Below are 70,718 nucleotides of genomic sequence, written 5' to 3' on the forward strand. Positions count from 1 at the left end.
ACAACCCGCCCCCCCCCCTTCTAGTTGACCTATTGGGCAATTCAAGACTCGCCCTAGTGAGCACCATTCAGCTTGCAACACAGAGTTGGGCAGAAACAGCTTTCTATTCTCATCTCTGCCAGGATGACACAAGACAAGAATTATAAACATTAGCTCCAGGGCTCTCTCTCCCTTAAAGAGGCAGCTTTTATGTGTGGGTATTAACTGAGTCTCTTTCATTCTGTCTTCTGATCACCAAAGGGTATTTTGCAACCATGGAATGTATTATACTAATTTGAATTACTCATAAAAAAAATGGGAGAAAGATTAGGAGAACAAATGTACTCCCTCTAACTTCTCAACTGTGAGGAAAAATGATTTTGCTATTTTATTATCACCATTTTGTCCCAGGCATCACTGTTGTTATCATTTGAAGAGAAGCTCTTTCTATGATTAAAAAATCAGATATTGTTTATTGAACTACAAAGGAAATGCCCTGACTCAGTGATCATGTTAAATTGTTGGAGGTTGAAAAGGAACAATGCCTGTGTACAGTGACCTTTATAGCAACCTTGTAGAGCTGTGTGGGAGGCTCATTAAAGCTTCTGAATATTAGAAAGTTATATACTGAAAAGAACCTGTTTACTTTCCCCCTGGGAATTTGATTGCTTGCTTCTATCGGTAACTCACTAAGATTCAAAGTTGCTTCTAAATATTTCTTCTACTATCTCATGGTGAGTGACACACCTGTCTTCTTTCCTAAATTTTTATTTTTCTGGGCTAGCTGTCTGCAGTATAGCATTGTTAAAATTAAAGCATTTGTAGATATCCTCTTCCTTCAGTACCCTTCTTTAGGACACTTTTCACCTTTCACAGTTTTGTTTGCAGTGGGGCCATAGGAACTAAATGATGTTCCAAAAACACTCTCATTATTAGAGAGTGTGTACCCAATTCGACTTTCTGTGTAAAGACAGCAGAGCTCTACTAATATAAACTAAGTGTGCATCAATTTCTTCAGCAGTCATGTGCAATTACAGTGCCATTTGGAGTATAGAGGTGAATAACTATGGGTTTTGTTTATATATTGTTTATTTTCATCAGTGAATGACTGTTCCTTCTTAAAGTATGGCTTCTGATGTTTTAATGGACATCATATGATGCAATAAAAGGGGAAGCCCACTGAAAGTCAAGTTGTTAGCTCACTGTTACAACAACCTTCTTGAATTAAGATAAGAGTCAATAAACTCAACTTTCTGACAGTTGTCACAGTTAAGTTTACTAATTTTTTTCTTCATAAAACTTAAGCATACCTTTGGCTTAATAAACTGTTAATAAGTCAAAACAAACATATCTGTGCAATTAGTAACTATAACTGATCAAAAACATAAGTGGAGCAGTTTTGTTAATCCCTTTAATACCATGAATTCTTTGATGAAGGTTATGATTGCTCTTTTAATTTCTACATCCTCAGTTTTATCTATGTAATTCTCATTGTAGTACATTTCTATAGAATGGGTAGATCTGAGAGAAGACATACTCATCTTGGCATGTTATTGGTAGTTTTTGGGTGGGACCAGGCCATGTGGATTTCTTTCATAGTTGTGTGTCTGATATATGATTCTCAGATACCTCTGTTGAGTTCCTTGTCTGAGGTTGGCTGATTTTAGGTCATGGATGAGGAATTGCTACCAATCCTCCAAATAGTGTAGATTTGGGATTGGAGTAGCAGGAGTCATCCCACTTATTAATAAGCCAGAAAGTATAATGAGACAAATGAGCATGAGCTAGTGTGTAGGCTGTGCTACTCTGCGTGATATGGGTATATCAGAGCCCTAGGAGGAGAGTAAACAGGCTATGTAGCAAAAGTGGCTTAGAGATGGCATAGGCAGACAAGATACCAGGGACTCATGATGCTGAACCTATTCTTGGGGAAGGTTGGAGGGGAGGTGGGGGTGGGAACGAAGGAGAGGAAGAAGGAGATGAAAAAAAAAATAAGATTTCTATTTATCTTTCTTTCATTGAAAATAGACTTTTTTTTCTTACAATATGTCCTGATACGGATTCTTCTCCTGCTCTTCCCAGTTCTTCTCCACCTTCCTACCAATCCAGATCTATCCCCTTCTGTCTCTAGTTTGAATACAAATCAAGCACCTAAGGAATAATAGTAAAATAAAATAAGACAATGTTAAAAAAAAACAAAAACAAAAAGCAGACACATTGGAATGAACAAACACAAGGAAAAGACCTCAAGAAACAGATACAGACATGGAGACTTTCTTGATCTCACATCCAGGAATTCCATAAAAGAAAAACAAAAAACCTGAAGCCATAATACGTATACAAAGGACCTATAGAGTAAAATAAAATTAAAATTAAAAATTAAAAAGATAAAATTAAAAAGAAGAAAAGCCCTGACATGACATTATAAGAAAAGGAACCTCCAAATGTAACATTGAGTTTGTTTTCTGTTGGTCATCTACTGATGGCCATGTGGCCTACTCTTAAGAGTCATGTATTTCTCCCTGGCTGTCATGATAGAACTCTCATCCAGTGTCTGATGGAAGCGGATGCAGAGATCCATGGCGGAGCCCCAGGTGGAGCTCTGGGAGTCCAATTGGCGAGAGAGAGAGAGAGAGAGAGAGAGAGAGAGAGAGAGAGAGAGAGAGAGAGAAGGGACTGTATGAGCGAAAGATATGGAGACCATGATTGGAAAAAGCACAGGGACAAATAGCCAAACTAGTGGAAATACATGAACTGTGAGCCAATGGCTGAGGAGCCCCCATGGAACTGGAGCAGGCCCTGTGGATAAGTGAGACAGTTTTTTAGCTTGAACTGCTTGGGAGGCCCCCAGGCAGTGGAGCAGGGACCTGTCCTTGGTGAATGGGCTGGCTTTTTGGAGCCTGGGGCCTATGCTGGGACACTTTGCTCAGCCTTGGTGTAGGGAGGAGGGGACTGGACCTGCCTTGGCTGAGTCTACCAGGCTGGGCTGACTCCCCAGGGGAGAATTTGCCTTGGAGAAGGTGGGAATGGGGAGTGGATTGGAGGAGAAGACTGGGGGTAGGAGGAGGGAGGACAGGGGAATCCGTGGCTGATATGTGAAATTAAGTTAATTATAAAATAAAAATATTAAATAAAAAAAGAGTCATGTGTTTTTCCATGAGACTTTCTTGGAGAAAACTAAATTTTCATTCACAAGTGGCTATTAATGGGAGGTAGCTTCTGAGTTATGTGGTGATATATTATGTCCCTCAATATATTATGCATACTAGTAAATTTATCTGGGGTCAGAGGGCAGAACAGCAACTAGACAGACATAGAGGCCAGAAACTGATAGCACATGTGTCTTTAATCCTATCATTTGGGAGGCAGAGATCCATCTGGATCTCTTTAAGTTCAAAGTCACACTGGAAACAGCCAGGCATGGTGACTCACACCTTTAATCCCAGTAAGTGATGGCAGAAAGGTATATAAGGTGTGAAAACCAGGAACTAGGGCCGGTTAAGCTTTTAGGCTTTTAAGCAACAGTTCAGCTGAGATTCATTCTGGATGAGGACTCAGAGGCTTCCAGTCTGAGGAAACAGGATCAGCTGAGGAACTGACATGGTGAGGTAGCTGTGGCTCGTTATGCTTCTCTGATCTTCCAGCATTCACCCCAATAAAACAAACCTAGGTCCAGGTTTGTTTTAATTAATAAGACCTTTTAAGATTCATGCTACAGAGTTAGGGATGGGTCAAACGTCTACTGCTCCTCTCAGCTCTACGATCCCATCTGATACAGACCCATGCAGGCCACGTGCCTGCTGCTTCAGTCTCTGTGAGTTCACACATGTGTCAGTGCTGTTGTGACTTGTAACACAGTGTGAGAACCTTCAGCACTTCTTGGTCTCCTTCTACAAGAGGCAGATGCCACCGATTCTTTTCCAGATGAACTTCCACAGATTCTCATGCAAGCAGCATCTCTAGCATCTCCTCCCACATTTTAGTAGGAGTCATACAAGTCTTCTGTATTGGAAAGCATTTTCCAGGAATCTACCCCATTCTTCTCTTTTTTTCCCATCGAAAATACAATATTCAAAGACTATTTGTTAGCTTTTCCTAGAAATTTTTTTGACACTTTTCTTTTTCACTCAAATCCTGGGTGGATTTTATATGTGATCTCTTCTTCTTTGGTGATTTTTCGAAACATATTTTTCTTTTAGCATTTGCTGCAGATTTTTGTGACCTTCTTGTATCCTTTCATCTACTACTAGTGAAGAAATATGTCAGTAAAGGCATCCTCACAGAAATGAAATAGGAACTGGCGGGCACAGAAATTTGCTAAGTCATAGAACAAACATTAACTATAATAAATTCAACTTCCTCCTTGACATCTAAAATTGTCACTATGCTTCCACCATGGGATGAGTTTGTCCATGTTTCTTATGTTTCAGTGCATTCTGGGAACTTTATTTCCTCCCATGCCTCAGTGCCTGTCCATCTGCATAACTCACCACAATCCCATGTTCACTCGGAACTCATAATTTGTGATTTGTTTCTTCTTGCATTGCTCTTGCAAATCTTGATGGTTTGATTGTTTGTTTTTGTACAGTGTGTGTTAACTCTCAAGAATCTTTATAAAAATGTAGTATGAGAATTTACTCACTTCATTCTCAAGATTTTCTTAACTAATAAGATCACACCAAGTTTTACTTTACCAATAAAATGTTCCTTTAGTGTAGTTTCTTTTACCCCTGGGTTTTCCCAGTCTGTTTAATGGTCTCGGTCTAATAGTGCATACTTTACAATTAATTCTGATTTATTTTCTCTGTCTTAATTCTGTCTTGGTCTTCTACTACCTGAAAGTCTTCTGTTGGTATCATTTAATATGATAGTAAGTTTATGGGAATAGGCAAAAAATTGACTTTTTTCCTAAGAAATAGAATCAAAGTAAAAATACATCAAAACACGACTCAAGCCCCAGTGCCAGGCATGGGAGACCACCCTTCAAGTTACTGGTCATGGGGAGTCCAAGAAACTCCCCAAGCCATATGAGTTATTGCCATTGCCTTTGGTTGTCTTCTAGAACTTGAAAGAATGACCCCATTGCTGAAGATACTATACTCTTGGGACACAAGACATGGAGAAATCAAGCTGGATCTCATCTGGAAGTCTCTGCCCTGAGTACTGGCTCTCAAAAGGAGCTATGCAAGCTTCCAAGAGAGAAAAGCATCATTATACCCAGATGAAAAGCCTATGAACCACAACAAAATCTACACAAGCAAGATCTCTCCAGTGGTGTAATAGTGGGACTTTCACCTTGGGGTAACCTCCAGCTGTCCAGTTCAACTTAAGGCTTGTTCTATGTGAGGGAATTCATGTCTGACACTGTAAACTCAGCCAACTACCCTTGGCTGGAGGGGTCATAGACCCTAGAGTAGAACCTCCCACTGCCATTTTCCTAAACCAATATCATTTCTACCCCTATTGTAAATACTTTTTCTTATATCTATGAATAAGTATATCGTTCTCACTCTTCACCAGACACTTCTTTTTGTAGTAGACAGAGACTACAAAATGCAGAGAAGAAGTGATCATGGAATACCCAGTCCCTGTTGGCATATCTATAATTCAACCCTTGTATCTGAGGGTCAGAAAAAAATAATGGAAGTGGAGGTGGATAAGACTGTAAGAGCCAGAGGGCCAGGGAATCTGATCCTAGATAATGCCTTCTAGGCATGACAAGAATGCTACATCCATGAAATCTCACCAACATGGTTGCCTAAAGAAGACCTGCATGATGATAAGCTCAGCTAACATGCTTACATGATGTGGGGGCATTTCAAAAGGCCCCACCCTTAGATAAAGAACTAAAGACAATGGTTGCTAAGGAACGGAGTCTTTTCACAGTCTTCTCTAAGGATGAACCCCTGATGGCTCATCCAATCCCAAGTGGTAGGCCCTAAACACATGTATATAAAACTTACTCTAAAATGTCTCAGTAGGTTATATATGTATATATAACAATAATAATTATAGAAGGATCATGAACTTGAGAGAGGGAGATGGGAGGAGTTTGAAGGGAGAGAAGGATGTATAAAAATGACATAAATACAGAACTCATGCATGAAATTCTCAAAACAGCAATTTTTTCATAAAAGTAGTCCATAAAGCCCTTCATTTGAGTAACAAATTGTGAATTGTTTTACAAGGACTTATTAACTGTGTAGTGTGCCAGGACTGCTCTAATCCTCTGGGTGTCAGCAGTGAAGAAATTGCTCTCAAGCAGCCTTCTTCTTTTTAATAGATGAGAAATTCTTAGAAATACAGGGACTAACATTATTAGGCCATTAATAGATAGCTCTTCTAAAACAGTTCACAAATCCCCATATTTCTGTTTTCTCTAAACTGTAATAATATTATTTTGTTGTAATTTAAACCATATTCATTATTATGACAGTGAGTCAAAATTGAACTACAAAGAACAGTCATTGTGTCCTATTCTCTTATTACATTTTTTAGCTTGAAAAATTCATAGTTTGACCTAGTGTAGCTTGGGGGCTTATGTCAAAGCACACTCTTTCCTAAGCGAGACGCCCCATTTAAGTAGGACTTCCCCTCCTCGCTTTGACTCATTCCTTCATTCTGTTGACACTTCCGAGGCAGTTATATGTCAGCTCTGTGTGTGGCTTCACACCAACATCTTCTAAGTTATTGAAGGAACAAGTGTACACTGGGTGGAACACAACGGGATATTCTTCCCACTAGATCTTTTGATGCCTCCAATAGGTATAGCACACCCTAGCTAAACTGATTGTCAAGAGCCTGTTTACATCTCCATTTATGAAACTCTAGTAGAATCCATCAATGTCCTTATCATACATTAAGAAATCCCAATCAATTTTTTTGCCCAATGTCTTTTTAATGTAGCCAAATAAGCATATTTGTACACTAATTTAATGAGTCTAACTTCTTGAGTTCATGTACTATATCATTTATGTAAACACAGACCCTATATACATAGTAACTACATACTACTACATAAACTTGCTTATTCTTCAAGACACCCCTCTCCTTTGTCCCTCTCCTCACTTGCTTCTCTTGTCTTTCTTCTGTACTTTTCTACCCCTCAACAGAGGAGGACTTCTGTACTGGGTCCTGAAAGGTAAAGTATACATGTAATCCTTCTCCTTATTAAATGAAGGATGTTTGGCAAGTAGAACTCACTCATCTTCCAACTTCTGAACACAGGCTGATATTTTTTAGTTTATAAATTCAGCTTCAAATCATTTCCAACTTTACTATGATTTTAGTTCTAGATTCTTCCTTCTTGTCAAACACCTTACAGGGTCACTTGAAATTACTGGTATCTTTTAAAATTATATATCTCTTGTTGAATGCAGTAACAATGACATTTCAAAACACACTCAGTTGAAACATATTTTAACTATAATTCATTATATGAAGGGCCAGGATGTAACTTTGGGTAGAACACTTGTCCAACATGCATAAGACCCTGGGTTCAACCTCAGGACCTAAAAAAATTTTTAAATGAACGAAACTATTATATACCTATATTCAATTTAAAACCTAAATATACAGGGCATAGTCACACAAAAACAAGCAAACAAAAACAGCAAAAAAATCAAATAAAAACAAAAGGAACCTCTAGTTTACAAGGTCATTTTCAAAATCCCTAGGCTGATGATCTTCTTCATGGGTAGCAGAACAGGACTGGGAAGAGGGAAGCCAACAAGCTCCATGGAGAACCCCAAATACAGACAGAGCAAACTCATGAAAGGAACATACATTATCACACACCACTCTGTGTGATAGGATTAAGGGTGTGTGCCACCACTATCTGGCCTCTATGTCTAATCTAGTGGCTGGTTCTGTCCTCTGATCCCCAGATAAGTTTTATTGGGGTGCACAATATATCACCACATTTAAGGTACACAATATATCACCACAAAAGTCCTCCACTATATTCTCCACAGGATCCCCAGCACAGGACTTAGTTCAGAATACCAGAATGGAAACAGAGATGCCCAAGGGTATTGATATTCTGAATGAGCCTGGAAGAAATAGAAACTACACTGAGAAGTGGGGAGAGGCAATGGCAAAGTGTTAGCGAGGTCATGACTTTCACACAAAGCATCTTGAACATAATAAGGCAATGGTATACGGCATAGGCACTAGTCAGTGAATGAACACAACACAGAGCACATGTGGAGAAATGGCAGGGAGTATGCCAGATAAGTAGATGCATTTAAGAAAATCAGGACTCTCCATTTTGGGATAAATGTTGAATTCTTCTTGAAAACAAGACTTTACATAGATATTTGCCTTTAAAAATGAGCTTATTAAAGAAAATTTGGGAGAAAAATATGAGTATGTGTTAAAAACTAGGTTTTGTTTCCTTATGTGACTTATTTATTTATAAAACATCAGTGATTTTTTAAGTTCCTTATTTTAAAACTATAATTTATTATAAAAATTCACATTGCTGAATATATTTTTAGTGTTAGACTACTCTGACTAAGTCCCTGTATAAAACAAGACTCAGCTAAGTTAATTATTTGCCTGTATTTAATGACGAGCCAAACCCCTCCATATTATAATAATTTCATAGATTGGGAATCTGACATGGGTCAAAACTGAATTTGAAATTCTCTCCTAATCCATAAATAAGAGTGATTTTCCAGACTTGAAGAAATACCTCTTTTTCAGCAGTTTGCTTTGGGGAATGCTGACCTCTAACATTTCATAGTTCCTGAAATTTTTGTTGAATTGCATTACACATTTTTGGAAACATTATTACACAATATTATTGCATTAAACATTATTGCAAATGTATAAATAAATGCTGAACACATAGATAAGCTATTCCTAAATTAAGTGTAAATAAAAATATTTGATACATTTCATACATGCACAAACAAACCCCAAAGGAAATGAAGTTATTTTTTTTTTTTTTTTTTTTTTTTTTTTTTTTTTTTGGTTTTTCGAGACAGGGTTTCTCTGTGTAGCTTTGCGCCTTTCCTGGGACTCACTTGGTAGCCCAGGTTGGCCTCGAACTCACAGAGATCCACCTGGCTCTGCCTCCCGAGTGCTGGGATTAAAGGCGTGCGCCACCACCGCCCGGCTTAATTTTTTTAAAGTAAGAATAATAACTAAATATATTTAGATGGATAGATTGGAAAAATTATTCCATGTGTAACAAGTGAAGGAGAACCACACCCAATCTCCCAATTGTATGTAATAAGTAAACAGTATTTGTCATTCTAATAAGGCCATAAGTAAGAAGGAAATGTAACATAATTAAATTTTTATTGAATTTGTTGCCATAGTTGCAACTCAAGAAAAGCTTATGTAAACAGTGTAAATTTAATAAATACTCCATTTCAGATCTTTGACCCATTACAGTGTAGCTACACTACTTTATTCTCTCAAGCCACACTGTCCTTATTTCATGCCATGTCTTACCATTGCTGCATCCCTGATAGCCTATTTTATGAATTCATGCCTACTCTTTCCTCATAAGATCCCAGGGGGAAATCAAAGTATGATCCCACCCCAGGAAATAAATGGATTTATTGGGCTTACTTACAGAACACAGGTGAGGGAGGTCACACTGGGATAAGTTACCCAGAATGGATGATGTTTCTCCATAAAAGCACAGATGGAGTCCTTTTCAGTTAACCTTCCCCAGCTATTTTCTCTAGCATCTCCTGAGACCAGCCAACAGTTTGCAATTAAAACAGAGACATACAAATGGCTGGGAGGAGTAGCTGGAATCTCAGGAGAGAGTCCAGTGATCCTCTCCAACCCCTTCTTCTAGTGAAAGGATGTCAACAGTCCACAATCCCCATGATGATGATCTTCCACAGTCAGGCCCAGCTGATCCACTGAAGATGGTGGCTCTTTTGCTCAGAGATCTGTGTTCCACAACACAGGTTGTATTTTAACAGTGATTTATGCTTAAATTTTTCATGTTTATATAAGTACAACTACCGTGATGTGTATTTATATGCACATTGAATATACCTGTTTTAATGTTTTATTTATTATTAGCATGTGAGTGAGAAAGTACAGATGCATGTGTGGCAGTACTTTGAGGAGTCAAGTCTCTCCTTCTACCACAGGATCACAGTTTGTGGGGTACTGAACTGGTCACCAGACTTGCACTGAAAGCATTTTTTACCACTGAGCCATTTCATCATCCCCATGTATCTATCTGTCCACTTCTGCTACTTGCAAAAATTATCTTATACTGAATATGCTAAAACAGCAACAAATTATGACTCCCAGCTCTGGAGACAAGGATGTACAAGATCATGGTGCCAGATGATTCCATCTCCATTACCTCCTTCCAGCTCCTCCTAGTGACCCCTTCTCTATCTTCCTCCCAACTTCATGTCCTCCAGTTTTTATTCTTAAAACTCCTAAGTCCAACTAACACTGCCATATGTTCATGGGTATGGGACCATTCGCAAGTAAATGTACAACCTACTGCAAGCCATGTCCCCAAAGAGAGTGATTCTTACTCTCTCAGCAGCCACCCACTGTACGTAGCTACTCTATCAAGGGTGGAGCCTCTGGAGACCTTCTACCCTTACCGTTGGAATTTGTTTGGCTTGAGATTTGCACAGGTCTTGTGCAGGTAACCACAGTGGCTAAGAGTTATATGTGCAGCAACCATGTCCTCTTCAGAAGTCAGCATTTCACAGCTCTCATCTTCCTCCATCGTTTCTTACATTCTTTTCACCTGTTCTTCTGAAATGTTCCATGAACAAAAGACAGAAGAGGAAGAGCTACTTCCTGATATCTCAGTCAAGGCCATAGCTGCAGCCACTTTTCCTCCACTAGGCCTCACTCCCTATGGATCCCACTGCCTTTCAATAGTGCCATGGCTAGGAACCAAGCATTTATTAACAGGCTCTGGCATGGTGGGATTTAGAAGGACAAAAGTTAGCAGCACATTTTGGAGGGACTCCTATGACATTAGCAGGAAATAGAAAAGCAGCAGATGGAAGAATTAGAAAGAGATCTCAAGTCATGTCCACTGCAAGGGAGACAGAGTTTAGGATTTGAAAAATGACAAAGATAGGTAAGTTTGCTATTACCTTCAGGCATTTAGTAGACCTGACTTACCAAAGTATATACAAAGGGCTCCAGAATTTAAGGATTAGCCTGTGAGCACCTGAATAACTGACTCTTCAGTAGAGTAAGACAGAAGTCAAAATCTTTTTATTTATTTATTTTTTAATTAAGAAATTTTTTATTCATTTTACATACCAGTCACAGATCCCCTTCTTCCCTCCTCCCACTCCTCCAGACTAGAAGTCAAAATATTTATTACCCACAATATCCTGAACACACACACGCACGCACGCACGCACGCACGCACGCACGCGCGCACACACACACACACACACACACGCACGCACGCACACACACACACACAAATTCGCAGTGCATCCTAACAAACAGGCACTTGTGACTCATTGCCAAAACTCAGTGTCAGCCCACAGAAACAGAGGAAACAATATTGAAATACAGTAGAAAACAAATGTTAAAAAGATGTCCAAGAATTCAAAAAAAATGGTGGTTCTAGTTAATTACTGATCATCAAATTTCAACAGGAGATATGAAAGTTCTAAGAAGGAATCAAAAGACTATACGCTATATTTTTCCATGTAGCAATGTTTTGAGAATTTCATATAGGAGTACTGTATTTACATTATCTCCACTCCTTCCTCTGCCCTCAGTTCCTCCTAGCCCACCACTCAACTTCTCTTAAACTCATGACTTCATAACCTATTCTTCACTTATTGTGATGTATGTGTGGTATACAAACATACATACTCACACAAACATATATGTATATAAATCCTGATTGATGTCTATTTAGTCTTGCTTATATGTGTATGTATTTAAGGCTGACTACATGAGATTAGATAAATTATTGGGGACTAATCCCTGGGAAAGATTGATTCTCCTCTCAGGAGCCATTAATTGCCTGTAGCTCTTCATCTAGGGGTGGGGTTTTATGAAATTTTTTTCTATTCATATTGACATGCCAGTTCACAATGCTGTCATTGTGAAGGTCTTGTTTGTGGCCATAATGTTGAGATTTCATGGTTGCAATTTTCCTGTCATGCCTCATAACAGATGCCCTGATACTCTGGCATATATATATATATTCTATTTCCTGCTAGTCCACCAGCCTGGGTGTACAGAGTTTTATTGTAGATATACTAACCTATTTCCTGATATTCCATCAGCCTTAGGTGTACAGAGTTTCATTGTAGATGTACTAACCTATTTGCTGATATTCCATCAGCCTTAGGTGTACAGAGTTTTATTGTAGATGTACCAACTGGGGACAGTCACTTCAGAATCGATCAGTTGTTCTCTACTTTTTGATCAGCTGTGGCTTTCTGTGGTGGTCACCATCTGCTGCAAAATGAGCTTCTTTGACAAGGGGTGAGAGCCTCACTTATCTCTGTGTATAAGGATCATCATTTAGAATGCAGTCAGAAATTATAGTCATTTAAGAAAGTGGAAGCTATAGGTTATCTATCCTCTGGGGAACATGATGACCTCATTAGCCATGGGTAGTTAGCTAGGTGTACAGTATTAGGCATGAATTCCCTCATATTGAATGGATCTTAGATCCAAATTGCCTTCAAGTTATTCATTCCTAGACCTTACAGATGAATGGGACTATTGATTTCACTATATCCCCACTTCCCCACATACCCTGTGACAGAACATAAGTAACTTTGCCTCTGAATATTATCAGAAATATATGTGAAGTTCATAAGAGCCTTTCACTCTATGCAAATACTAAGATTGTTGTTTCCATTACTTCAGGAGGTTTCTTTCTAAATAGAAATGGTAAACATAAGTCCAAATGAAGATAACATACCAAGCCCCAAAAGTCATCCTCTGACTTCTACACACAATCCAAGGTAAGCACGTGTCCTCTCCTTACATACACAATGAATGCAAAAAAGTAAAAAGCATAAGAAGGATGGCAAATAAATGGTCTAGTAGTGTACTTCAAGGTCCTAGGTAAACAAAAATAAGCCAAATCTCCAAACAGTAGATGGCAAGAAATAATAAAGATCAGGGCAGAAACTAACGAAATGGGTATGAAAAGATCAACACATAGGATAAGTCAATGAAATGTTGGTTCTTTGGAAAAAAAATGAGCGTGATTACCAAACCTCTCCCAAACTAACAAAAATAGAGGGAAGAGACAAATTAATAAAATTAGAGATGAAAGAGATCTGTTACAACAGATTTCAAAGAAATGTGAAGAATCATTAGAGTGTGGAATGACTCATCCCTAACAGGCCAGCAAGCCCAAACCAGTAATAAGATACTTCCTGAGAGCCAACCCGGGTCTGCCTAAGGGCCTTAGCAACAGCAGCTGAGACATGATCTGAGATGACCTGGGCCAATGAGAAGCAGCCATGTCACACCAGCAGATGCACATTCACCAGACCTCCCCCTGGGGATGGTTGGAGGGTCTATAAGGCTTGCCTTTTCCTGAACAAACTGAGCTTGTTGTTTCGACATTCTCCCAGAGTCTGTGTCGGTTGCCTCTGTGCCTACTCGCCCCCTCCTCCAAAGGGAACAGCACAGGACCCTGCCACGTTAGAGAATATTTGAATATTTATATTTTAAGAAATTGGAAAACCTAGAAGAAATGGAAAACTTTCAAGACACACATGACTTTTCACAATTAAATAATTAAGACATAAACAACAAAAAGAAGATTCATACAAGTAATAACTTTGAAACAGTAATAAAATTCCCCTAAAAAGAAGAGACAATGATTGGGAAAATTTACTGCCTAACCTTTAAGGAAAAGACAATACTAATATTTTTCTGTTTGTTCTATGAAATAGAAATGGAAGGAACACTACTAAATTCATTTTAAGAAGCCAGCAGCATTATCCTTACAACAAAATTGGCTTAGAATACAAGAAGGAAAGAAAGAAAGAAAAAAACAACAACAAAACAAATTATCATCAATTGCCCTTATGAACATGGATGCAAATATTTTCAAATGCATACATTCAGAACAAATTCAAGAACATATTAACAACATCATGTGCCATGACTAAGATGTCTGCATCCCATGGTAGGCTTGGTAAAACATACACAACCAATTCCTGTATTTAACACATAAAAAGACTTGAGGACAGCAATGAGGTGATCTTCTCAACAGGTGCAGATAAGTTCTTTGACAAATTTCAGCATTCATTCATGATAACAGCCCCAGAAAAACTAGAGAAATACGTCTCAACATAATAAAGGTTATATATGACAAACCAGAGCCAACATTATACTAAATAGGAAAAAGCTAAAAAAAAAAAAAGTTCTTTCTCATCACTCTTATTCAGTATAATGCTCTAAGTCTTATTCAGCAATAAGACCAGAGGAAGAAATAAATGGGGAAAATAGGAAAGGAAGAAGTCAAAGTATCCCGTTTGTGGATAAAATGGTCATATACTTAAAAGACACAAACATTTCAGAACATTTCGTGCTGATTAGTTTTAACTGTCAAGACAACCTAGAATCAGTTGGGAAGAAAACCTTAATAGGGAAATTCCCCGACCAAGTAGGCCCATGGGTGTATCTATGTCTGTTGATTCTTAATCCATCTAAGAGGACCTAGCCTACTGTGGACAGCACCATTCCCTAGGAAGGGGTCCTGAATAGTGTAAGAGAAGAGAAGGCTAACTGAGAACAAGCAAGCAAAGATCCATGCTTTTTCTGTTCTTGGCTGTGAGTGTGATGCTTTAAGTTTTGGCCTGGACTTCCTACATCAATTGAGTATATAACCCAGAATTGTAAGTCAAATAAACTCGTCCTTCCTTAAGTTGCTTTTCACTAGGTTATTTTCTCACAGCAACAGAAATTAAACTAGGACCATTTTAGACTTGATAAACTCAGCAGAGAAATAAACTACAAAATCAATAGACAAAAGTCAGTTGTCTTTCTATGTAAACATAAGGGGGGGAAATTTCTATCACAATAGTTTAAGATATTTTTACACACAAGAAAGGAGGAATTAAAAAGTAATTGGTAATAAAACTTTAAAGCACAAGAGAAAGAAGTTAAAGAATACACTAGAAGATGGAGTGATAGCCCATGGGCACAGATGGATAAAATTCATACTGTGAAAACAGCTATGAGGCAATTGGGCCCAAAACCTGGCGAGGGAAGTCGGGATGAACACAGCACACATCAGTCAAGTTGCAAGCATCAGGACTCTCTTTATTCTTTCTTCCCCATCTTATATACCTTTTCAGGAGGAACAAACAAAATTGTTTATCAAACACCCAGGGTCAAGGAATGGTCAGCATGCCCCAGGAAGCCACAGCTGCCAAACCACAAAACATCCGCAGATATACCAAGATATACCAAACAGCAAAACATCCGCAGAACAGCCTGACCTCAGCGCACTCAGAACAGGGGAGGTGAGGGCAATCTTAGAGGGGTCAGAGCCATTCTGATCCCAACAAGCTATGTAACAGAAGTAAAAATACAGATTCAACATATTCCCCACCAAAATTTCAATGGCATTTTTCACAGAACAACAACAACAAAAGATTTCAAATTCATATTGGAAGCACAAAAAGACTCAAATGGCCAAAGCAATTATGATGAAAGATCAAGTCTGGAATATCACACACAGTATCTAGTCTCAGATTATATAAGAACTGTAGTAATAAAAATAGCATGGCACTGCCCCCAAACAGACAAAGCATAGGAGAGACAATATAGAAATAAGCCCAAAGAGCTATGTTCACTTAATTTTTTTTTTCTTTTTACAAAATTCCCAAAAACTTACACTGGGAGAGAGGGTGGACTCTTTAGTAAATGTTGCTCGGATAACTAGATCCATATATCTCACCAATACAAACATTAATTCAAAATTAATCAAAGACTTTAAAGTAAGACCTGGCCTTAAAGTAGATAGACTTGCATATAGGTAAGCTGTAACTTCAAGGTACAGCTACAGGGCAAAGACTTTCTGAAAAGAAAATGTCACAGGAAATAATCCTCAGATTTGACAAATGGGACTATGAGATGCTAAAAATTTCTGTGCAGCCAGGGAAACAATCATCTGAGACAGCCTACAAAATGAGATAAAATATTAGCCAACTACATATCAGGCCAGGGGTTAGTATTTAGAATATGTAAATAAGTGCCAAACCAAAAAATCTAATCAATGAATGGTCTAATGAATGGAAGAAATGTAAATGGCCAATGAATGTTTGAAGAAATGTTTTATAACTTTAGCCATTAGGGAAATGCAAATTAAAATTGCATTAAAATTCTTACTTGTTGCTGGGTGGTAGTGGCACATGCCTTTAATTCCAGCACTTGGAAGGCAGAGGCACGTGGTTCTCTCTGAGTTCGAGGCCAGCCTAGTCTACAGAGTGAGTTCCAGGACAGCTAAAGCTACTCAGAGAAGCTCTTTCCTAGAAAAAAAAAATCCTGCTTGTCCCAGTCAGAATGCCTAACACCAAGAAAGCAATGGTGGTAAAGATTCAGGCGGCCGTGGCACATGCCTTTAGTCCCAGTACTCGGGAGGCAGAGCCAGGCCAATCTCTGAGTTTGAAGCCAGCCTGGTCTACAGAGCGAGTTCTAGGACAGGCACCAAAACTACATAGAGAAACCCTGTCTCGAAAAACCAAAATAAATAAATAAATAAATAAATAAAAGATGTGGGGAAGTGAGAGCCCTATCTAAGACTAGTGGTTCTGTAAACTGGTGTAACCACTATGAAAATTATTATGGTGGCTCCCTAAAAAACTAAACTATCATATGACCCAACCTTACCACTCCTGGCTACATACCCATAGGATTCTGTTAACTGTAGAATTACTTGCACAACAATGGTATTGCTTCACTTCCTAGTAGTTTAGATGTTCACCAACAGGTGAATGGATAAAGAAAAAGTGCATACATTCCATTTTATTTTATTCAGCCATAAAAATAAATTGGGACATTTGTAGGAAAAAGGATAAAACTGGAGATCATTACATTTAGTGAAATAAACCAGTTTACTAAATACAAATATCACATGGAGTCACTATTGTTGAAGACACCATTTGCTTTGGACACAGGAGCAGGAAGATCTGAGCTGGTTCTACGCCAAAAGCCTCGCTCCTGAGAATTAGCTTACGTGGTACCAAAAGACGCCATGGAAGCTTCCAAGCAAGGAAGCAACCAACAGTCCAGTCCTATCCAGCTATGATTCCTATGAACCACAACAATGACCAATGTAGGGAGATAACACTAGGGGTACAATAGTGGTACAAATGCTTTGGTGATAACCAACAGCTCTCTGGTTGAATGTAAGGTCCACACAACATCAGGGAAAACATGCCTGGTCCTGGCAACCTAGCCAACTACTTGTAGATAGTATCAGGAATCTTGGAGGTGAACCTACAGCTACCACTTTACTATAACGGGAGAATTCCTATCTATATTCTAAATATTTATCCTTATATTCACAGATAAGTATAGGCCATACTATTTGTGAAATTTTAGATTTAGATATAGCTCCATCTCTTCTTCCCCCTTCTTCTTCCTCCTCCTCTTCCTTCTCTCTCTGTCTCTCTCAGTGGATCACAGGAGAAGGAAGGGGTCCATGTGATGGTTAATGCCATCAATTTATTGGAATTACATAGGAGAAAATCTTCTGGGAATATCAGTGAAGGATTTTTTTGTGTTAGGTTAACCTCTGGGCATGCGTGTGGGAAATCGTCTTAATAGGTTAATTGGACTTCAGTGGTACTACTCCCTAGGTTGGGTTACATTAAAAAGGGAAAGCTATCTGACCATCACCATGAACTCTTGATTCTCTGCTTTCTGATTGTGTGCATGATATGACCCCCCCTGCTTCCAACTCTTGCTGTCCTGACTCCATTCATGATGTACTGTAGCCTTGAACTGTGAGCCAGAATGAATTCTTTTTCCCTTGAGTAGTTTTTGCAGAGTACTTTATCGCAACAACAGGAAAAGAAACTAGTGAGAACAGAAGCTAATGAAAAGTAGGTAACACGAAACCAGAAAGGGGATTGGGGTGGGGTGGGGTGAGGAAAAAGAGGACCTAACAAGAGGGTAGTGGAGAGAAGAATGAATAACAACAAAGTATGTTGACATATATGTAAGAGAATGTCACAATGCAATCCATTACTTTGTGTGCTTATGCAGTTTTAAAAAGTCTATACAATATACAGAATAAAAAAATTTCAGATTTTACAAAAGCTATGGATTCACCTATAACGGATGTGCCCTACAAAAAAAAATCCACTTCCAGGTTTAAGAGACCTGAAAACACAGATATAAGCAAGTAAGCAAACCAAAACAGTAAAGTAGGAGAAATCACATACATGGGAAGTTATACATGCTATCTTATTTTTTTTTCTCTAAGTTTTGGCAAAAGACAAGCGATCGACTGCTCACAAAAACCTCATGGTTTGTACACTTTATAACTTGTGTGCATGTTAACATTGCAACAGAAACACAGGATTGAGAAATGCAAAGTGCCATTATATGAAAACTTTAATTTTACTGGACTATTCCAATAGTAATTGTCTTAATTAGGGTTTCTATTGCTGTGAAGAGACACCATGATCATGGCAACTCTTATAAAGGACAACATTTAACTGGGACTGGATTACAGTTCAGAGGTTCAGTCCATTATCATTATGGTGGGAAATGGGCAGTGTACAGGGAGACATGGTGCTGGAGGGGTAGCCTAGAGTTCTACATCTTGACCTGCAGGCAGCAGGAAGTGGTCTGAGTGTCACACTTTGCAAAGCTTGAGCAAAGGAGACCTCCAAGCCCACCCCCACAATGACACTCCTATTCCAACAAACCCACACCTCCTAATAGTGCCACTACCTACGAGACTGTTGGAAATCCAACAAAAAACAAACAAACAAACAAACAAACAAAAGAAAAACAAAAAAACAAATTTCAAAGAGAAACAGGTAGAAAGCAGCAGAGAGTCAGACAGAAAGCAGTGTATCAGTCACCCCTGAACCCCCACCGAAGGGTTCATGTTGGAGGGTCACTCAATCTGAAAATGCAGAACCCCTTGATTTCTGGTGATTCTGCCTTCGCTCACAGACTGTGAGGGGGTCTGTGGTTGCTCTCATTTATTCGTTTTGTCTCCCAAACAATGCTTCACAGACATGTTTTGATCTTGAATTTTGGTATCTCTCATGTGGCCACTGTAGATATTTACACTCACAAGCTCAAGTTCTTGGTCCCTCCAACAAATTTAAAACAAAGCTAAACATTAAATTTTGCTAAGACTTTGATGTAAGCGTCTCCGTTTTTTGCTTTCAATACAATACTATTTCTTCATTTGAGTTCTTGGCAGTTATTGCTGACAAGAACATTATTAATTGTTACATCTATTCTGACAAATCACGTGCGAAGCAAAATGGAAAATTCCAGAACTTCACTCCCAAGTGCCTGCCCCATGTAAACTCCTCCCAAAGCACAATAAGGCCAAGTTCTCAGATCTGTTTGTGTCTAGTTGTGGTTTTGTGAGAGGTCAAGGGACATTTGGGTTTGCCCACTTCTTTAATTTTCCTTCGCAGGGATGAAACACTTTAGTTTGATATAGTACTTGTGCCAGAGAGCGTTAATTAACCAATTAACCAATGTCCTCTTTCTAGAGTCAGAAACCATGAGCAGGCCTGTTCTTGCCTCCCGCAGCACCCCATTCCCCGCTGTCCCTCTTCCTCCCAGATCAGAACAGTGAGGCTGGGAAGCTAGGCCAGACCCAACTCGGAGGAGCCGATTCGGAGATTCTGAGCTCTGCCCTAAGGGCTCTGTTGGCGACTGCACCCTGTTTTCCCCGCGCTTGGCTGGGGATCAGGACGAAGGCGCCCCACCCTGCAGGAAGCCCTCCCCTAGAGGCTCGCCCTCTGCCCGCCCTGGATCGCCCCACCTCCTCTGCGCCTTCCTTCTTCCCTGGGCAGGATAGTGGAGCGCGGCCGGAGGCGCCTGCAGATGCGGGCGGTGAGCGGGGCCGTCGGGGAGCGGGGGTCCCGGGAAGTTTGCGGGATGCGGGAAGGCGCGGGGTCCTTGGCAGTGGTGGTGGCGGCGGGGCAGCGTCCCAGGCTGGAGTTCAGCCGCAGGTGGTTGCGCAACTTTAGCGTGGTGGTGTGGGCGGGGTTTCCTGCCTTGGGGAACTGTCTGCACCCCGGGTCTAGGGTCTGACAAGTCAGTGGGGCACCAGGTGCAGGCTCCATGGGAGAGTCACTCGGCCCTGGTGACAAGAGGGTACAGACCCTACTGGAGCAACCCTCTCCCAGCGTTTCCGTTTTGCACCAGTGGCAGCCAGTCGCCTCCTTGCAAGCTCCAAGGGTGTCTCCTCAGGCCTCTGACAGGTTCAGATAACTTTGCAGAGTTTGATGGGCAGAGACTGTGTTACAAGATAGAGCCTGTTTCTCCTGTTACGTTACAGAGTGCAACATTAGCCTTTCGGGACTTAGATTTTATATTTATTGTGTGAATGTATATACTCTTTAGATCCGCAGTTTGCTTGTGGTTTTATTTGTATGAAGTATTTTATGTGGAGCCAGTAACAGACGTGCAAATGAAGACATTATGCCGTAAGCTTGATTTCCAAGGTACTTCAGGGAGCCAGATGCTACTGCGGAAGTAAACACTTAACATCCACCTTCTGACCCTTGCCACAGGGAAATAAGGAATCGAAGGCATTATCACTAAATTAGTCACACTGTGACATTGTATGGGCTAATGACTTCACCAGAGCAGAGGACAGAAATCTGTCACATTATGTACAATGTAAGTACAATCTTTAAATGCCCACAAGAAACAGCTCATTTAGGGGCAATAAGAAAGTTTAATAAACTTTCTAGTTCCATCACACTTTAAGTCTCTTGAGGCTCAACTACAGGGAATCGGAAAGTACAGTAAAAACAGACTTTAATTTAGTATAAAATAGCACAAAATTGGAAAAAAGTCTCTTAATTTTTAAAATTTTATCTTATGGTGCATCAGGAGATAGAAGATACATAGTCTAAAGCACTAGACTTTGGGAAGGCCTAAATGTTCTAACATGGAAAATGGCAAAGTGCTAATTAAAACACAAACGTGAACAAAAGAGTGTGTATCAGTGTATAGGTACAGTTATAGCTTGTATGTATGCTGTAGCCTTTGAGGACTTGGAATACAGAATGAATTGTTGTTACTTTGGATGCTCATGTCCTCTTATATATTTATATATGCCTGTTTATAAAGAAAATCTGATGTTAAAGTAAGAAAAACAATAAAGTTATAGAGAGTATCTGTGGTTTGTACTTCATGTATATATTTCCTTTCTGGATAGAGTAGCTATTATTTACTATAGAAAAATATGTTATCTTTCCTGAGGATTTTCATCTTCTTTTCACTTTCTTTTTCTTAAAGACCCTTTTGAGATACTTCCTTGGGGAACCACGTGTTCCCCTTCAAGAATATTGATGGTTATCATGTTTATTATAGGGACAAAGGCACAAAATTTTTGTGTACTGAGTATCCTAATCATTAGTGTTGTCTAAAGCAGCAAATAAAGGCAAGTTCATATTTCTCATATATTTCACCAGCATTGTGCTAAAACCCACCTTAATGGCACACATTCTTTTGAACGAAATACATAAATACGCTGTTATTTAAGAAGGAGAACATCTGTCCTGAAAAACAAAAATCAAACCATTGAATGAGAAAAATGAAAACTTTTGGAAGAGTCCTAACATCAAATAAAATTTTGATACCCTTCCTATAATTGACGGAGAAATGAAAACTAATGAGCAGCAAGCGAGCAAATGACAAAGGAGACCTTTCCTGCAGCGGGGATGGGAATGACTTCCAGATGCCGTTCGAGCCTACTTACCCCTCCTCCAGCACAAAGTGTCTGGGAAATCAAGACAAGTTTCCTTTTCCTGCGAGACAGACAATAGCAAACACTGGGAGAAACCACTGTATTGCCCATTTTTTTTGTCCAGTGTGTGAATTGGTTTAAAGCCTTTGGATATCAATTTAACAATGTTTAAAGTGCACAAATATTTTCCCCAGCCAGTGGCTATCAATTTAAACAGTGTTTAAAGTGCACAGATATTTTACCCACTGACTCTACTTCTGGAATTCAAGACATTGATATACAGAGTTGTCTACATAAGTTTGTCTCATGGTTGTTTATAATAGCATAAATGGTGGGATAATTTAAGATTTCACTGTTAAGCAACCAGTCAAATAAATTAAGTCATTAAATGAGAATAGTTCTACTAAATGAGAATAGACATCTTAATAAGAGAAGATATGGAAGATACCCATCTCTACTAAAACATAAACAACACACAGTGATATATATTACATACACAAAACTACACAGAAATATGTACAGTTGGAATGCAAAATGTCCAATATAAAGATAAGAAATGGGGAGTGAATTCATTTTACGTAATGGCTTAACTGCTTGAGTAACTGTTTGCTTTTAGATTAAAGAAGTCTCTTTCATATGCATAGCTTTTCAAGGCTATTTACGGTAAGCCACACGCCTTTCTGTGTATCTAGTCGGAAGATAACACAGTCATGACTTGGCAGCATTCCTGACTGTGTACTTGGCTTGGTGATTGATGATCCTTATATAAATAGTCCTAATAAGAAACCCTGTCTCGAAAAACAGAAAACAAAACAAACAAAAAAAAAATAGTCCTAATAAAATGTTCTACATAAATGTAGCAAGAATATTTTTGTACACTGTATAATGAAAACATTTCCTTTTTGAAAGCTAAAAGGAAAAGAACAAGTCGCCTTTTCAAACAATTTGTACAGGTTTAATTTTAATAATTGTCTGTGGATTTGCCGCTCACTCTGCTTCCATTTTAATACATCCTATATTTTGGAATGTATCCCCCCCATACAACCCACAAGATCCTTAACATTTGGTAAAGAGAAGGAAATGGTTAACTGTACACTTTTCTTTGGGAGGATTCATGGTATGAGTAAAATAAGGAATATTTTAGGTTATAAATGCCACACCAAAATTTGGTTTTTTTTTTTTTCAACGTTTTCATTTGTTCATTGAGAAGCGGCTTCTCCAGCTCCTTGTAGGGTTGAGTTTATGCAGTGAGGTTCTAGGAATATCAGTTATGCATGTAGTTCTGATGGGTTTGTCTATGTGACATTTTTTACTGTCACCTTTATTTTGACAATAAAAATCCCTATCTACATTGCCTGCGTTGGGTACTTCCTCAACTCCAGTCCACACACAAGCACCACTTCCATTGCAGAACTGTGGAATATGGCTGACTGGGTCCTTCCGTGACTCTTAATCTACTCAATATTCAGCCCCTCCACTGCTAGTTCTCTCGTCACAAAGAAACCACAGATGCCGAGAATCGGGCTTAAGATCTATGAAGAGAGTTATAGGAGGGGGTATGCATTCAGCATTTATGTCTGGCGAACTCTAAGGGCTGTTTCATTATGGATTCACTGTGAAGGAATATGCTGCCAGCTTTGTTTTCTATTTTATAAAGTTCAGAATATAATATACCTATTAAAAAATGTAAAGAAGAAATAGAGTTTATTTTTGACATATTTTCTCCTTTTTTTGTATTTTGACAAACTCTTGTAATATTACAGATTACACTGTAAACATTTCATGGTTCTTGTAAAACCATTTGCAAGATTATTAGTTTACGGTGTTTCGTTGTGAGGTGTTTCAGCATGCTACGCTACCATACATGTTTACAGGTGCTGCTGCTTGCTTCCAGTCTGGATTCTTCTTCAGAAAATAAGAATGCCACTTAAAGCAAAACCATTATGAAGTCTCTGGAATTTGAAATAGAGGAAAATTACTTAGGTTTAAAAAAGAGATTTTAGAGACCATTACATCATTATTATCTTGGTAGTTGTTCTCTCCCCTTCTTTTTTGTCCCCTCTTGTTCCCTCCCTCGGTCCCTCTGTCCCTCTGTTCCTCCGTCCCTCTCTCCTGTTTCCCTCCCTCTCTCTTCCTATTGCTTATTGATCTTCTGTCTGAACACATTACACAGCTTTTTCATGTTCTGAATAGTTCTTAGTGACTTCCTCAGAAACCTTTCTATAGAGGAAATGTAGAAATGTCACATTTTACTTTTTGTTTGTTTGTTTGTTTTGAGACAAGGTTTCTCTGTGTAGCCCTAGTTGTCCTAGCACTACGTAGACCAGGCTGGCTTCGAACCCAGAAATCTACCCGCCTCTGCCTCCCAAGTGCTGGGATTAAAGGTGTGTGCCACCACCACCCTCCTACCCATTTTTATTTTTAATCTGCTTTCCTCATTTCTTTTTTCTAACATAATTGGCCTGGCAGGACCCTCCAGCATAACACTGAATGAAGAGGAGACTAAACACCCTTGTTTTTGTTTTGTTCGAGGAAGCAGTCTTTTTTGGTTCTTTTGTTGCTGGCTATGGAATGTTCCATGAGCTCTTGGCCAGATTACTGAAGTTCCATTCTCTTTATACGTTATTGAATGTTTGGCTTTATATTTTTAACCAAAAAAAGAAAATTGGATTCCTTAGAGGTTTTTCTGGGGTCTATTGAGATTAAATGAAGTTTTGCTTTTCATTTTAGTAGTATGGTTACATTGGTTGATTTTTATATTAAAATTATATTGTTGGCTATAAAAGAATATATGTGAATAAAAATTCTTTAAAAATGTAAGAAATACACTCAAGTAAATAAAATACTGTATTGTTATTGAGATAAATTCCACTTGGTTGTAGTGTACATAAAGTGATATGGCTAGAGTTTGTTCTGTAGTGTTTTTTTTGTTTTGTTTTTTTTTTACTTTAGGGGTCTAAGTTCTTAAGCAGTGTTACTATAGCTCTCTTTTCATAGTTTCTGAGTCTGGTTATATTAGGGTCACTCTGAGCCAACAAAGTTAATTGGATACATTCACTCTTACTTCTGGGAGATTTGCAAAAGCTTGGCATTCATTCTTTTTAAGAGAATTTTGTAGCTTATCAGAGAAATACTGTGTTCTCACTTTCCCTGTGTGGGAAGATTCAATGCTGACTCATTGTCTCGCTGTGATTCTAGTTACGTTTTCTGTTTCTTACCAAGTCACCGTTAGTAGTGTGCCTTTCTAGGAAGGCCTGTGTCATTTAGTTGATCTAAACTCTGTGTGTGTGTGTGTGTGTGTGTGTGTGTGTGTGTGTGTGTTTTCTATAATAAGTATATTATAATATAACATTTAAAAAAAGCAAACAGAAGCAAAACTGACATGATACACGGCAGGGCTCAAACTCAGGACTTCACCCAAGTTGAGAATTCATTCTACTATTGAGTTACCTCCTTGGCCATATTCTTTTGTTTTTCTATAATTCGTCTGTCTGTTTTTCTATTGTTGCTCTGTCTGGCTGGACAGTTTTCACTGATTAAGTTTGTAGCTTTTTCACATAGTCTCCACTTGACTATTGATTTCATCCACTGATGTTCAGATTTCTTTTTCTTTGTATTATCTCAGTTCTAAAACTTATATCTACTCTTTTATATCTTTTATTTCTTCTCTGAGACTTTCAGTCTTTCCAGACTTTCTGGAACATTTTTAAATGTTTCATTTACTTTTAGTATCGTGTACATGATGTGTAAGTGTGAGTTTCTGTGCCCAGGACACACATTAGGAGATCAATGGACAACCTTGTGGAGTCAGTTTCTTCTTCCACCTTTGTGTGAGTTCTGGAGCTCAAACACAGGTCATCATGCTTGTGTGGCAAATCCTTTACCCACTGAGCCATTTCTTGGCCCTGGAGAATTAATTAAATACCTATATTATATGTAAGTCAACATTGGTATCACCTTAGCATTAACATGTTTTGATATTTTCTAGAAGTTGACCTTTTTATGGCTTTTTTGTGCTATGATTTTGTATTGTTTCCTGGACATTTTGAGTATTATTTAGGAGAACCCAAGTCTAATTAAACTCCATGGAGAAAGTTGACAGTCACTGTTTTGCCAGGCAGTTCATCGACTTGGTCTGAGGCCTTTCTCCCTGGCCAGCATCTGAGTGGATGACTTCAGTGCCGGCTTTATTTTCTGTGACATTCAGCTAGCTCTTGAGCGGACACAATCCAGCACTCAGGCTCACACTGGCCACTATTTTATATTGTTTAGTTCTCTAGGTCTTTGTTAGGCTCTGGGAAACATGACTGGGAATTCTTTAGAGTAATCTTTACCTGCCCAAGCCAGAAACACAAGGCATACATATCCTGATACCACCAAGAGCCTCCTTCTGTATTTTAGACTACTCTGAAATGGTATGAAGCCAGGAGTACCAGAAAGGAACTGAAAACTTCTTTCCCCGTGTTACTGGTTTTATTCCTATAATTAAAGTAGGCTAGTAACTTTTCAGTTAACTTTTCAATTTAGTTCTGACAGCTACCCAGAGTCAATACCGACTCTGCAGTTTCACAGCTGCCAACAAGTTTGAGGTTTCCAGATCCCTTCCACTCTGACAATCTCATGAGTCTCCTCATCCCTTCAGGTGTGATCATTTTCTGTAACAACTCACAGGACAGGGCTCTACAGGTGAGTAAAGCTTCATTATAAGGAATACAAATCAAAATTAGACAAATAAAAATGCACATCAGGGAAGGACTGGTGAAAAGGTTCAGTGAGTTGGGATGCTTTCTGCTGAACCTGAGGACCTGAGTTCACTTCCCAGAATACACACTGTAGAAGAAGACAATGACTTTTGAAAGTTATTCTCTGACCTCCACACACTCACCATACCTCTTGCATGGCCTTCCCCTACATACATTGTGTAAAGCTTGGATTGTTGCCCTAAACAAAGCATTCATCCCTTCCCTCATTGGGATTGCAGTGACTGCTTTTCTGGCCTGATGCTTCTGTGTTTACTAGTTGGGAAGCTGACTTGAGCTTCAGTGTTCAGTTTATATTGGGGTGTCAGTTCATAAGCATTACTGCTAAAAGTCCTTGGCTATGAGTCTCCTACCTCCCTAGAGGTCAGGCAGATAGAGACATTCTAATCCTCTAAACATGTGATGTGTCTTTTTGACATGACCATCTACATCTTGAGTCAGCCCTCTGCATAACCTCAGGTGTGATCCAAGGGGTGTGTCATGTACAGCAAGAATAATCCTGTCACTGAGACAGGGTTTAGAACCCAGGACAAGACCAGAGACACTGAGTTTGTTGTTATCTAGCACTAAATTACATTTTACATACATATAAATCACACATATAACAACAAAAGTTTAATAACTATCACTTCAATGGAGGTGGAAGAAAATGATTCAGACAGTAGCAAGACCTAATAAACTTCTTTTTTTTTAAGAGCTAGTAGGTATATCTTTTTAAAGACATAGTAAATATTCTTTATTTAAGGCCTAATAGGGTTGTCTTTATTAAACAAGGCATATGCATTTCCTGAGAACAATTATAATAACATATTCACCTCTCTTGGATCCTTGTGACATATGAGGCTAAGTGTGAACATTTGAAAAGAACCACAGTATTTTATTTAAGCCTTTCATATTCACTAAATGTAATATGACTCCCACACAAACACAGTATCACTCAGATGCCTACAGACACTTAAGCTTTCAACTCTGAAGACTATGCTTAAGGCACGTAGTCAATTCTCTAGTCCATGAACGTTGATGTTGAAAGTACAATGAGCTTGATATGGTGACCAGGACTAAAAGAGTTGGAGACAACCCCTGTTCCCACTGTTAGGATTCCCACAAGGGGACCAAGCTACACAACTGTAACATATATACAGAGTGCCTAGGTCAGTAACATATAGGCTTCCTCATTGCAGGTTCATTCACTGTGAACCCCTATGAGTCCAGATAAGTTGGTTCTGTAAGTTTTCTTGTGGTGTCCTTGACCCCTCTGGCTCCTACAATCCCTTCTCCTCCTCTTGTTTAGGATTCCCCAAACTCTGCCTGATGTTCGGCTGTGGGTCTGCATTTGTTTCCATCAGTTGCTGGATGATGTCTCTCTGATGACAATCAAGTTTGGTACCAACCTGGTTACAAGAGATGTCCAGATCAGCTACATATCTGATGTTGCTAGGAATCTAAGCTGGGGTCTTCCTTTAGATTCCTGGGAGATTCTCTTGAGCCAGGTTTTTACCTGACCCCAAATTGCACCCCCTTTCCAGTAGTCTCTTTTGGTGCTCTCCCCTCTGTTCCCCACAACCTGATCGCTCATGTTCCCATTCCCAATCTGCCTTCAGTCCACTCATGAAATCTTCTATTTTCCTTTCCAGGTTGTCCTCCGTGAACCCTCCTCATTACCTAGCCTCTCTGGGTCTATGGATTGTAGCATGGTTATCCTTTATTTAACAGCTAATATCTACTTAAGAATGAATACATTACCATGTTTGTCTTTCTAGGTCTGGGTTACTTTATTCAGGATGATTTTTTCTCTAGTTCCATCCATTTGCTTCCAAATTTCCTGGTGTCCTTGTTTTTAATAGCTGAGTAATACTCTATTATGTAAATCTATCACATTTTCTTTATCCATTCCTTGGTTAAGGGGCATCCAGGTTGTTTCCAGGTTCTGGTTATTATGAATAATGCTGCTTTGAACATAGTTGGGCAAGTATCTTTGTGGTATGATTGAGCATCCTTTGAGTATACGCCCAAGATTGTTATAGATGGGTCTTGAAGTAGATGGATTCCCAGTTTTCTGAGAAATCGCCATACTGATTTCCAAAGTGCTGTACAAGTTTGCACTCCCACCAGCAATGGAGGAGTGTTTCCCTCGCTCCACATCCTCTCCAGTGTGAGTTGTCATTTGTGGTTTTGATCTTAGCCATTATGACAGGTGTAAGATGGAATCTCAGAGTCCTTTTGATTTGTAGCTAACTTTTTGTGCTTTGTAAAATATACTGCTTGGTAAACAAATTCTATTAGCCAACATTTGTTACTTGTTTGCCTAGGAAATTTGGGTTTTTTTTGTATGTTTCTGCTATAACTTCAGTCTCTGGGAGAGGGAAGTCTCTGCCCCAAACCCAGCATAGTCTGTCAATTGTTTAGCAGTACATGCTGAACAAGTGAATAACGGAGCATTTTAAACAGTGTTGATACCCATGTACAATTTACTAGTGAATCAATAATAATACAAATATCCATTTTACAGCAGTTCTTTGCAGTTGATCCAACTGTCTCTCTTTCTGTGATACACAGGATAACCTGAAAAGGAGGTTGGTCATCATGGTCACCTCCATCTTAGATAGACCTGGGTGTGTGCTGTCAGTCATATGCTGGCATACACTACTGGGTAACTTCCCAGTCTTCTTTTCAGCTCCAGGCATCTTTAACTGAAGAACAAGATATAAAAAGAATATAGGCTATCATAGCTCAGAAATTACACATTAGATTCACTGAACAGACAGGAGACATGAGTACTTTATAGGTCTTTGCTGACTTAACTATTTTTCCTGCCCTGCTGAGAATCAGGAGGAACTGTTTCTCTACATAAGGCTTCATTCCTTTGTGTTCTCTTGGGAATGAAGGCTTCAGAGACAGGCAAATGCCAGGGTTTTAGAACACATATTCCAGTTTCTAATCCTCTGCCTGGAGATTCTCACCATGTAAAAACCTCCTTCCCAGAGATCAACACAGATTCCAGTCAGTGCTTTAGTGTGAATTTCTGACCACCTTGGGTCTTGTGACTGAAATTTCTCATCTCCATGTGTGTGCTAGAACTTCTGCTTTTATAGGACACCACATTATGTCATGAGTTTTAGAAGTGAAACTTAATAACAGGCTACAGTGTCAGTGTCTCAGCCAGCTTGGCTGCTGCTGAGTGACAGGAACATCTCAATCCATTCACTGACGATTCCAAGATTAAGACAGAATTCTTGCTTGTGCCAAGTGGAAATTGTAATCAAGACTTTCCTTTGGGCCTCTAGCTCACAAAAAAACAACACAGAGACTTATTATTAATTTTGAAAGCTTGGCCTTAGCTTAGGCTTTTCCTTCTAGCTCTTATAATTTAAATAATTTTAACCTGCTTTCATTAATCTACATTTTACCATGTGGCTTTTTACTTTTCTTCCATTCTGTATGTCCAACTCTGTCCATGTCTCCTGCTCTTCTTTCTTGCTGCAGAAATCCTATCAATACCTCCTGCCTAGCTATTGGTTGTTCAGTTTTTTTATTACACTGATCACAGCAATCCACCTTCACACTGCAGGAATATCTTACAACAGGAAATTATCCTGCTTATACAATAGTTTGACAAAAAATTATGTGTAAGAAAGATAGAGGCTAGAGAGATGGCTCAGTGGTTAAGAGCACTAACTGCTCTTTCAGAGGACCCAGGTTCAATTCCCAGCACCCACATGGCAGCTAACAGTAGTGTATAACTTCAGTTCCAGGAATTCTGACATCCTCACACATACACACATGCAGGAAAAACACCAATGCACATAAAATAAAATCAAATAAATTACATTGAAAAAGAAAAGAAAGACAGTGTAGGTAGTTTAGAATGTGTGATATTCAATAGGAGGCATTCTGTTGCTGCTAGATGTCATTTAAAATAGAAGCTGCTTTGCAAGGAAGCGAATCCTGCCCCACCAGGCTTTGTCTGTGTCGTGACTCCTCTCTCTCTATGTTATGTTCCAGTCAGCTCTGGATACCTTGTGTGAATTATATTCCCCCAAATGCCAAGGCTTCAGCAGGACTTTCTGGACCTAGGTGTACTAACCCGTGGAGATGTGGCTCAGTTTCCAGGATTAGCTTCCCGACACAATGAAGGCAGAAGTCGGTCTGGATATATGGCATGATTCACTGCTGCTGATTGAGAGAACATCTGAAACAGTTTACTAACTGTTAAGGGAGGATTAAGATGACAAAATTCTTGCTTGTACCAACTGGAAATTCTTCTGCTTACATAACATTTTGGCTAAAATGGTATTGTAAATCTTCATAAGAAAAGAAAGAGAATCTAAGTTGATGAGAAAAGGCCTTAGTGGCTAAAAGGGAAGGGAGAGGAAAGATACCTACAGCCTGGGGGGTGGTAAGTGTGCACACTCTGCTTTATCTCATTAGGATTAGTTTATTTCTAAAGTTTTATGGCTCTGGGAGGGATGGGAAAGGAATATATTTCATCTTATAGTTTCACATCACAGCTCATGGCTGAGAGAAGTCATGGATGAAATCTGGAGGCAGGAACCATGAGGGAGACCATGAGAGACCATGAGGAAGGACTACTTATTGGCTTGCTTCCAGAGTTTGCTCAGCCTGTTTGCTTCTTGGCTAGGGTTGTCACCACCTACAGTGATCTGGGCTCTTCCCTGTCAATTATTAATCAAAATACACCATAGGCCAATCTAGGGGGGCATTTTCTCAGTTGAGGTTCCCTCTTCCCAAATGACTCTAGCTTGTGTCTGTTTGATATAAAACTAGCTGGTACAATCAGCTTGTAGACCCAAACTTCCTTGATGGAAGAGGAAGCCAATTCTTCCTGAGGAAGAACCCTATAAGAATAATACTAAAATTTGAACTGTTAATTTTTTTTATCCCTTTCTTCAAAGGATTTTTTAAAAGGGACATTTATTTCGGGATAGCTATATACTAAAGAAAAGGAAATAATCATGCCATTCAGAAATTACTACACACTGGCTCTGAATTGATATTATTCTAGGTTGCTATCAACATCACTATGACCAAGCAGAGTAGGGGTATATGTAAAACAACCAATAAGAGCGTGTGGGCTTATGGAACCCAACCAATGAGAGTAAATGCTTATGGAAACCAACCAATTAGAGTAGGGACTTATGGAAACCAATCAATCAGTGTTTTCAGAAGTTTTATCAGGAAGGGACATTGAATTTTGTCAATGAACTTTTCTGCATTTTATGAGATGACCATGTGTATTTTTTATATTTTAGTCTGTTTATATAGTGGATTACATTTATTGATTTCTGTGTGTTGAACCACCCTGTATCTCTGGGCTCAAGCCAACTCGGGAAATGTGGTGATATTGTGTTCCCCAATATATTGTGCACCCTAGTAAACTTATCTGGGGTCAGAGAACAGACAGCCACTAGATATAGAGGCCAGAAAATGGTGACACACACATTTAATCCCAGAAAGTGATGGTAGGAAGCAGAAAGGTATATAAGGTGTGAGGACCAGGAACTAGTCTGTTAAGCTTTTAGGCTATTAGCAGCAGTTCAGTTGAGATCCATTTGATGAGGACCCAGAGGCTTCCAGTCTGAGGAAACAGAATCAGCTGAGGAATTGGTGAGGTGAGGTGGCTGTGGCTTGTTCTGCTTCTCTGATCTTCCAGCTTTAACCCCAATACCTGACTCCAGGTTTGATTTTATTAGTAAGACCTTTTAAGATTTGTGCTACACATGGTGAATAATCTTGATGATATAATCTTAAATTCTGTTTGCAAATATTACACTGAGAATTTTTACATCTGTATTTATAAGGAATATCAGTCTATAATTTACTTTATTTTTCAGGCCTTTGTGTGTTTTAATATCAAGATAGTAGTAGTTTCATAAAAATAATTAGAAAATGTTCCTTCAGTTTATATTTTTTGGAATAATATGTTCTTCTTTGAAAGTCTGGTAAAATTCTCCACTGAATCAGTTTGGTCTTGTTTTTCTTGTTTGTTGGTTTTAGATTTGACTGGGAGATTTTTAATTACTGCTTCTATTTCACTAGAGATTATGGATCTGTTTAAATTGTTATTTCATCTCTACTTAACTTTATCAAAAAATTCACTCATTTCATTTAGTTATTCCAGTTTGAAGGAATACAGATTTTAGAAACGTGCCTTTATGATTCTCTAAATTTCCTCAGTTTCTGTTGTAGTCCCCCTTTTCATCTCTAATTTTATTAATTTAGATCTTCTCTCTTTCTTTTAATTAATTTGGCTACTGATTTCTGAATCTTGTTGATTTTCCTAAAATCTTCACTTCATTGATTCTTTGTATTTTTTTCCTTTGTTTATTTCTAGTCATTGGTTTCAGCTCTGGGTTTGATTATTTCTTACTTTCTACTCTTTTGGGGTACTAGTTCTTCTTGTTTTTTTCTAGAGCATGCAGGTGTGTCACTAAGTTATTAATATTCAATTTTCCTGGCTTGCTTGTCTGCCTACCTCCCTGTTTTCTCTCTCCCTCTCCCTCCCTCTCTCCCTCCCTCCCTCCCTCCCTCCTTCCCTTCCTTCCTTCCTTTATTTATTTCTTTTTTATGTACTCACTTAGTACTCCAACCTTGCTTCTTCGACCTGCCTTCATTGTGTCCCATAGGTTTGGCTATGCTGTGTTTTCATTTTCATTAAATTCTAAAAAGTTTTAATTTTCTTCTTGATTCCTCTCTTGACCCATTTTTCATTCATTAATGAGTTGTTTGGTTTTTATGAGTTTGTAAACTTTCTGTCTCTGTTGTTGTGTACATGTATTATATTTGTATATATAAATGCATTAATATATTTTATTTTTCAGGTATAACTGGAATTCATAAAAATGTCAGGTACAGTTTTATCAATTTCTTAAGATTTACTTTGTTACTTTAAGATGTGTGTGTGTGTGTGTGTGTGTGTGTGTGTGTGTGTGTGTGTTTGGGTTTGCATATGTGAGTTCTGATGCTCATGGAGGCCATCTGTGTCTGATCCCCATGAAGCTGCTGCTACAGGCAGTTGTGAGCAGCCTAGTGTGGGCACTGGGATCTGAACCTGGGCCCTCTGCAAAAGCAATAACCACTCAACTGCTGAACCCTCACTCCAGTCCCATTATTATTATTAAATGTTTTTCTTTCACATGTGAATTATATAATTGTTTTCTTTGAAGGAGTGTATTTTATTCTGCAATACTTGACTAGCTAGCATTTAGATGTATTTACAAGTAAGTTCATTTGTGCATATTAACCCTCTATTAGAAAAGGAGTAAAAGCAGCAGCTCGTGTTTACACATAGGTCTGAAAGGTCTCTAAATGTTAAGAAGAAATCAAATGAAGCAAAAGAAAGATAAGAGAGCAAATGCAGACAGAAAGAGCTGTGGCCTTTGGCCTGGATGTGATAGAGTGAAGTGCTGACTCTGCCTTTTTAGGTAAATGGTATAAGAAGAGAAACATCACAGTTACAGTCTTTTGTTTCCTCTGATATACAGTTCAATCATTTATTTATGAAATTGAGGCTCCTCCTTATAGTGAGTCAAGTAAGGATTTCCTTTGATCTCAACAAGAGAACAAGGTATAACACCCTGAAGGGGCTTCTGTACCACTCTTGCAGCAACCACTGTGACACTGTGACCAGGTGGCTTTTAGGAAAAATGCAGTACGAATGTGAGTCACTGCAAATGTGGGCTGAACCAACTCTGACTGATGTGTTTACGACTAAATTGCTTTTTTAGCTGGTGAGAATTTATTTATTTAATGTTTTGAATTTAAACACATTTCCAAAAGACTATGAAGCATCAGCTTTATATTTCCAGTGTTTCTCACATAATAAGAGAAAAGAATCACAGTTGTCTACATGAGAGTAACTATGTAGGTGGGGGTCAGCAAGTGGTCAGCTGAAGCAGGACCAGGAAAGCTTAGACTGCAGCCACAAGCACAGTATGGCGTTGTCTCATTTTCAAAACTATGCTCAATCTAAAATTCACAAAATTTATTAATAGGTATTTTTCATAAGAAATAGGATTATATTTTCTGATGCTTATATGAGGAAAGAAAGTGCATTTTGCAATCATGTTATCACTTACTATGTGGGTCATGTTCCTCCCTTCCTCAAGGTGTGGTACCTACAGCCCCTGAGCAGCCTACAGGAGATATGGAAAATCAGTTAAAATCACCAACTGCAGTGCCTGATGCCCCTCCTGACTACAGTTCTCATTTTGTGCCAGGTAAGGTAAATGTTCAAGAATAACCCTCCTCCAGAATACCATAACCATAGTTAAGGTGACTTTTTCAATCAGCATTCGATTCAGCAAATAAATACTAAATGTGGAGAGAGTGCCAGTTTTAATATGCTCCCCTGATCACAGCCTGTGCTCTGGAAGGTGGTAAGGAAGTTGCCAAAGCAGGGATAATATTCTCTGTGTTCCTAGTGGGCCAATGAACACAGGAGATGGTGCTGTCTGACCCCACCAGGGATTGGAACGGAGCTGTGACTGAATAAAGTAGGCTTTGCTATGTAAGAATTTGATAGCTAAAGAAAAAAAGAACTATGTATAGCAGAAAAATTCCCTATGTCTTACACAGTGTCTGTGAAGATCTGGTATGAGGTGAGCAAAGGGTAAATGGCAGGAGGGGACAGAGAAGTAGAAGGACATAGCTGTGAGCACGAACTAAGGCACTGTGGCATGTATTTTTGTGTCTTAAGACTTGGTGGAGACTCAGGAGGAGGGTTCTCACATGGCACTGGAGTAAATTTTAGATCGTATAATCATTTTAGGAAATAACTACATCATTTCCAAGAAGTAAACATTGTTTAAAATCAGGTTCCATTCACTATGGGAAATACTTGTTTTTATCTGTATCAAAGATAGGTGGGGTTTAGGAATTTAACTTATGGGTGGAGTCTTGCCTAGCAAATGAAGACTCTGTTCAGTCCCAGGAGACAGCCTTTAAATTAAACAGGAAAGCTGAAAATGTATCCATTGTCAAATACACTGCTAATGAATTGTCACTACAGTGAAAAGTCACCATGATTGACACCTTGTAGCTAGACAGTATTCTTTAAAACTGGTTGACAGTTTCACATATTTGAATCTGGTGGATTATGGTGAATCTCAGTTGTTTTCATCTGTGTTACTGTCACCCCTCCCTCTTCTGTTGAAACCTTTTTTCTTCCCTGAAAGTCCCCTCCTATTTGGATCTCTCTCTCTCTCTCTCTCTCTCTCTCTCTCTCTCTCTCTCTCTCTCTCTCTCTCTCTCTCTGTCTCTCTATATCTGTCTGTCTCTGTGTGTGCTTCTTTCTGACTGTCTCTCAGTTTCTCTATGGAGTCTGTGCGCGTGCGCGTGTGTCCTGGAGTTTTATTAGCATTGCTTGCATGAACATAGGAGTGAGGTTACTTACTGTAGTATAGACTACAAAAACATGATACCCTCTTTCCCAGCAACCATTAACTGCTAATCGTTCCTCAGGGAGATGTGAGGTCTCATGAGCAGGTAGCCACAGGTATAGTCGGCATGAATGCAACAGCTGTGTTGTGTCCACAAGATGCCTTTTTACATCATGCCTCCTTATGCCTCATTATAATCATGCCTCTGCTATACCAGTGGTCACATTTTTTCCTGGGAAGTCAATATTGTAGCGCACAGGGTGCATCACTGGGTAAGATGATTGATGGCTTTCGGCAGCTTGTATAGCACTTTCTGGCAGTGTGAAAACCAGCCATCAAGAAAGAAGCTTCTAGTTCAGTTCTTGCTTGATTTCTGTGTCTTTGTCTATATCCAAAGAGTATGGTTTGTGTTTTGAGCAACAAGATTGCACCATCAAGTTCACTTGTGGGACCAAGAGCAATGTAATAACCTATCTTGTTTTGGGATCCTCTGGCACATCCATGACCAACAACTCAGGGAAGTGTCAGTTCTTATGACATGAATTGTGTTCTTATAATTCACAGAAACCAGAACTATTATACTTGCAAAGTTTGGTTTAATGAAATTATTTAAATTCAAATTTAATTGTAATTTCCTTTATAGTTCTGAATGTATTATACAGCCAAAAATAATGTTGTCCAGTATTGTTTATTAAAAGAATACTTAATAAATAAAACATTGTTATATGGAACCTATTTGAGAAGAAAAATGGCATGATTTCTTGAAATAAAAAAACAATAGTAATACTAAAGGTTATTAGGAATGAAAATCCCATAGGCAGTTTCTCACACTGCTATTGTTAGGTGGCTTCATACTAGAGTTTTCTGTAGATTAATGTGAGCTCTTGTGGTTACACAAAGTTAAACATGGATTGTTTTGTTTCAGTTTGTTTTCCTGCAGAAACAGTCAAAACCCTTAAGGGCAATTTCTAACTCAGATGGAAGTATAGTATGCTAGTTTCTTACACATAATTTTACCACTTTTTTTTCTTCTTCATTTTTAATGTGGGTTAATATATCCTTATAACAAAACTCACTCATTTATATAAATCAGTATATAGTTACAGAAATTTAATCATTATATTGAATAAGTCCTTAACATAAATTTTACTTTTCTTCTGGCTATTGATCATGAAATTTTATTATTTCAAGTGCTTTTATATTAAAAGTATGAGGTATAGTAATTAACTCATTTACATAATATAATGATCAGTATTCTTTAAATGTGGGTTTTGAGACTCTGAGGAAGGATCATTGATTTCCAGTTCAGGTCAGTACTCTTACAATAGTTCTTTGGGGAATTAAAGTACATTCTTCATGATAAACTTAAACTCAAAATGTCCCTCGTTCTTCTTCTATACCTACTCACCTTTGTTCTCATTTAGTTCTAAGTTAAAAGCATTTTTAAATACCACTCTCTATCATTTAATTATACTGTCAGTCTGTATCAAGAGCTCTATCACTAGACTTAAAAGCTAGTTTTCCCAGAATTCTTTGGCATTCTCTCGGTTTCACATGGCTCCCCCTTCTTTGAGCCTCATTTCCTTTCACTCTCTCAAAGTGATCTTGACAATCCCACTAGTTTTGTGTACTTTAAAGTACTAATAAACCCCATCCTGACCCATACCATCATGCTACACTTTAGATTTACAACTGCAACTTGCTGTAGACCATGTTCTCTGCATACCTACAGGTTCTCAAACATAATTATTGAACCAACTTTGACATTTTACTTCCAAATTTGTACTCTGTTTTCCTCATGTTGGAGGCATGTAGGAGCATAAAACGAAAATTTTAAAATCTTCCCTTAAGAGTCAGTGTACTATCAAGTCAACACACTTTTTTTTAAATGTTAGTTTTAATGATTTCTTTTTATTCTCTCTTTGTCACAATTAAACTTCCTTGCCTTACATCTGGACTCTGACAGGCACTTCCTGCTTAACTTTGTATGATAAGGGTTACAAATGGGAAGCATCCACTCTCTATTCTGTTGGCACAAAGTTCAGGCTCTTGATGAAAAGCCTGAGGTTTGCCCATATTCTCACCTACCTTATTTTTAGCATTGTCTGCCAACACTCCACCAACAGTCTTTAATTCTTCAGAGCTAAGCCCCATTTGTACAGTTCTGACCTGTGTTCTCATAAAACCTTTCCTTCCCATAAAGGTCAGATTGAAGGAGTTAGTACTTATATCAAAGTCCATCTTGTCTGCATAGGTTAATAAAACCCTTAATCATAAAGGTTACAAAAAGATAAAACAGGAAGGAAAGAAATGGAAGAAGACACAAGACCTCTAGTGACCATGAATTGGCAGCTGATGTTGTGAATATGATTAATTATTGAAAATGGTCTTCAGATTGAACACAATCCCCAACAAAAATCTCGATGTATTTTTCATAAATATATAATCCTAAAATGCACACAGAAGCAAAAATGTCAGAGTAGCCTAAAATATCTTAAGCAGAGAAAACAATGATGAAGATACCAAAATGCGTAATCTCAAATTGTATTAAAGACCTGTAGTCACAAAAATTGAATGATGCTGGCACAAAAAACAGATCTGCAGGTGGTGCTAATTTACTGTCTAGTGCTAAGATAAAACACTGACCAGAACTAACATGGACAGAGAAAGGGTTTACTTCAGTTGACAGATCACAGTCCACCATTCCATGATAGTTGGGAAGCCAGGGCTGGAGTGCAAGGTAGAAACTAAAGCAGAGACATTGGGAGGTATTGCTTGTTTCCTCTGGCTTGCAAAGCTGTCTTCCTTGTACAAAGCCCAGGAGAACCCAGGTCCACCATCTCAGGGATGGCACTGTTCACAGTTGGCTGGGACATCCCACATCAACATCAATTACCAACCAAGAAAATGGACCACAGAGGTGCCCACAGGCCTGTCTGCTGGAGGCAATTCTTCAATGAAAGTTTCCTATTCCCAAGTTGACAACCAATGACTAGCCATCACACAAGCCAGTAGAACAGAGAATTTAGAGATAAATGCAGAGATAAAGCCACCAAACTACAGAGTTGCCACAATCACTCACTGGATGTGTGTATGTTGTGGTTGGGGGAGTGGAGACAGCCCCTTTTAACAAATGATACTAGGGAAACAAATGAAATTAGAGCTGTATCTCTCACCCTGCACACACACACACACACACACACACACACACACACACACACACATACACACACAAAATGGATCAGAGGCTTCAGTGAAACTACTGTTAAAAAAAAAACACACACACACTTAAAGGCACAGGCAACACATTTCTGAAAAACACTTCAGTAGTGCAGGAGACACTTCCAAGAATTGACAGATGGGATTGAATGAAATCAAAAAGCTTCTGCTCAGCAAAGGCAACAAGTTGCAGAATATGCCACCCTACAGAGTGTAGAAAATATTGCCAGCTACACATTAGACAGAGCATTAATATCTAGAATAATAAAAAAAATCAACAAAAACCTAATAAATAAATGGACCTAATAAGTGAGTGGAAAGTTCAGAAGAAGAAATACAAACATCCCAAAACACTTAAAATTTCATATGGAGGGAGCAGTGGGTACAAGCATACCAGGGTCAGAGTGAGTGTGGAGGTCAAAGGCCATCTTTGGAAGATGTTTCTCTCTTTCCACTGTGGGTTCTGTGGATTGAACTCAAGTAGTCAAACTTGTATGGCAAGTTGTTTTACACACTTAGGCATCTGAGTAACCCCTAAAAATATTTGAAAAAGTGTTCAACATCCTTAAGTTCAAGGATATGCAAATTGAACTTCATTGGTATTCTGTCTTACCCTAGTCAGAATGGCCATTACTTTTTTAAAAAGCAAGCAAGCCAGTAAGCAAGCAAGAAAACAACAGCAAACTCTGGAAAAGATGTAGAGAAGGAATCTTCATTTCTGCTCGTGGTCTGAACATGTAAATTTGTGCAGCCATGATAGAAATCATCATGGTGCTTTCTCAGAAAGGTGAACAGAACTGCCATATCATTCCTGGTAATGTACCTGAAGAACTCTACGTTGGAATGCCACAGAGGTGGGCTAATTGCCTAGAGGACCATCAACAGTGGAACCAGCCTAGATGTCCATCAACAGATGAATGAGGAGGAGGACTAACACAGTGTGATAGAATACATATAGCATGGAAATAGAAAGGGAAGTGATTTGGAGGGGAGGGGGCCATCAGGGAAGAGGAAGGGATGGGGGAGCATAGAAATGGGAAAAGATGACTAAGAACAAAATAAAATGGCATATGTGTGAAAATGCCCTAACAGAACCACTTTGTATGCTAACTTTAAAAATATTGATTTAAAAAGAGTACCAAAATAGTCAGAATGTTTTATTGTGAGCCTAGCCTTTAACGCTGAGCCATCTCTCCAGCCCATGTAGTCAGAATGTTTAAATTCTCCTTTTGCTACATACTAGCTGATATCCTTCAGCAAGTTATTCAATCTCAGGAACAAGAAGAGCTACCAGTGTATATGCCTTTAATCTCAGCACTCAGGAGGGAAGCCAAGGCAGGTGGTTCTCTATAAGTGTAAAGCTAGCCTCATCTACAGAGAGAGTTCCAGGCCAGCTAGGATTACAAAGTGAAACTGTGTCTTTAAAAAAATGTTCATACTAAATGTGTACATGAATGTGATAACAGAAGTGTTATTATAATCACCAACATGAAAGCAGCCCGAGTGTTCTTGAATCAAAGAACACAAATAGTGTGGTATATTCCATATTGTAGAATATGACTCAGCAGTAAAAAAGAATAAAGTACTGAAAACACTGTACATGTGCTACAACATGGATAAAAGTTGAAAATGTACAGATCAGGAGAAACCTAGCACACGAGTACTGTACACTTCATTTATGCGACATGCCCATCATAGATAAACCACAGAGAATGATTTCAAGAGATGAGAGAGGAAGAAATAAGTGACTGCTAATGAGTGATAACTCTTCTGGACTTAGGCAGTGAGGGTGGTTACTCAGCTTCGCTAGCACAAAAAACAACAACAGCAAAGCCCACTGAATTGTACATTTAGAGAAGGAAAGAAATCAAGATGATTTTCTTTATTGTTTTGACTTAGAAATGGTGTTTGACAAATGGTAACTGGGCCAGGCATCTCTTCCTGAGAACTCCAGGCCACTTTTGAAGCACTTGGTATATTGAACCGCAATTAAAGAAACAATCCTGAAATGGTTTTCTTATATGTTTGAACATAGTGGATTTAAACAATGACCTTTTAAAATCTAGATCTGATTTCATTTTTCCATACATCCTCTGTAGCAAACATGACTTCATCAGGCCTGGTGGAAGAGAAGGTTGTGCATTAGTTATTGTATGGTATTTTATTATTCTGAATATCCTTCTAAAAACATTGGGAAATGCTGCTCCTGAGGCCTTGAATAATGACCTAGGTAGGGTTCATTACATTTTGGATGGTGGTGGAGTATGGAGAATTGGACATAAATGTGGATAAGTATTATGACCCGAACATTGTATACTCCTACCCCGTTTACCTGTTGGGGCCCTATTACAAGGGTTGGGGAGGTGGAGTCTTTCAGGAGTTTCCAGAGGTCCTGAGATGGAGCCATTAGGGTAAAGTTAGTGTTCCTATGAGAGGTGGCAAGAAAGTGATGGCCTGAGTATTCTTGAAGGGTGCCCTCCCCAAGCCAGGAAGAGGGTGAGCACAGGCAAGATTTGCAGTTGATCTTGGAGTTCCCTGCTTAAAGCTAGGGAAGGTAATGTTTGTCGTTGAAACGACTCCACTTGCAGGAGTCCGATTAAGAAATGAGCTTAAGAAGTTGACTCTGAGAGATATAAGTGTTGATAAACACTCTGAGGTCTAGATGAAAGGACAAAGAGAGATCACTGAACAAAGGTAACCCAGGATAGATGGTAAGGACTTCTTTGCAATAAGTAGTAAAAATGACAATGATAATTGTGTGCTAGATGTTGTACTGGCCCCCTTTAAAACCAATGAAGTGTGTTCATGATCAGTAAAGGAGAAACCTCATACAGTGAGAGGCTACCTTGTTTCTCAGTGTGCCAAACTTCATTTCTATACCCGTGAAATGGGCATAATTATGTCACAAGTTTTAAGACGATATGATGGACTAATATGTGAATCATGCCTTCAGTACATTGTTAATATATAGGTATACACTTGGAGAACAGAGGACTTGTTTTCTTTAAGAACATGTTGCATGGTTATTTTCAAATGTAAAAATCATACAACTTTCAATACACTAAAGTGATAAGCACAATACTTTCATCTGTTTGAAAACACAGGCCCTGCTGGACCAGCTCTCCCTCCACCTTCAGGCTTACCTATGGGATATAACGTTCCACAGCATCCCGGTGCCATCCCCTTGTACCACCCTATTGGTGGTACCCGTCCTATCCAGTACCAGCCTGGAAAATATCCTATGAGGAATCAGTCTGCTCCAGTAATGTGGATGCCAGGGCCAACTCCTATGTCCAGCTGCCCTCCTGGTCTGGAATACTTAGCTCAGGTACTCTAATACCTCTAAAGCATTTTCCTATGAAGTATGACCATGGGGTCTAAACAGGAAACAAGACGCTGGCTAGAGTGAATAGGGAGATGGATCATTGATGACAGAGGCTGGCATGCTGAAACCATGATAGTGGATTTACAGGTAAACAGTGAGTATAAGGATGCATTCATAGGACACATAAGTTATTTTTGTAGCAATAGAGTTGACTTCCAAATTATTCAATATGTGTCTCTCAAGGAAGTTAGAAAAATAAGAATGAGCATAACTAACCTGATGCTGTGCCATTTACTTAGAAGTAAAGTGTTCACATCAAGAAAAACAGAATATATATAAATCAGCCCACTTTTCAATCCAGACAGGGTAACAACAAACTTAACTAACTCTCTCTCTCTCTCTCTCTCTCTCTATATATATATATATATATATATCCATATTTTTTATATATATATATATATATACATACATTTTAAGCCATGATACTTTAGTATAATTTTTGTTAATTGAGTAGTATAAACTATTTTCTGTTCTATGAAATGTTTGTTTTATGACTACAAGGGTGAAGTGTCCTGCTACATTTACACCTCCCATATTCTGGCATACAAACAGTACTTAATTGAATTTGAGCCCCAAACTAGATTGTTTTTAGTCTTGGCACTTGAGGGAGCTTCCTCATGTCTACAGCATAAATCATAGACTAGTCCCACCACTAGACTTTGCAATGACTCGTCATGTTAAACTGTGAGAAACAGATGAATCCAAATTTTTAATTACAATTCATATATACAAGTTAGATAACATAGCTCAGTGAGACTTGGCTATCCATCCTAAGGGTAACATACACGTTCTCCACTAAGTTAGAGAAGCCTTAAGTTTTTTCTTCCAAACAATGTACAAATTTAGAAGTAGCTGGTAAAACACACACACACACACACACACACACACACACACACACACACACACACACATACACACACACATACACACACACACATAGCATAAATCTTAACAGTTCTTATTAATAAGATCAAACCTGAGGCCAGTTATTGGAGTGAACACTGGATGATCAGAGAGACACAACAAGCCACAGCTAACCTCACCTGGCCAACTTCTCAGCTGGTCTTGTTTCCTCAGACTGGAAACTTCTGTGTCCTCATCCCAATGGCTCTCAGCTGAACTGTGCTCGAAACCTAAAAGCTTAACCAGCCAAATGCTTCCAGTTTCTGGTCCTCACGCCTTATAAACCTTTCTGCTTTCTACCACCACTCTCTGGGATTAAAGGCTGCTTTCTGGGATTAAAGGCGTGAGTCACCATGCCTGGCTGTTTCCAATTCGGCCTTGAACTCACAGAGATCCAGAGGGATTTCTGTCTCTGGAATGCTAGGATTAAAGGCGTGTGCTAACATTTTCTAGCCTAAGTATCTTGTGGCTTTTCTGTTCTCTGACCCCAGATAAGTTTATTAAGGTACACAATATTTTGGGGAACACAATACCACCACACACACACACACACACACACACACACACACACACACACACTATAATGACCCGAAGCAGACATCCATGTAATTACAGTTGCAAAATGCAAACATTCTGGAAAGAACATTGTATCATAGTTCATTCACTTGCAGTGGATCTTTGCTCCTTTTCCCTGTGGTAATTTTAGAAACGAGTGTCAAGTTTGAAATTAGATCTGCTAAGTTGGGGGTTTGCTGCTTGAATTCTGCACTGGATCCTCAAACAAACCGATGTGAATGTAGTTTTTTCTCCTGTGTGAAGGAGCAGCCACACCCCAACAGAATGGGAGGAAAAATCTAGAACTATTTCAAGTTTTATCTTTTTGTATATGAAAATAAATAAGAATAAAGAAAGAAAAACAGAATAAGGAAGAAGAGAGCACTAGACAAGGAGATATGGGGGTCACAAAATGTACAACCCACGGCTTCTTTTCAACATCTCATACTCTTTAACACTCCTGAATCCCCAAATACATAAATCTAAGTAAATGTAAGAGGTTGCTTCAAGTCAAAATCCATGTCCCATTCACACAGCACAGTGACTCCCCAATTTCTTATATATGTAAATTACAGAGCCAGAATAAGAGCTAGTGTGATACACAGTTTTTATACAAATGATATATAAAACCTGCAAAAGAAAACTTGTTGGCGAAAATAAAACAAAGCTAATTGTGGAAATGTCTTCTGAACTTATAAATCTTGTTTTGCTTTTGAAAAAGTATTTAAATACATTACTTAGTAGGAGCATTCCAATTTAATGTGTTCTGATGTAGTCAACCAAACATTCTTGGAGTTGACATGTGTCAGTTTTCAGTTCTCTGTGTCGGAGGGACCTTTTAGGCCTGTGTATTGAAAATCATAGATACACTGCTGCATTGCTGATATATGAAAGTCAACAGGGTTAGGTAAGAAAATATTTGAATTTTACATGAATAAAATTTCATGTTAAAATTGTTTGAGCAAACCTTTGATGAAATATAAAATCCATTCATAGAAAGTGGTAGAATAGATGCATTTGATATTCTAAAAAGCTTTCAGACAGTACTGCAGTGAATCACATTTAGATATCTTCATTTCTATACCCAATGAAACTGCCTTTGGAAATCTGAAATATTTTGAAAAGGGCATCTCAATTTCTGCTATTACTCTGAGAATAAATCAGTGTACTTTTTAAAATGAATTCTATTTTCCCATTCAGGAGTTATTGAGTTTAAAATAAATTAAAAAGTAAATTAAAGAGGTTTGGAGCCAGACAAACCTGATCTTTCTCCTCTCTGTCCTCTACTAACACTAACCTTGTAGTCTTCAACTCTCATTATCCATGAAATGGTTTAATCAAGGGCAGACTATACCACTGTTGTGAGAAGTTTTAGTGGACAAACCTGTAATGGCTCTCATGTTTTTGGCACACAGAGGCATGCCCTACAGATACTGGCTATGGACACTAGAAGTTACACACTCTTGTGTCATTTCCCTGTTAGGTCATTTGAGGTGACACATACAGATTATGTGATACTTTGTTAAGACTACCAAGAGCCCTTTTCCATCCACTGAAACTTTAGAGTATTTCCAGAGCCTTGTGTTTGCCAGTGACTCCACCTGTTTGTCTATTCACTGCTGGCACAGCACCTCACTAGGAAACTTCTGCATCAGCAATAATCAGAACAGTTTGCCCTGTGGTAAACGCTTTTTACCACATACTAATATTTTTATTTTATTTCTATACTTTAGTTTCTTAGTATTTTACAAAAGGAACTGCAAACAATTGTAGGAGCCATTTTAATATCTTCTATGAGATGACCTTGTGTTAATTTATAAGTTCTACATCAAACATGGATAGTGTCCTCCTATATCTTTTTGTAACTAATCACACAATATCATCCATAACAAGTTGTTTTTAATCTTGTTATTATACTCACGTAACTTTCATTATTTAATGAATTTTGATGAAATGCAGCATTTTAGGCAGCATTCGGTGCCCAGCGATTATGAATGGTCTAATGACATAAATGATTTGCAATTATGTTGATTAAGATCTGTCTGTCCTGGAGGAGACAGTCTATCTCCTGCTGGGATGTTCTGAATTGTAACAAATAATAAAACCACCAAACTATCCATCTTCAAAGTAATTCCGATATCATTCAAATAGAAGTTTCTCTAATGGTGTTTCTAAACTTCTCTTTCATAGACTACTGTCTTAGAATGTTTCCTTTTCTTTCTCCAGATCCTACTCACAGGGTGCTCCCCTCATGCATCCATGCTAAAGTAGCATGTGGGAAAGAACCTGGTATTAGGTGAATACAGGTGAATGAAAATCACGTGCTTAACCTCTTTGAGAGGTACTCAGGAAGTAATGTGAAGCAGAGGTCCTGTTCAGGCTTGCTTTAGCTTGTTCACCTTCCCCAAAGCACAAGAACATCCCATGCTGTGTCTAGTCTTATGTTAAGTCATCCTGATTTGCTCCCACATGATCATCTCAGAGAAGATGACAGAGAAACAACCCAAGATCCTTGACATGTACCTGGGTTCCTCAATGTGTTGTCACTGTAGCAAGCAAATGTTTTCCTGATGTCAGTCAGCTCTCTGATTTCTGATGTCGAACTTCCTGAAAGTGTTCTTATTTAGATACCTCTGCCAATAGGTATCTAATTGGATGCAGATGAGATAATCTCAACTAATTAAAGTTTTAGATTCCATTCAATTTTCAAAGAGATATTTGGCATCAATCGATACATTTTAACTATTATTATTTTATTTCATACACGTGGGTATTTTGCGTGCATATGTATCTGTGCACCACTTGCATGCCTGGTACCCGTGGAGGCCAGAAGTGGGAGTCTGATTCCCTAGAACCGGAGTTGCAGACGGTTGTGAGCAACCATGTAGGTTCTGAGAGCCAAATTCACATCCTCTGGAAATGCAGCCCGTGCTCTTAAGACTGAACCAACTCTCCAGCCTCTGATTGATACATTTTAATACTGCATCATCCCATTCTTTTCTCTTGCTAATTAAAACTAATTCTGGCTGGCTGTCTTCTAATTACTGTTGTTCTGTCCCCACAGTTGGACAATATACATGTTCTTCAGCACTTTGAGCCTCTGGAAGGTAGGTATAATTGTGTTTTGATAAACATGTATTTTAATCAGATGGAGATTTGTATTGTTTCATACCTAGTGCCTTATTTTATGTCCATGAGCTTTTAGTGACTCAGAGACCGTTCTGTTTCCTTATCTTCACAAAAGAAATAAAGTAAATTTTCCATATAGTTTTATCGATCCATACTCCATACATTGGTGGTCTCTTAGACTCAGAAAGGACTTATATCTAATCTGGTTAGTCCCTTGTACCATTTGTCCATTTTTCCCCCTCTGCATTCACCTTTTTTAGATGAGTACAAGAAGGTGAGAGGTAGACTGAGCTAGTTAGAGCCCCACACTCCACTACAGTCAGTGAGTGGCAAAGAGAAAACAGAGTCTAGGGCTATTGAGTTCTAGTCTGTGGTTATTGTTATGGAAGTCTAGATAAATGATCCCAGTCAGGTGATGCTGGGCTGTTCTCAGTTCCCTGCATGATTACTCACCCTATGGTAGGCACTGGGCATGCCCCTCTGGACACCACACAGGGCGTTGATTTTTCTGGATTTTTTTTTCTTACCTGTAAGGAGCATTCCCTAGTCATTTCCTCAATTTCATGTGCTGATTAATTCATGGTCTAATTTGTGATTCATTAAAATGGTTTTATTATTAAAATTTTCTGAATTCTTTTATTCCAGGAACATTGTATTAACCATAACCTTTATGTGGGAAAACTTTTTAAATAATTTCATGTTAAACTTAGCAATTATTTTGAACTTTTAAAACACTTAAGCCTCATGGGTCACATGGTTGTATTTTACCTGAAATTAAAAAAAAAATTTTTTTTGGCTTTCAGTCCTAACCATACTTCTTCCTGTTTTTCTTCTCCCTTCCTTCTTTTTCTTTCCTTCCTTCCTTCCTTCCTTCCTTCCTTCCTTCCTTCCTTCCTTCCTTCCTTTCTTCCTTCTTTTCTTCCTTCCTTTCATTCTTTCTTATGGCAAAGGCTGCTTGAGGCCTATCTTGATTGGTTCTAATTTAAAATTCTTTTTTTTATTCTAATTTTTAGTGATGACAGGTTATGAAACTAATAATAGATATGACATCAAAAACAACATAGACCAGATGGTTTATATCGTAATTGAAGATACAGATGACTATACTAGGAATGCCTATCGGAACCTACGACCCTTTGTGCTCCGGGTCACTGACTGCCTTGGCCGAGAGATCATGACCATGCAGAGGCCTTTCCGATGCACCTGCTGCTGCTTCTGCTGCTCCTGCGCAAGGCAAGAGGTCAGAGAACGGGAGTGGAATCGACACTTGCATCCTGATCTGCCCTTTACAGTGTGGCTGGCCTTCTCCTTCCTGTACTACCTGGGACGGAGATTTCTGGCCCTACAATTTGGAATGAACTTGAAACTGAGTAGCAGGGAAGGAGAAAGCTGACTTCTGTCAGGGGGCAGAATTTCAGTTTCCCTTTATCTCTTCAACTGAGAGATAGGGGTCAAGTACAACTTGAATCTGTTTTGTGAATAGCTGCTTTCTGATGGATTATGGGGATAGACAGTAGTCATATGGTATGTAATGGTACCAACATATCCACCAGATGACAGATTGGGAAGGGCTTTTGACTGATTGCATTACCCACCACAGCCTATACCTTTGTGAAAAAAAAAAGTCTTTAAAGTATGGAATTCCAGACTGTAGTGCCCTGCCAATGGCAGAGCTAGACCTACAATGCAAATGCTCTGTATTGTGGTTTGGTCCCTCCCCTGTGACATACACAGGCTCAGAAACAAAAATTACTGAAAAAAGACTGTGTCTCTGTGAGTTCATGTGCATTAGTCCTGTTGTGCCTGGAAGATGCTGTTACCTTGGAGTTATTCATTACCTCTGCTTCTTAGAATTTTTCCACCTTCTTTTCAAAATAGATCCTAAGGCTTGAGGTGTAGGTGTTGATGGAGACATTCCATTTATGGTTGAGTGCTCCAAAGTCTCTCACTCTCTGCCCACTGGCCAGTTGTGAGTCTCTATGTTAATTCTCATCTACTGTAAGAAGCTTCTCTGATGAGGGTCCAGTGATGCTCTGAACTATGGGCACAGTAATATGGTCTTTTAGCACAATAATACTAGATTTTCCTGTATGTCCATGACCTATCTAGTCTCATATTTTTGGCCACTTGGATCCTTTGTATATAGATCATGAGGTGTAATCGTGGGTCATGAAGTGTTCTTAATGTGTGCTTGAATTCGCTTACAATATTTTACTGAGAGGTTTCTGTTTATTGAGCAGGAGAGTTGCTCTGTAGTTTCCCTTTTTGTTCTACCTTTATTTGGTTTTGGTACCAGGATAATATTACCTTTGCTCAATTAATTTGCTGGTTTCCCTTACCTTCCATTTTGAAAAACAGTTGAAGACATTACCTTATCCTTGAAAGTTTAGTAGAATTTGGCTCTAGATCCATCCAGTCCTAGATTTTTCTTTAGTAAGGAGATACAGTAATGACTGCTTTAATGTCATTGCTTGTTATTTGTTTAAGTTATGTATATCTTCCTGATTTAATTTTGACAAGTCATATGTGTTTAGCTGTTTGGAAAGTTTTCATAGCATCTCCTAAAGGTACTTCTGGATTACATTAGATTTTGTTTTAATTCATCTCTCTTGTCTCCAATTTTACTAATTTGTGCCCTCCTTTTATTTTGGGTCATGTGGTTAGGGATTTTTCAAACTCATTTACCTTTTCAAAAAATAAAATATTTTGGTTGATTCTGTGTATCCTTTTAGTCTCTAATTCATCAGTTTCTACCCTAATCTTTATAATTACTTGCTATTTACTGCATTTGGATTTGGCTTGCTGTTGATTCTCTAGAACCTTCAAGTGGATCACCTGCGACCTTATTTGTAATGCAAACTCTTCCAGCTGTAGTATTTCCCTTAGAACTGCCCTGTCTGTGTCCTGGTGGTTTGAGAAGCTCTGTTGCTATTTCAGTTTGTATCTGTCATGGTTTCAATTTCCTCCTTGACTTTTTCACTGATTCAGTATTCCTTGAAAGTGTGCAAATATTTGTTTAATTTCTATAGTTTTCCTTGATGTTGGTTCTAGTTTTATTCTGTTGTGATCTGACAGAATATAAGGAATTGTTCCAATTCTCTTGTCTTTCTTGAGGCTGGCTTCACGGCCCTACAATGTCACTAATTTTAAAAAAAAAAAGGTTCCATGAGCCACTGAAAGAATGATGTATGGCATAGTTTAGCTGTAAAGTTTTGTGGTTTTTAGTTGTAGTTTTTAGTCCAGAAGACATCTTGAAGATGGTAATGGGGTATTGAAGTCTCCCACTATTATTGTATCAGGACCTGTCTGATCTTCCGCTGCCTTTAAGTATTTGCTTTATGAAATTGAGAGACTCAATATTTGATTACAAAATGTTTACTATTATTTTACAGTTGGGCTGGCTAGGTTTTTGTTGACTTCACAAGCTAGAGTCATTTGAAAAAAAGGGAATGTCAGTTAAGAAAAGAGTACTTTCTTATATTGCAGACAACCCAAGTTTGGTTCCCAGCACCCATGTTGGGCAGATCATAAACTTTAAGTATTTTTTGCAGTGATGCCCTGGTTGCCATTCAATGTCTTAGTCTGTACTTTTCATGAAATGTCTTATTTCTCCATCATCTTTAAAATAGAGCTTGGCTGGGTGTTTCAATCTTATTTGGCACTTGTTTATTTTCATTCCATGATTTCCTGGTTTGGGAGTTGATGGCATGAAGTCTGATTCTTGTGTCTTTTCCTTTGTATGTGATTTGGCGTTTTTCCCTTCTAGCTTTAGTATTGTTCTTTATTTTTGCATTTTTATATCTTCTTTATGAATTGTAATAGAGAGGTTCTCTTCTGCTCATTCTTGTCATGGTTCTGAATGCCTCTTAAGTTTGGTTTCTATGACTTTCTCTAGATTTGCCATAATTTCTAGAATTTAGACTTTATCACACCCCTTTCTTCTACTCCTGAGAGTCTTAGACCTGGTTTCTTAAATGTACCCCAGAAATTTTGGAAGCTTTGTTCATATGTGTTCATTTATATATACATACAATAAATATGTATTATATACACATGTACATATGCATAGGTACATCTCTAAATGTATCGATATATGTGTACTTTCGCCTTGCCATTGTCCTGAATCCCTCAAACTCATGCTCTTGCTTGGTCTTGCCTATCATGATGCTTTCCACTGCGTGTTTGTTTACTTGATTGATTGCTGTTTTCATTTCCATCTTTTCTTTTTCACTGTTTTTCAGAATCTCAAATTCCTTGCTAATTTTTTTTCTCCTCCATCTTTTATGATTTCTCCTCCACTTTGCTAACTTTCTTATCTAGGCCCTGAATTATAATACCTAGGGATTTAGCCGGGTGGTGGTGGCGCACGCCTTTAATCCCAGCACTCGGGAGGCAGAGTCAGGCGGATCTCTGTGAGTTTGAGGCCAGCCTAGGCTACCAAGTGAGTTCCAGGAGAGGCACAAAGCTACACAGAGAAACCCTGTCTCGAAAAACCAAAAAAAAAAAAATTGTTTAGAATACCTAGGGATTTAAAATGGTATGTTATGTATCACTCTTTTCTAAATATTAATCTGTTTATCTCAATCTCTGTTTACCAATTTCCCTGTAAAATTGAGATTATAATTAATAGTTCTTCTCTGGCAAGATGGTTGCTTTGCGGATTGAAGATTTCTCAGTACACACCAGTCTCTAAACTCAGTTCCTGATACATACTATTGTCCTGGCCCATCAGTGTTTCTGTTGTTCTCAGTACTCCTTTGCAGTTGTTATCATTGTAACAGGAGCTTTATCTCTTCAGTCCTTGTTCTTTTTTCCCAATACAGCAGGCCTTTGTATTTATATATGATATTTGGTTTTCAGATCAAAGCTTTTAAATTCCTGTAAAGGGGGCCAGAAATAGATTAAAACAAACCAGAACTACAAACTTATAAACTTACTTTTTGTCTAATATCACAATTGAGACATTTTTCCTTTTTTTTGTATTCATTTGGTGTGAGAATTTTCCTTACACAGCCTTATCACCAGTGTAGACTCCTTTACCTAGCACCACAGAACAAAGTCCCAATAATTTTTATAACTACAAAAATAGTCTTCATTACCTCACTGCTTCTTCTCTCTCATTTTCACCATTAATTCTTGGAAACCACTAATTTGTTCTGCCTCTCTGCAACTTGTTATTCAAGGATGTTATAAAAAAGCAAGGCATACATTAGTCACTTAGTCATCATGTAATTCTTCACTAAAAGACAACCTTTTATGTTTCTATGCATTATTTAAAATAAAATTAGCTTTTTAAAGGTTTTTAAATTTTTTTTACACAGTTCTGAAATTTTTAAAAACTTTTATGAAGTTTTAGTTCTAGGGAACGATCAAATTTAATGTGTGTATAGGTACAAATGTTTGTGTGAACAATGGCTCCAGTAACGCAACCCCTGACAGCTCTTATAAAATTTTAATGCACAGGTAATTAAATACAGCAGCATACTGGACAATATTTTAAAAATCTTTAATAAAATACTGTTGTCTACCTCTACATGCAAGCTTTTCACTGTTACACCACAGCAGCTCCTCCGTTTCCTTCAACAGCAAAAAGATTGTGGTTTTAGTTACTACAGACAAATGTAGTCTGAAATACTAATGTCAAGTTCCAGAAATAAACAATTCCTAGGCTGAACAGTATGGTGAATTCTGGATCATGAATTATTCTTTTGTGCAGAGTATCCAAGGTGTACCTGCTATAGACAAGCTGGCAGTTGAAAGACTATGGTCACATCATTTTTATTATAGGACAGGGTGTTGTAACTGTTCTATAGGTAATGGTTTCTGTTAGTCCTGTACTATGACTAATTGATAAATTACTCTTTGCTATAGGAGTGTGTTTAATGGCTATAGACATGTGTTTACTGTAAAGTGTGATGTATATTGGGTTCAGAACTATCTATTTAAAACACCCACTAACATCTTGGAACACATTCCCATCAAACGGGGGGAGGTGCGAGGGGGCAATTTCATACAGTTTTCACAGTCCTTCTTTCTCTTTTGTTTTTTATTGTCGCCGTCATGTAGGAGAATTAGTTTTGCTGGTTGTGGTTTATTAAGTTAACTAGTCACATTTCATGTATCTATTTAGAAGACATGAAAGCCCTAGATGAAACAATGGCCATTATAATGTTTTTGGTTTTGGTTTTTCAAGTCAAGGTTTCTCTTGGTAGCTCTGGCTGTGCTGGAACTCACTCTAGACCAAACTGGCCTCAGATTCACAGAAATTCACCTGCTTTTGCCTCCCAAGGGCTGGGATTAAAGGCATGTGCCACCATCACCTGCTCAAAGGCCTTTATTATGGCACAGCAACAGGAACACCAGTACATTCATGTAGGGTCCTCTTTGCCTCAGGTCCTTCAGGAGTGACTGGGAGGGGCTGTAAATTTAGCCAGACAATGCTGTATGTCCTGTTAAGAACACGGGGCTTAGATAACTGGAACACGTTATCAAGCAGTTCAGCAGTAATTTAACCTGTTCTTTGACCCACAGTAAAGCATGACCTCATCTCTTTAGAGTGCTTTTGGAAACACAGCCCTGCAAATGGCCTCAGGAAAACACCAGCCTTTCCCTCCCAACATTAATCCCCCTTGCCCTAGAATGACCAAGAACATGTCCAGATATGTGCACCTGAGTGACATAGGTGTGCATTGTGCACCTACAGCGTCATAACTCCTGTTATTATTTCATATCCAGCTGGAAGTACAGTGCCCTCCCGGGGTCACCATTGGATTTGTGGCAGAACACTGGAACTTGTGCAGGGCCTCTTACAGCATCCAAAATGAGAAGAAAGAGAATATGTTGAGAGTGCGTGGTCCATGCGCAACCTACGGCTGTGGTTCAGATTCTGTTTTTGAGGTAAATATTTGTAAAAAAAAAATTGCTTCTATATTTTCCATTATGACCTCAAAACATTCTTATCTTAACCAGTTTTTCATGTGAATGAGTCAAAGGGTCTGAAGAGTTAATTACAAGTTGACAGCAAATGCTTTTCACATGGTTTCTCATGGTTACTTGAAGTTTTCCAAAATGCGAGTGGCATTGCCTTTTTAAAAATATTTTTTCCCATTTAGAACATTAAAACGTTTGGGAGTAAATAGCCTGATTGTGTAGATGTAACCAACTGTCTTATTAAATAAGAAACACAGAGCCGATTCAGAGAAGAAAGCTAAGAGGTCAGAACTAAGAGCCTTACCCTTCCTGATTCAGCCAAGAGAGCTCTCTGAAAAGGGGCCTACTTCCTGTGTTAAAGTCTTTATAAAGACTTTCGGTTCTGCCTTCTCATTGGTTGTAAACCCAAACACATGACTGCCTCGTCACTGCCTGTCTGTAGAGACTTCCAGGTCTTCTATGGTTGGGATTGAGATTAAAGGCGTGTGTCTCCAATGCTGGCTGTCTCCTTTTACACACAGAGATCTACCTAGCTCTGTCTACCAAGTGCTGGGATTAAAGGCGTGTGCCACCACCGCCACGCTCTTGCTATGGCTCTAATAGCTCTGACCCCCGAGCAACTTTATTTATTAACATACAATTAAAATCACATTTCAGTACAAATAAAATACCACCATATGATTGTATCAATAATTGTTCTTGATATATAATATCTAATGATTTCTAGAATGGGAATATAGGTTTTAAATGCAAATATCTAGCAAATCACAGCACTTAGAGAATTCATAAGGGCATGGGTATGATGAATGACAGGGTTATATTACAACATTTTCTCAAAAAAGAGCAATCTTTTATTTTGTACTTTTTCCAGGGACTGCCAAATAAATTGTTAGGGAAAAAAAAGTCCTGAGGTTTGGGAGGCTTTCTCAAAGCCTGTTAACAGGATGAGGCTTGATACACACTAAACTTATTCCTTCTCCTACTTCCTATGATGCAAAAAGCTTTCTAGTTTTTATTTTATGTCCCCATGTACTGAAACATCACGCACTTATTACGAGAATTGTACAAAATGTCAACAAACCAGATTGCCAGTGCAAGTTGTGTGTGATCACTCCATTACTGAGTGACATTAGAAGCTGTGTATGCGATATTTTTACATCAAATGTCAGGGTCCCTCTTTTAGAAGCTGAAGCCCATTCTTATAACTGGATCTGCTAAGGCAGGGTGGGTTTGGCTCCCAGGGCCTTGAGTGGTGTGCAGTGTATGGTACAGGCCCCGTCATTTTGTTTAGAGGTTCCCTTGATGGGAAGTGACGTTCTGTTCCCAAATTCTCACCTTCTGCTACAGAAAAGAATTTAATCATCAATTCAAACCATACCTTCTGACAAAATCCCCCAAACGATGTATTTAAGGATGAGGAAAAGTCATCAGCTCGGTGAATAACAGCTTCAGGACACTTACTCCTAGGATTCCTCATTTGAAATGATGTCATTCATGTTTTTTCCTGCATTATGTATTATCACAGCACAATCTTCTTCTAAGCGGAGGGCAGAGCCATGTCCCTGGATACTTTTCAGCCATCCTAAAGCCCCACTCCTGTCTTTGCAGGTTCACTCTCTAGATGGAGCCTCTAACATCGGCAGTATTATCAGGAAGTGGAATGGCTTTTTATCAACCATGGCAAATGCTGATCACTTCGAGATTCACTTCCCTTTGGACCTGGATGTGAAGATGAAAGCCATGATTTTTGGTGCTTGCTTCCTCATTGTAAGCCTCCTGCTGTGGACTTGAGAGAATTATTATTTCTTATGATGAGAAGCAGTATTCTATAGGAGAAAATTCGTTTTGAAACTTGGCCAGCTTCTGTCTGCACCACTTTTAGGCACTGGGCGACTGGGTTTACTCATTTGCAGCAGGGAGAAAAATACTGGCATTACAGAGTGATGGATCTGAGCTGAGTCAAGGCTCACACACACCTGGGGCACACCTGGAAGGTGTCATGCAGACAGTGGATGCAGTAATCATCATTTCCTATGAGTTATCTTTCTCACTACTTCAAAACAGCTGTCCTGTGATAATTAATATAACAAAATAACTGCTAGGCAGCTGCCCTTCTCCTCTTGCATGTCAACTGTAATCATGCTCACCAGTGTTACATCTTCCTTAGTTTTACTGAGTTTTTCCTTCAGTTAAATGAGAAAAAATTTAATCGGTGCTGAATATGGAAAACTTATTACCCATCTGCATTCTCACACATTAGCCATGCTCATAAACATTTCATTAGATTTATTTACTTTTCCTGGAGTAGAATGTTCCTGTGATAAATCACAAAGGCTATTATATGCATTGATGTAATTATTTCTATCTATCTGCCTTCCATTTCTCAATCTAAATGTAATTCTCCTTCCAATTTCAGGACTTCATGTACTTTGAAAGGACTCCTCAACGACGTTCATCCAGATAGAGGGATGAAGCAAAGCATCAGTTGAAGACAAAATTAGAGAAATGTGCATTGAGCTCATAGCCAGTCTTCAGTTATTTGCAAGTATATTTCTCTGGCATGAACATTGTTTTCACTGGTATAAGTTCAAAAATACAGTCAGGACATATGTCCCCAGTGGAGTATTTGGCTTCTGGGGACACTAGCTTATTCTGAAATATCTACTCTATTTGCCAAGTAAGCATATACAATGCAAGCAATAAAAAAATAGGCGCGTGAGCCATGGGAAAATGAAGCTCTTAATTGTCAACTTAACAGGTGGTAACATATATTCTGTGCCTGTCCCTCTATTCTTTGTCAAGAGGGCAAACTTGATTTCAGGTGAAAGGACTGCTACTCTTATTCTTCATCTTTAGGACCAGAAAAGCACACAGAAATAACACAGAAATGATGTGCTTTAATGAGCAAAGAAAATGTTTCTTGTGAGCATGTAGCAGAACCTTGTTCTGCAACATTCATAAAAGTCCATAAAGTTCTCAGCAGGGAATTCGATTTTATTACAAAATAAAATGTGTTCTCTTTATAGTGCAATTTATATTTCCCATAAGTATTTCTTTATTCCTTCAGCTGGACAGTTTGGAACTACCTATTTATGAAGGCAGGATAAGGCTACTAGGGAAAGTTGATCAGGGCCACAGCCAAATAAGATCTTTGCATCTTAGGGCTTGGGCACTTGAGTACAAACCCTGGACATTTACTTACTTGGCACATTTAGCATTACACACACTTTATATCTAAATGTTTATCTTGGTGTCTAGGATTGCCTATTGTATCTTCGTATCTCACTTGACTTTTTTTCAAAATCAATCTAATGACAAGGATATTCTAATGACAATCAGTTTATAAAAACTGAATGTATAAATCTTATCATTGTTTAACACTGCTTAACTGCTTTATATGTTAAACAACTCTTTCTATACAAACAATAGGAAAACACAGTAAATGTGTTGCCTCCGGATTATTGATGAGGACTATGGAGGACCAGCAGAGTTCTTGTTTGTACTAAGGATGTTGTCTGTATAAATACATCGACTAGTGAGTCTCTCGCTTGGGCTTCCTACCTGCTGGTGGACTGTGTTCTTTCATGGATGTATTCTTTCAGAGTTTTTTAAATGAAGATTGAATGCTCTTAGGTTGGGTTATCCCGAGAGCAGAGGCTTAGCCACAGCCCTTTTTGAAACAAAAGACAGGTGCTTCGCTTTTAATTATACTAATCGTTTTATGATAAAGTTCACTTTACCCCATTATTTGTAACACATCTTTACTTACTGCCATTTTTTATATAGAAAATGTGATATCCGAATTGTTTTCTAAAAGCAGATTACTTTATATTTTAAAATGCAACTCTAATCATAACTAGACATACCCATTTTCTGTAGTGCTATGTTATATTCTGCATATAAACTAGACAAATAGAGCTCATGTATGAACTTGTCATTGTACCCACCCACACCCCTGTATTGCCGAACTAGCCTTACATTGATAATGCAGGTCAGGATACTTTACTAACCTTACATTGATAATGCAGGTCAGGATACTTTACATCTCATTGACTCATATTGTAGTGTTTTTGATACTAATACTTCCCTAGCAGAAAAATTTCTTAAGTGTAATAAACTGTCATATTTTAATATAATTCATGCAATTTCTGTATCACATAATGAAATATTATTGTATCAAATTGGCCAACTTAACTAAAAAATAAACAGAACTGTTTTTTTTAAGTTGAGTGCTTTCTTGTCTCACCAAGTTTCTTAGACTTTTAAATAAATATGTAATAGAACTAATGGTAAGATGGTATTTTATTTCCGGAGTTGTTACTGAGTCTGAATGCTTTCCAGCAAGATTTTTTTAAAGTAATTTCTTATTAATTACTAAGTTCTTTTCATTCTTGTATAGATTTACTAACTAATTCCTGAGGCACTGAACAGTAATAACTAACATTCCTTTTTTAATATTTTTTGTCAATTATTTGATAATTTAACAAATGTATTTGTATCACACCCACCTTAACCTCTCCCATTAACTCTTTCTACGTCCACTCCCACCTCCCTACACCCACTTCAGATCCTTATTTTGAGATTTTGTATGAGTACTGTATTATATCCCTTCCACCTCCAAATTCCTTGTTCCTTCCTCTCCCTCTCAAATTTACAACCTCTTCTTTAGATAAGAAACACACAAGCACACACCTACACTTGCTCACAAGCAAGCATGCACACAGCCTGATGTGTCTGAGTTTAGGATTGACCACTAGGGATTGGATAATGTATGAGGAGCTAATCCCTGGAGAGGACTGATTATCCCTATATTAGCTGCTATTAATTGCATGTAACTCTTCTTCTATAAGTGAGACCCCTTGAGATTTCCCCCATCCGTGTAAAACTGTCAACTAGTATCGTTATTGTTTAGGTATTGTTTAGACCACCACATTGTTGTGATATCTTGAGTGCAGCTTCCCTGTCATATATAGAAAGCATTATTTCACTTCAAACCTTGCTGTTCTGTGGTTTTTACAATCTTTCTGCCCCTCTTTAGAGATGTTCCCTGAGCCTCAAGTATAGGGGTTGTGTTGTAGATGTATCAGTTGGGGATGGGCACCCGGTGGTCAGATCTTCTTTTCTCTTCATTCTGTTCTTGAAGAGTTGTGGATTTTTGTGATGGTCTCCATTTGCTGCAAAGAGAAGTTTCTTTGGCTAGCATTTATACTAGTTTATGTTTCCTTAAAATTCCACTCCCACCCCTCATTGAAGAAGCTTCTTTTTGCAACAGACAGAGACTGTTACACAAATCCACAGTGGTCAAAATACAGAGAACAACTGAGTGTCCTAGGTCCAGCCCCAATTAATATTTGACATTTATTTTATCAAAAATTTCACATGTTGGTACTCTATTTACATAATTTCTACCATATACTCCCCCCTCTAATTTCCTTGTCCCTCCCACGCCACGTATACAACACAACTCCTATACCTAAGATTCTGAGAACATCGCAGAAGAGGAGACAAAGGATAGTAAGAGCCAACAGACCAAGACATCTGCTGTTACATAATCTCTTCCAAAAGAAAAAATAAAGACAAGAACATGAAATGTAGTGGTTAGTTACAAGGGCTAAGATGACTTGAGGGAAGAGTAGGAAGTGAATGTGATCAAAATATGAATATTATCAAAATTATTGATTAATTAAAATACTATTTTTGAAGACTCTTCTTTGAGGGGTGAGAGCTATATTATCTATCATCTATATCATCTATCTATCTATCATCTATCTATCTTTCGATCTAACTATCTAGATCCTTAGAATGCAAATGGGAATTATACTCATTTAAGAAAGTGTCTGTCACAGGTCTTCCTTTAGAGTCCACAACATCACCATTTATGTATAGTTGGCTAGGTTTATAGTACTGGGCCTGAATTCCCTCCTAGTAAACAGGCCTTAAGTTCAATTAGATAGCTGTTGGTTACTACAGGGATGTAAATACCACTACAGCACCCTTAGGTATATTATGGCATTCTGGTCCTTCTTATGGTTTGTAAGCATTACAGCTGTTTCTTACGGTTTCTATTGCTGTGATAAAGCACTACAACCAAAAGCTACTTGGAAAGGAAAGAGTTTCTTTCACTTATACTTAAACTTCATAGTCCAGGGAAATCAGGGAGAAACTAAGGCAAGAAACTAGAGGCAGGGACTGAAGCAGAGGCCATGGAGGAGTGCTGCTTACTGGCTTGCTCCTGATGGCTTCCTCAACCTGCTTTCTTATAGTACCCAGGACCATAAGCCCAGGGTATGGCTTATGGTGCCACTGCCCCCAGTGAGATGGACCCTTTCACATCAATCATTAATGAAGAAAATGCTCTACAAACTTGCTTGCAGGCCAATCTTATGGAGGTATTTTCTCTTTGAAAGTTCTTCTTCCCAAATGACTCTATCTTATGTCAATTTGATAAGTATCTATCCAGCACATGGTGGGTAGGAATATTGATTACTTTTCTTCCTTGGCAGCTTGTACTGTACCTTTCAATACTTTGAAAGCTAGTCCTCAGGAAGGAGGCCTCCAGGTCAGTTCCAGATCAATTCCTCCAAGTCTTTTGTCCTAAGTATCTTCAGCAATAGGGTTTTACCTTCTTTTTCAGGGAGGCACCAAAGGGCAACAGTGTCCTTGTTGGTTGATACAAGCTAGATTATCTGAAAAGGGAGCGCAATTGAGAAAATGTCTCCATAAGATTGGCCTGGTGGCAAGCTTCTTAATTAATTATTGATGTAGAAGGACCCAGGCCATTTTGAGTGGTACCACCACTGAGCAGGTGGTCACTATCCATTTATCAGCTTAAGGACATTTAGATCGTCTCCATTTCTTAGCTAGTATAAATGGAAGATCAGTAATATGGCTGAGCAAGTATCTGTAGAGGAGGATATTGAGTCCTTTGGTCATATGATTAGGAGTTGTATGGCAAGGCCATATGGTAGTTTTACTTTTAGCTTTTTGAGAATTTTCTGCTTGGATTTCCAGAGGGGCTATACCAGTTTACAGTCCCATCAAGAGTGAATGAGGGTTCCCCTTTCCCTCACACCCGTACTAGTATTTGCTCTTGGTGCTTTTCTTAATATACGGCGAAATCTCAAAGTAGCTTTAATTTTCATTAATTTCTAAGGATGTTGAACACTTTTGACATATTTATTAGCCATTTTTTATTTCTTCTTTTGAGAACTTTCTCCTCAGATCCCTAGCCAATTGTTTTACTTTTATTAAAAATAGATTTTTTTCTAACAAAATATTTCCTAGTTAAGTTTTTCCCTCCCTCTACTCTTTCTAATTCCCCCTCTCCTCTATCCCATCTGGATACACTCTCTTTCTGTCTCTCAGTAGAAAACAAGGAGATTTTTAACAGAATAATATACTATAATATTACAATGTAATACAGTATAATATGATAAGAGAAAACAAAAACTAACACAATAGGGTTGGATAAAACAAACAGAAGGAAAAGAGCCCAAGAGAAGTCACAAGAATCAGAGACCAACTCATTTGCACACCCTGAAATCCCAGAAAAACACTGAACTGGAAGCCATAATATATATGCGAAGGACTGGTGCAGACCCTTGTAGACCCTGTGCATCCTACCTCAGTCTATGTGAGTCCATATTGAAAGACCCCACTTATAGCAGGCTTTTACTTAGCATAAGAAACACCATTCTGCGAGGCAAGTACCAGAAAAACAGGGCGTCCTTGGCCTAACTGCAAAATGTACGTTTAGATAAACCACTTGGCATAAACCATAATCAGCCAGCTGCAAAAGCCTGGGACCAAGGAAACACCCACCCTGAACACCCGCCCTGGGAGAGAAACCGTTGAGTCAAAATAAGATATCTATGGTTGGCCACTTGGCCTTGGGGAATAAACAGTTGGGCTGGGAAAGCACCCCCAAGGCCAAGTCAGCCACACACATCAAATTTCCGAGAATCAAAAATATGTCCCCAAGTTCACCCTGGCCTTCTTTGAATCAACCAATGGGAACCCTGTAACTATGCTTCTCGCTTCTGTAACCGTGCCTCTGCCCCTGGGATCCTATAAAAAGTCCCCTTTACCCAAGGAGGGCGTACAAGTCCTCCGAGAGACTTTGTCGCCCCGGGTACCTGTGTATCTGAATAAACCCTCTTGCTGTTTGCATCTGATCCATGGTTTCGGTGTGTTCCTTGGACTTGGGGTCTCTCCTGAGGGAAGATCTCCTCCGGGGGTCTTTCAATATGAGCTGTGGTTAAGTTGATTTCGAGGCCCTTGTTTCTTGGTGTCCTCCATCCTCTCCAGTTCTTACACTCTTTCAGCCTCCTTTTCCATAGGGTTCCTGAACGCTGAGGGGAGGGATTTGATGTAGACATCCCCTTTAAGGCTGAGTGTGCCAAGGTCTCTCATCTGCTGCATAATATCTGGCTGTAGGTTTCTGTATATATACCCATCTGCTGCAGGATTACGTTTTTCTGATAATGACTGAGCAAGCCACTGACTTATGAGTATAGAAAAATATTATTAGGGGTCATTTTATTGATACTTTTTTTTTTTTTAAAGAACTGTAGTATTTGGTTTTCCCCTAGGTCCCTGTACTATCTAGTCTCAGGTTCTTGGTCAACCAAGTAGTGTCAGATGTAGGTTCCATCTTGTGGAGTGGGCCTTAAGTCAAATCAGATATTGGCTGTTTACTCCCACAAGTATTCTGCCATCATTGCACTAATTTATCTTGTAGGCAGCACACCATTGTGGGTCAAAAATTTGTCCCTAGCCATTTTTTTAATTGGATCGCTTGTTTCCTTGACTTTTACAAAACCCTCTATTATATGTATTGTGAGAAAATATTCTTTCCCACTCTATGGGCTTCCTATCTATTCTACTGATTGTTTTAACCTGGCTTCTCCTCTCAGAGATTTCCATCCTCCCCCCAACCCAATCTCAACTTCATATCCACCTTTTTATTTACTCTTTAAGTGACCTATTGTCTCTAATTTGTGCTGCCTGGGTGTGGGGCCATTCACTAGAGTATGGCTGACCTACTAGAGACCATACCCTTAAAGAAAACTGACTCTCTTTTTCCCCTGGTGAGTGATTGTCAATAGCAACTCAGGTGTTCTTTTTGGGATTTGGGGACTCATAAACTTTTGTCCACTCCAGGATAGAATGCTAACTGGATTGATCTTGTGTGGGTCTTGTACAGTCAATCATTACTATTATGAGTTTATCAGTGTAGTAGTCTTGTCATATCCAAAAGACATGGGTTGGGTCCGTCATTCCTGACCTCCTACTCGTATAGTCTTTCTGCCCCTTGTTCATGGTGGTCCCTAAGCCAAAGGGAGAGGGGTGTCCCATTTGTGGCTGAGCACTCCACTGACACATATCATAAAGGCTTGTAACCAAGACAGATCCTTAGAACACACATCTATGATGGCTGCCATAGACATTGACCTTTTGGAGTACTGGTATATTCACAAGGGGCTGCTAGCACTGTACTATATGATTTACTGCTGTCATAATCAAACTATCAAGGCTGACTATATAGTATTCCAGAGAGAGTTCCTGGAAGTATTGTAGATAAGGTAAATTTTACAGCCATGTCTGCAAGCAGATTCCATCATGATATGCTTTTAAAAGTCAATCTGGCCGGGCAGTGGTGGCGCACGCCTTTAATCCCAGCACTCGGGAGGCAGAGGCAGGCGGATCTCTGTGAGTTCAAGCCAGCCTGGTCTCCAAAGCGAGTTCCAGGAAAGACGCAAAGCTACACAGAGAAACCCTGTCTTGAAAAACAAAACAAAACAAAACAAAAAGTCAATCTGGAAATTTTCATGAAGGAAATTAATGACTGGCTGTTTATTATAGTGGTACATAGCCCCAGACATTGTCCAGTCTATTTAATATGGTTTAATAGGAGGATAGTGCTATACAGCTGTGACCCCTGTGAGCACGAATCTTAAATGGTCTTTATTAATAAAAAATTTGAGAGCCAGATATTTGAGTGAAAGCTGAAAGATCAGAGAGACAGAACAAGCCACAGCCAACCTCACCTCGATAACTTCTAAGCTGATCTTGTTTCCTCAAACTGGAAGCCTCTGAGTCCTCATCCGAATGAATCTCAGCTGAACTGCTGCTAAAAGTCTAAAGACTTAAAAAGCCTAAAAAGCCTCTAGTTTCTGGTCCTCATGCCTTTCTGCTTCCTGCCATCACTTCCTGGGATTAAAGGTATGTGTCTTTCCCAAGCAAGACATGAGATCTAAAGTGCTGAGATTAAAGGTGTATGCCACTACTGTCTGGCCTCTATGTCTTATCTGGTGGCTGTTCTGTTCTCTGACCCCAGATAAGTTTTATTAGGGTACACAGATAAAATATCACCACACCCCTGTCATCCCTATGGCAGGCCTCTGTGATAGGCACTATGAGATTTACATTGTAGGATGGAGAAAAACAAGTGGGAAACTTTGCACTTGTTCACGCATGTTACTGTCCACAAAAGGACCAGAAGTTCCATCTTAACCATGTGCTGTGATCTTCCTCTAGGTAGTGTTTGGTTCATTTTTATTTTGATGGTGTATATGAAAACAGAACAGAATGGCAGCATGTTTTCTTGTGGTTTGATATTCTGGAATACAGTTGAGAAGGACTTGAGGTAGGAAGGAGGTCTTATATAAGGTGTACTCTTTTTAGAATTCAATTTCATTCCTGCTAGTGCCACAGGGGTACCAATCAAATGTATTTCCTGTGATCATATGTGTTTTTAAATATAAAGTCCTAAACAATGAGGACAATACTTGGTTTTTAAATTCTTCACAAGTAATTTAATTTTTTACTTGTAGCACAAGTAATAATATATTATATAATTAACACATAATATTAATTTAAGTATAATATATACATATGTATTTCTCTTCATGTCCACTTAGCAGTGGTTCAATTTTTCTAGTCTACTCTTTGTGTCATGTGTACCTATGGGGCTTGGAGAGTCTCTATTCTAAAATGACACCTTGTTATGCCCAAGGCTGACTACCAGCCTCATCCTGGATGATGAAATTGAAGCTACTGTTCACAAGGATAGTGGACTCCCATCCAGCTTCTCTTCATAGTCAAGCATTCGGATTGCTTCTCATTTTTAATCTCTACCAAATTCTTACTCTTCTACAAGCAAGCTGTACTTTGCCATCAAAATCTTTGGTTTATACTTCAGCCACACTTTCTAGGTTTCCTACAGCAAGAGAATTCTGCAATCATTTACTTTGCAATCATAACAGCAATAGAAGGGAACTATTAAAAACAACAAACAAACAAGCCAGCATGAACTTTGGTACTTGGTAAGTATGGGAAGTTTTATAATAGAGACATAATGTGGTTACATCATGCTTGCGGATCATTGCAGTGTGTTAGGCCTTTGTTTTCTATTTGAAATGACATCAACTTTCATTCATCACATTGTTAAATTCCAGATTGTCTTTAAATGCTTAATATTCCTAATACTGTTGTTAGGTAAAAGACTGTTGATGCTGAAACACAATGCTCACCTCAAAGGGAACAAGGAAGGGCTTGTTCTGGAGGCAAATATTTGTGACCATGAACACAGATTTGGTAACCCCAGATTCCATGTTCAATGCAAAAGCAGTTTCATGAAGTTTTCATCATAACAGAAAAATGGAAGTTATAAACCATGACCCTTTCCAGATACACTGGTGGAGGCATCAAAGAAGCAGAGAACTCAGTCATGGCATCCGGTGCTCTCTTGACTCTGTGCTTTGGATTTGGGGGAGACTGGTGTTCTGCTGATTTTGATATGTTCCAAAGGCTTTTATGTGTCACAGGACATTAGGTCTGACAGAGGTGGGCAAGCTATAGCTATTTAGGGGCTAAAGCTAGCCCCAGATAAATTGTAGTTGAACTCCAGAACCATAACATTTCAACGTCTCCACAATCGTAGAAGTTCTAATCAGCCTTGAAGAAGTTCAGTTTGAAGGTACAGTTCCTAGGAACTTTTGTCCCAACCGCATCCATTACCCCAGACTCAAGTAAAGTTCATTTGTCGTCTTTACTGAACAACTTTTTAAGTTTGTCCAAATTTGTCTTCATTAATAGTCATTAAGAATAACTAGAGTTTCAACTCTTGCATTATCACATATAACAACAGAATTAAAATTGTGCTGTCTTTCATGCTTTTGATTTTGTAGAAATACATAAACGGAGGGTACTAGGCAGAAGCAAAGTCTAAGTAGAAGACCAAAGTGTTACCTGGTCTTACAGCCTCCTCACCATGGGAGTCAGAAAACTGAATATGATGGCGTGCGATAGGGGGCAGCAGAGGCTTACGGATTTTGTTTGTAAACCACAATCCTTTTCTCAGCCACACTCCATCTGTTTTAATCTATGAAATGGAAGTATTTGCACCCGGAAGGGACATATAGAACCTCTTACTCTACATTCTAGTCTACAAATGAAGGAACTGACAGAGAGAGAGAGAGAGAGAGAGGTCAGACATCCAATGTGCCCTGGAAATTCACAGAGAACCAAGAGTGAAAGCACAAGTCTGTTTGTTGTTTTTTCCTTTTTTTCTTTTCCATCTTCTTGCCATAAAAACCAAGACTTTCACAGAGTCTTGAGAACATTCAATGTAACGTGTTTTACAACATTGATAGTTTAAATTATTCATAGTTTTCAAAGTTGTTTTTCAGCCCTCATGCAGTCAGTCTACATAAATCGCCTAGGACCTGTAGAGCTACACTCTTACTGCTGTGGCAGTCCAATCTGTGCAGGGCACACATTACAGATGTCAGCAATGGCTATGTTCTTCCTTCATGCCACTTTGGAGGTCAATATATCACAGGGTGGTGAGAAACGCCAGACATCAGAGTTGTCCATCTCAGTCATTTGGTGGAAAACCACACAGTTTTTTTCCAGTTATTCAGTAGACTGACCCTTTAATGTGGATTCTAAGAAGTTCTAAGGAACACCTTGTTCCTTCTGAGAAAGAAGCCATCGGGTTTGGCTTCTCTTGGCTTCATACCAGTCCTGCTGTAACGAGCCCTGTAATAATGGGAGCTCTGTGGGGGACACAGACGACTCAAGGCTTTGCAGACAGACCTGCTGCATGAGGAAAAAATAACCTTGGTTTTGCAAGGAAGTAAACACTTTTACAACTTTGTGATGATTTTTTTTTAAATTATTTTGCTTATTTTATGTGTATATGTGCATGTCTGCATGGTATGTATAAGGTCCAAGAGGGCATCAGATATCTTGAAACTGGAATTACAGATGGCTGTGAGCCACCATGTGGGGGTACTGAGTCATCTCTCCAGTCCCTGTAATGATTTTTGATAATGAAAATGATCCATCTTTTCCAGGTAACTGTTGAGCAAATGATAACTTTCCTGCATAAAAACACAAAATTAAATATTTAAATATAAAGGATATCTTTCATTGGGGTGTGTGTGTGTGTGTGTGTGTGTGTGTGTGTGTGTGTGTGTAAAGGCAATTTCAAAGTAGGAAAATCTATGAATGTATTTCAAGCAAATAAAAAGATATTATTCCCAGATCCCTAGCCTGCTGTAGGATGTCTTTCTGTATGCTGTGAATATGTGTTGCTCTGATTGGTTGATAAATAAAGCTGTTTGGCCTATGGCAAGGCAGCTTAGACGCAAGCAGGAAATCCATGAAAAAGACAGGGAGAAGAAAGGCAGAGGTGGAGGAGATGCCATCACGCCGTCCTGGTAGCAGCATGTAATGGCACACAGATAAAGCCATGGAACACATGCTGACATATAGATTAATAGAAATGGGTTAATTTAAGATATAAGAGCTAGCTAGCAAGAAGCTCAAGTCATGGCCATGCAATTCATAATTAATATAAGCCTCCCTGTGTTTATTTGGGTCTAAGTGGCTGCCAAACACTGGTAGGAGAGATTCCTCTCAACTGCAGGGCTGGGCAAGACCGGAGAAACCTTCTGGATACACTAGCCATCTCTTCCAGCTGTCTAAAAAAGAAGTAGCAGACAAGTAAAAATAAGATTTTTTATTTTTATTTATTTTATTTTTTATTATTTTAATAATAAATTAAGGGGTTGCCCTGAATTTAGTAGATAAAAGAAATAAGGCTAATGGCATCACTAATTCTTTCTAGATATGGCCTGACCTGCCTGCTGGCCCAGCAGACACCTTGAAACAGACAACATGGCTAGGGTGTGAGAATATTTTATACAAAAGTTTGGCAAGTTGGATGTGAGGACTCATCAGCTGTAAAGACGGGTGGCTATTTAATGTCTGAAGGGAGATTCCAGGCAGTATTTTAAAGGCTATTGTGGGTTTTGTGTTGGTCAGATCAAGAGCCATTGAGCATCAGTCTCTAATTCCTTGTTTTTACACGGAGAAGCCACCTGGATGTTGTGGGAAATCCTACATCCTCACCAAATTCCATAGCAACAGCAGCGGCACCAGAGTTCCCCAGGAGACTCTATCCTGGCTTCAAATTTAAGAATGTCTGCCTCCAGGAAACTTTCATTCAATTTGCATACACATCAATAAAATACACTCTCTTGCTTTCATGAATTTTAATGAAATTGCTATATGGAATACAAGATACCTAGTTCAATGCAAATTCCAAACCAAGTGTGGAAGCCCAAGCCTGTAATCTCAGTCCTGTGGAAGGTAAGATAGGAGGATCCTGAGTTCAAGCCCAGTCTGGGCTATGTAATGAGACCCTGTCTCTAAACAAGTACATGCATAAATGTCAATTCCAGAAATCAATATTTTAACTACTTATTAATTTCAATTGTGTATGTGTGGGGGGGCATAGATATATACAAGAGTAGGTGTCCTAGGAGTCTAGAAGCACAGGATCCTAGAGCTGGAGTTACAGATACTTGTGAGCCACCCAAATGGGAGCTGGAGAGCTAATTGGGTCCTTTTGAAGGAGTAGTACAGGCTTTTAACCTCAGCCATCTCTCCAGGCCCTACACACCAGTTTTTTTTTTAAGGCAGACATATTCCAAAAAATACTTGAGACTTAGTTACACTCATAATAAAATAGTCAGCTTTACTGAATATCCTTGATGAAATCCAATCTAATTGGAGAGCATTCTGTAGTAGTTCCTTAGGATTTTATCTGTGAAATCTTGCAACCCTACAAACACAGCATTATTCTAAATGTCACTGAAGAGCAATTGTGTCTGAAAAGAAGGAGAAAGGGGATGGATTTGGGGGAAGGAAGCAGAGAAGAATCTCTTAGCTAATGTTTGTTGACAATGTCCATTCTCTGCCCTTCTCCTTAAGCCCTGAATATTGAAATAAGCTTCCTTCACTCAACACAATAAATAGGCAGATGATTCTCAAACCCCACTCATTTCTCTTCCACTCCAACTTTAGGCCATCCTCCTCTCAACCAATTGAATTTGCTTTAGTTTTTGCTAATCTTGATTTTTTTTTCTTTTTTTTTCTGACACACGCAAATGGTTCTAAATCAAGACAATACAGGTAGGCTAGCTACTGTGTGTGCCTCTGTGTGTGTGTGTGTGTGTGTGTGTGTGTGTGTGTGTGTAGAAATTCAAGTCTCCTTTTCTTGCTACTTATTATTCATGTGGAAATTAACTTCATGGCACAGGTGTGTCTGCTCAACTACAAATTCAGGTAAATATATTTCCTAACTGATGATTTCAGTGTCATTTTCCAATATAAACTATGCAATCTCCTTCCGAAAGAAAGACTGTAATCACTGCCAACATAGAAACTCTGCTTTCCAGAACTTTCCATTAATCACACAACAGGTACATAATGAAAAATAATAACAAATGCTTACACTGAAACTGAATGATTTTCAACTGTGAGTATCATGCATATGCCTCTCAGGTCCTGAGTATTTTCTAGAGTCACCAGGAGTCATTTCAGATGTTCACTAGACTTTGTGGCCTGAAATCTGCAGCCACCCTTGCTGAAACGCCTACATCGTAGGCAGGGAATTCTGTACTCTGCATGTCTGTGTCTAGAGAATTAACTCCACGATGACCTAATTGCTTTGATGACAGTGTTATTGTGAGAATTTATGAATAAAACTGTATTTTTTTAAACCTTGATGTGATGTAAAAATGTAGAAAAAGGTTTTGCTTTGCTCTGTGCAAGGTAGGTAAGCCAGGCTTTTATAGAGTCTCAAAGCAAACTGACCCAGGAATAGCTGAAGAGATTTTTTTTTTTTTAAATCTGGTTAACAGGCTAACTCTAAGTACTGATTTTCTGAAGGAAAGAAAAAAAGAAAGATGACAGCCAAGCCACAAGATTAGCTCCTCTGAGGCTGCTGCCATCATAACTGGGGATCATGGACTGAGTAAATAGTCATGTTCCCTCCTGGGTAAGTGGAAGCATTAAGTCATTGGAACCTACTGCTGAGTCACAGACAAACTTACAGGAAGATCTTCAAGTCTGAGAGGCAAAGGGAAAACTTCATTCCCTTAAGTCTTGGTTAGCTCCTTCAAAACTCTCATCGAGAACCAAAGTCCATTTCTGTTTTCGGAGCTCAGGGAAATCACAATACTTTGAGG

At 38.7% G+C, this 70,718-nt stretch overlaps 1 protein-coding gene across 2 annotated transcripts; it reads left to right on the plus strand.

The window, feature by feature from the left end:
• Positions 1 to 12,848: 12,848 nt before the first annotated feature.
• Plscr4 (phospholipid scramblase 4) lies at positions 12,849 to 58,380 on the plus strand. 2 transcript variants are annotated; one of them, XM_059268369.1, is made up of 9 exons: positions 12,849 to 12,932; positions 33,495 to 33,522; positions 34,782 to 34,892; positions 42,377 to 42,600; positions 47,180 to 47,222; positions 48,258 to 48,484; positions 53,980 to 54,141; positions 55,783 to 55,941; positions 56,591 to 58,380. In XM_059268369.1, the coding sequence occupies exons 2-9, from the start codon at positions 33,516 to 33,518 to the stop codon at positions 56,636 to 56,638; spliced, it is 981 nt and encodes a 326-aa protein (XP_059124352.1). In that variant the 5' UTR covers positions 12,849 to 12,932; positions 33,495 to 33,515; the 3' UTR covers positions 56,639 to 58,380. The 2 variants fall into 2 exon arrangements, with proteins under 2 accessions (XP_059124352.1, XP_059124351.1); XM_059268368.1 differs by lacking the exon at positions 12,849 to 12,932 and adding an exon at positions 19,953 to 20,028.
• The last annotated feature ends 12,338 nt before the right edge of the window (positions 58,381 to 70,718 follow it).

This window comes from Peromyscus eremicus, chromosome 7, assembly GCF_949786415.1.
Source record: "Peromyscus eremicus chromosome 7, PerEre_H2_v1, whole genome shotgun sequence".
Lineage (NCBI taxonomy): Eukaryota > Metazoa > Chordata > Mammalia > Rodentia > Cricetidae > Peromyscus > Peromyscus eremicus.

Excerpts from the sequence above, each read along its gene's own strand:
- Plscr4 (XM_059268369.1), top strand. Across the intron at positions 48,485-53,979 it reads GCTCCTGCGCAAGGCAAGAG|CTGGAAGTACAGTGCCCTCC; the intron begins GTCAGAGAACGG and ends TTTCATATCCAG. Across the intron at positions 54,142-55,782 it reads GTTCAGATTCTGTTTTTGAG|GTTCACTCTCTAGATGGAGC; the intron begins GTAAATATTTGT and ends CTGTCTTTGCAG.